Raw genomic sequence first — 60,948 nt, 5'->3', positions numbered from 1 at the left:
GCTATTCACCACATACTACTGCCCAAGCTCTTTCCCATAATACCTTGCAGGGCCTAAGGCCTTGGAGAGGGGACTGGCACCTGTGGTTTGGGGTCTTTCCCTGGCATCCTTATGCCCTCACTCTGCCCTCCTCTCACCTTAGGAACAGTGGCAGGTGTAAAGAGACTGACCAGAGCCCAGGACTAGAGTCAGGGTTCAGGACTCTGTATATAATCAAGAGCATGGATCAGTCTGAGGTCAGGGTCAGTGCTCAATCTGTGACTAATTTTAGGGCTTACTAACTGGGGCCAACGCTCAACTTGTGACTAGAATCCAGGTTCATTCGAGGTACGTGATTAAGGTATGGAATTTAGAGTATGACCAGGATTATGGCTCAGCTTGGGACTAGGGTCAAGGCTCAGTCTAAGACCAAGATCAGCAAGATCAGGACTCAGTCTTCTTCAAGAGAAATAAGGGAACCCAATCCTTGCTTTGGCTTTACCATTGTCCCCTAAGGAGGAACCTCATCCTCCCTTAGCATGGGCCACCAAGCCTGACTCCTCACCAGTTGGGGCATTACAGCAGTCCTCCTCATCTGCCCTCTTCAGGCAAGGACTGGCACTTCGGATCCCGGCTCACTATTATCTGGAGGAACAAAATCAATTGGAAGCCTCATTCTCCACCAAATAGAAAACAGACCCCAAAGGCTTCCACTCTTCAGTGGATCAGCCTGACAGTGATGGGACCTCAAGCATATCACTCCACCTCTCTGAGCCTCAGTCTGTTCATCTGTAAAATGGGTACAATGATGGTACCACTCCCACAGGGCTGTTGTGAGGATCCAATGAGATGGTGCATGCAGAGGGATTGCCCAAAGAACTGGACCTGTAGCTATTTCGTGGAAGGGCCACCTCCAGAACCCTGACACATTCACTTGATCCATTTCTACTGCTTCAGTATCCCCAGCAACCCCAGACATGCCTGGAGATCCAAAAGCTAAAGAAAGCCCGCAGTGGTTAGAGAAGAAACCCCAGCTCCTCATAAGAAGGGAAAGAGAAGGGAAGGTGTTGATTAGCAGTGTCTGCTGAACGTTAGGCTCTTTGTGCTTTTTCTTTTAATCCACTCACCAACCCCATAATATTTACAATAGTGTTTTCCCAGGATAAATGGGGGCTGAGAGAGGCAGAGCCGCTTGACCAAGGCCCCACAGTTGCTAAGTAGCAGAGCCAGGATTTGAACTCAGATCTGGCCCATGCTCTTCCTCCCATCATTCTGCCAGGCACCATCTGTGGGTATTCCAAGGGATGATAGTAGAGAGATCTCAGAGGCCCACAGAACTCCTTCCATTCTGCAAGGACCCCTCCAGCCACACTCTCCCAACTTACTTAGGAGTGGGTCCTTCTGCTTCTCCAGGCTCCCCTGACCAGACCTGCCTGTGGGGCGGGCTCAGAGCTGTATGCTTTCCCTGGGAAGGCTGCACAGAAAACGCCTCTGCTTCCCCAGGGTGTGACTTACTGATGATATCCTGAATAACCTTCACATCCAGGGTGGAGACGAAAACTCGTATCATTGGGCATATCTGCGGAAGAAAGAGGGAGGAAGAAGAGGTGGGGAAGGAGATAAAAGGACAGATTCTTTATCAACTGGGGACAAAGTGCTGGCCACTCACGGAGAGGCTATTCCAATGGATTCTTAGAACCCCTAGGATTCTAGGACACTAGAAAGTGAGAAGTCAGAAATCAGAGCACCATAGGATGCTAGGATCCTACCACCTACCACCTTCAATCCCAGAGCATTGAGAATATAGAATGTTCACATCCCAGACACCTATAATCTTAGAAACCTTGAACTTTGGAACCCTGGAATTTTAGGGTCAAATGGGGCCCTGTGAACCCTACAGCAGCATTTCTCATGATTTTGTGTGCAGTTCCCTGAGGATCTGGTTAAAATGAAAATTCCAATTCTGCAGGCCTGGGGTGGGACCTGACGGTCTGCACTTCTAGCGAGGCCTGTGCTGCAGCTGGAGGGCCGCACAGTGAGTGGCGTGGCTCCAGCCCCGGTATTGCCTTTCGTGGACCAAGCTTCCTAGGCCCTTTCTAGAATAACGATTTCAGAGTCTCTGGAACTTTGGCACATGCTACATACAGTTTCATATGAGGCACAGGAATCCTGCACATGGTACATATGGCTTTCAATGATGTGCAAATAAAATACTTATTTTATTATAGGTCTGTGTTTATTTTTTAAATTAATTATAGTATAAGTGATATTAATTTCTATGAATGGCAGGGATATGAACTTTTCTTTTAAAAATAAGTGTATTTAAATAAATTTAATTAATGGAGTTGTGTCAGTTAAAGGAACGCATTCGCTAAACACACATTATTAGTACATGGATATGACAAATAGCTCAAGTTTGGGACCCAGTAATTGCAGCTGATGTTAGGCCTCTGCTCCCCCTTCCGCACCCCCCAGGCTGAGTAAAGAGGGGCAGGGTCCAGCTGACAGCCCAATGAAGCCTGCGCCTCAGAAGGAAGGGGGCCCAGGGAACGCAGAGAGGCCCGTAAATGTGCCCTGCCCCCCACCAGGCCTGGCTCTGGGCCCCCAGGAGTGGGGACTCACCTGGTTCTGCATCACAAAGGTCACAGTTTTGCTCAGGAAGCTGCTTAAATTGTCTGTGAGCTTGTTGACCAATGCGCTGTGTCTGGAAAAGAGAAAGAACTAATAAAACATGCTCGAGTGAGCAGAGCCGCCAAGCAGCGAGAAGTGGGGAGAGGGTAGGAGATGGCAGAGCACCTTGAAGGCAGGGAAACAAACCCCATGGACACTAAGGTGCATTTCTAAGCACAGAGACAGCCTCCCTCTATCCAGGGGAATCCTCACTTATGATCCCACTAGCGGCCCGGTGCATGAATTTGTGCACAGGTGGGGTTCCTCTGGGTGGCTTGCAGGGATTGGGCTGAAACCAACAGTCCAACACTACCTGCAGCTCCCACCTGCCACACCCGCTCATCCTTGCCCCACTGTGCCTGTTGCAGGCTCGCAGCCAATCAGTCCCTATCTGGATAGGCTCGTGCTGCCACAGCAGCGCTTGCCAACCATGAGCCCTATGTCTGGCACCTTCCCAAGGGGAGTGGCCTGCAAGATCTGGCTTAAACCGGCTCTCCAACATCCCCTGATAGGTACCGGATTGTAAGAGGGCAAAAGCCTGGCCGAGGGGCCCCACGGATGCACAATTGGGGCCGTGTAGGGACACGGGAGGTTGGCCAGCTGGGGAGGGACCACGGGAGGGCTCCAGAGCACGTCCGACCTGTGTCACTCAATCCTGATTGGCCAGTTCCCAGCAGCAAGCTAACCTACCGGTCAAAGCATCTATGCCCTGGTGGTCAGTGCAAATCATAGCGAGCCTTGAGCAGCCTTAGCATATCATTAGCATATTATGCTTTGATTGGTTGTTCTGCCATTCAGTTTATTTGCATATTACCCTTTTTTTTTATATATAGGATGTCTGACCAGAGACTCATCCCAATGCCTCATGAGAATCTCATCACAATCCCCTTCATTCAATGAATGTTATAGCGCAGCAACGATGTCCAAGGACCAAGCAAGGCTGGGACATAGGATGAGTGAAGCACAAACACCTCTTAACCTGGTACCCAAACATTAAGCAAGTCTTGCTAAGGCTGGCTCCTTTCCACCTTCAACTCTCAGAGTAACTGTCCCCTCCTCAGGGCAGCCCCCTCTGACTACTCCCCTAAGGGAGCGCTTTGTATTGTGGTTCCCTGATAAGTATGCTGCTCTGCCCAGGGCTTATGCCATCTGACATCTTCCTTGAGAGCACTTAGTTAAGGGGCTGAGTGCTCGCCTATCTGCCTTTCCCTCAGGACAGAAAGCACCACAAGAGCAGGGTCCTGATCTGTTCTTATCAGTAAATTCTCCAGAGCTCAGAACACTGCCTGTCTGGCACATAGTAGGTGCTCAATACATCTGTAGCTGAAAGAATGAATGAAGTAAACACACAAGTAGATGTATGAGGACAACTTGTAATAAGTACTCTGAAGGGTGGGAGTGGGCACTTTGGAGAGGAGGAAACCTGTTTTCGACTCTGAAGAATGAGAGTCTGTTGAGGTGGGGTGAGGGGAGGGGAAGGTAGGGAGGACAGCCCTGCACAGGTCTGGAGGTGGGAAAGAGGCACAGAGCAAAGTCCAGTGTGTTTGCCAGGGGAGAACAAGGAGACAGTGAAGTGAGATGAGGATGGGGCAGGTCAGGCAGAGCCTTGATGGCCACGGGGAGGGTTTGAGATTCCATCCAACGCAGAAATGAAAAGCCCTGAGAGGATTTGGAGCAGTAGAGTGGAAAGCCATTCTATAGATTTGAACACTGAGACCCAGTGGGCAGGAGGAATTCCCTGGGGCGACCGGCAAAGCAGTGTCCAGCAGGGCTCAGAGCTCTGAGTTTGCATGCCAGCTTTTCCAACTGACATAGGACCTTGGAGCCTTTGTTTGGTTTCAGGGGGTCTTTAGGCAGCCTGTGCTCAGGTCCCCTGGTGGAGGTAGGGTGGATTGGCCCTTATTCCCTGCCAAAGCCAACCTGCTCCAGTCCTCAATTTCCAGAGCATTTATCAGGCCCCTGCCATGGCCACAGTCACCCATTCTCCCTCAACCCTCTTCCAGAGACAAAACCTGCTCTTTCAATCACACAGTTTAAGATGTAGATTTTTGTGGATTTACAGTGATTTAAATAGATAGAATTAAGTTCTCAAGATTAAGTTCTCATTTTAGGCATTTTCCAGTGGGTGGAGAACAATTTGGAGACAATCTGAAATCAGAGCCCATGATGGACATTTACTCCTCTTCCTCCTCCCAATCAGAGACAAGAAGGTACATACAATTGATGATGGTGATGATGATTGAGATAACAATGAAGGGGTAATTCTTCAAGAAGATATCTCAATCCAAAATAAGCATGCCCCTAACAACAGAGCTTCAAAAAGCAAGAAGCAAAACTGTGCTGGAGCTGAAAGGTAAAGTGAGCAAATTTATGATTCTAGTTGGAGAGGTCAACACTCCTGCCTGAGTCATCATGGGGAGAACAAGGAGACACAAAATCAGCATGGATGCTGTTATTACTGAGAGCTTAGTATGTGCCAGGCTCTATTCTAAACACTTGTATTTTATCATTTGGTCAGCTCAGCAGCCTATAAGTAGGTATTATTGTCATCTTCAGTTTACATACATATATGAAAACCGAGGCTCAGAGGAGTTAAGTTGCTGGCAAAGTTACAAGTTAGTGACAGAGCTGGTATGTGAACCAAGGCCTGGCTGACTGCAGAGCCTGAACCCTTTTCACCACATTGTGCCATCTCCCAGGGATAGGAAGAGGGCTGAAATTAGGGTCCTTCGCTCCTCTGAGAGCACAGCTCTCAAGATGGATGGGACTTACTTGCCCAGCAAGGTGAATGAGATGCTGTCTGGGTCGTTGGCGCAATCTGTCATGACCACTCTTTGTTCACCACTCTGGGGATCAGTTTCAATGTTGACGGTAGCCAGGATGTCCAAGGAAGCGCTCAGGTGGACTGTCTGCCCAATGAGAGGCCTGCAGACAATAAGATTCACAGTGAGAAGAGGTCTAGAAGACCTTTCACTTCGCCCACTCGGTTCCTCCACCTGTGTGGACGTTATTCAGGATATCTATGGATAATGTCATCATTACCCATATTCTTTATGAGATATAACATATTTGCACTAGGGCTTCTTCTCCTGGTCTCCAAGTTTTGGTTTAAAATTTTATATAGCAGCACACTAATAATTGAAATAATAATATTAATTGGTAACATTTATTGAGCACAGATTATATTAGGCATGGTTAGAAGGTATTTTACCAGGATTAATCCATCTAATTATTATAGCAATACCATAAGGGAAACTACTATTATTGTTGCCATTTCAGAATGAGGAAGAATCGATATAGAAAGGTTAAGTAACTATCCTAAGATCTCATAGCTAATAAATGATGAATTGACAGTGTACTCAATTTATCAAGAATTTCCCACGTCTGTTTCTTTTAAAGTAATTAATTTACTTTAAAATTATATTTTTCTACCATGTGATTTCATGAATTTGTGGACTGTAATAAAAAATAAACAAACAAAATAGAAACAGATTTATAGAACAGACTGGCTGTCAGAGGGAAGGGGCTGGAGGGTTGCATAAAATATGTGAAGGGATTAAGCAAAAAAAAAAAACCCACCCCAAACTCTCATGGACACAGAGAACAGTATGGTGATTACCAGAGAAGGGGGCTGAGGGGAGGCAGAAGAGGGTAAAGAGGAGATAAATGGTGATGAACGGAGACTAGACTTTGGCTGGTGAGCGGACCATGCAAAGTGCAGATGATGTCTTGTAGAATTGTACACTTGAAACCTATATAATTTTATTGACCAATGTAAACCCAATAAGTTCAGTAAAAAATAAATTAAAAAATAAAATCTTGGTACTGTTGCCACAGTGATAGTGACTGTCTGTCTCATTATCTATCCACCAACAGTAAGAGAAGCTTTGCAGAGGAGATATTGTTTAACAGATGGAGTGGTTTCTGTTGGACACTAAGTACTGCTTCAAATGAAAAATAAAATAAAATAAAATAAAATCTTATTTTTCACATATGCCCTTTATTATAAACTATGCACTATTATATGCATTTATCTATAATGGTCACTGCTATTTAAAAAGAATCTTGTGAGACAAAATAATGCTAGAGAAAATTTTGCCAAAGAGTTATTAATGTTTGATCTATTTATTTTTGCAAAATTTACTATTAGAAAAATGTTATGATTCCAGAAACATATTTAATGGAGGATTCTTTTAAAAGGGACTTGGTTATGGCCAAAGTTTATTAGAAGGTTAGGATTTTAGAGCTGGAAAAGCTCCCTTATTTACAGATGGGGAGACTGAGGCCCAAGGCCACTCGGCAGTGTGGAAAAGGGCCTGTTTCTAGTTTGGAGAACCATTGCTATGCTGCACTGCCTGCCCCAAATCCCAGATTCTAATGCATACTCACAGGGTCAAGGCGACATTAGCAGTGGTGGGGATCCTTAGGAGAACGCCTTGGCCATCAGGAGCTGGTTGGGCTTTCATAGCCAAGATGCGGACATTACTGATTTTCAACCTGTGCAACAACCAGAAATCACCCTTGTCACTCCTATGACAGCCATTTGCTGAGCACTTCTCTATGCAGCATCATGCTGAACATTTGGGCCTCATCAACCTTGCCTACTTTGGTCTTTCCCATAGCCCTCCTCAGAGGTTTGATTGTCTCCATTTTATGGCATGGCATACTGAGGACCAGGCAGCTGTGATTCCTCCCAAGATACCAAGGAAGAGTAATCGCTTGAGTCAGAATTTGAACTCACAAGTCTTTGACTCCAAAATTCTATGTGTGGAGCCAGTGGGAGTGGATTTCAGTTTCCTCTCTTCTGAGGGGATTTGAAAGTTTCTTCTCAGCTATATTTGGAGAGGAAAGTCTTATTCCCTGGAAAAGGGAATCCAGGCACCAGCAAACAGGTGGAGGTGAGAGTGAGGAGAACCTTCACCCTGACCCTGACATTACACCATGTGGAAGCTGAAACCCATGTGATGCTCAGACTGGTCATGTGGCCCCGCCTCTAATTTGCTCAAGCTCTGGTGGGCCTGTCCTCAGACCACGTGGGCTCTGTGGGAAGAACAAGTTTTGTTGCCTTTCTGCCTTTAACCTTAAATTTACACCCCTCCCCAAAAGACATATATTTCCACTCCCCCCCCTTTTTTTTCTGAGCAAAGATCTCCACCATGAAACACCAACTCACCCTGCAGCTACGTTCCTATTTGGAAATAGTTTAGAAAGGGCATTATTCAACACATCTTTAGCTTGCTGGAACTTGCCGGTGACAGTTTGCCAAGCATTGGTATCCTGAAGCGAGCTGAAGTCGTCCCTCAGGTTATGAAGAATAGCTAACAAAAATAATTGCTATTTAGTGTTATGTACCACTTATGAAGCCATTACTATGTACCAGCTACTAGATAAGACTGCCTGTGTTATTTCCTTTAATCTTCATGACAACCCAATGAGGTAGATATTGACATTATCTGCATTTTACAGATGAGGAAATAAGAATGAAAAGTTTAAGAAATATGCCTGAAGACATAGAGCTACAGAGCCCCTCTTCCTTTCATGCTGCTTTCATACTAATATACTCATTTTTTTAATCAACAAGCCAACCAATCAATTGACCAGGCAATTGATAATGATTATACACCTGCTTCTAATAGTGAGTAAGGGGGTGGGGTCTATTGCTCTAAATGAGATGTCTACATAAGTTTGAAAAAGTAGGTCAAAGAAAATGAGAGGATAAACTAAGATATGGAAAACCTAGAATTAAGGAAAAAATATGACTCCAACCCATAAAAGTGACAAATTTAAGTCCCAGGATGATAGCGTTGCAGCAGCCCCAGAGAACAATCATTCACACAGGAGCAGGAAGACAAAGTGCCTTAATAGGAGGTCTCTAGTGAAAAGCGGCATTAATAGAATACATGACATGGCAGAGGTAGAAGGCAGCATATGAAAAGAGTTAAGGATATGTGTGCAAAATATTTCAAGTGAAAAACAGCAAGGCAATTACTAACTCAAGGAAAAACAAAAGACTGTACTGGAGAAGGTATGTAATCATAATACTTCAACTTGGCTCTGCAATGGACATTATCTACCTAGTTATAATGATGCAAACAAAGAATGCCAATTAAAATAAAACTATGGAGCTAAGGAGACTTAAGTTGGGGTGGTGAACACACAATACAATGTACAGATGATGTGTTGTGGAACTGTGCACCTGAAACCTGTATAACCCCAATAAATAAATAAATTAAATAAATAAATAAAACTATGTCTGGCCTTATAATGCACTAGGGGACCTTAACTCAGACACTTCTGTTTCTGAGCTTAGTTTCCTCAGCAGTGAAATTAAAGATGGGGTCCCTTCTATATCTTTGAAAATTGCCTTACAATTTTTTTGAAAGGCAGCCATGTATAGAAGTGACTTACTCCTATAAAAATGTTTGTCAATGTGCTGTTAATTTTTCCAGAAAATGAAAAGAAAGCCAAGTTCTTTTAAGAAATCAGAATTAAAAGGAGATTCAGTTAACTATAAAAATAGGCATATAGCTACCTATGCTGGTTAGAGTTAATACAAATCAATACGAAGAGTAAACAACCCACCAGAGTAATAAGCTAAGGTTATGAACAAAATACTTAAGTTAAAATATATAAAAAGATTAAAATATGAAAAAATGAGTGGATTCTTTCATAATTAGAGACTGTAAAGTGAAATGAGTTACAGACTTTCATCTTATGAGACTGGCAAAACATTTAAGTTGTCCATACCAGTGCCATCAAGGGAATAGATTGAAATATCCTTTGAACTATTGAAATCTCAATTTTAGGAGCTTATCCTATGTATATACATGATACAATATGTAAAAGGATATTCATTTAAGCATTGCTTGTTTATAGAAAAGTAATAAATGGCTTGGCCAGAGCCAGTGAACCACCAGGTTCAGTGGTTGAGTATCGACCTATGAACCATGAGGTCAAGGTTCCATTCCAGGTTGGGACACATGTCTGGGTTGTGGGCTTGATTCCCCAGTGGGATGCATGCAGGAAGCAGCCAATCAATAATTCTTTCTCATCATTGATGTTTGTATCTCTCTCTCCCTCTTGCTTCGTCTCTGAAATCAACAAAAATTTAAATAAATAAATCCTATCTAATAAAAGGGTAATATGCAAATTAACCATCAGTCCATCACAAAGATGGTGGCGCCCAAAGCCACAAGATGGTGGTGCCCAGTCCTCTCAGCCCTGCAGGAGTCCTGCAGTCCCCGGGGATAGGGGGGAGGCCGCTGAGAGCAGGCCGCTGAGAGCAGGCAGAAATGCTTGCTTTGTTGCCACGGCTTTCTGCGCCTGGCCGTGGATGGGCCTCTGGGCCACAGAGAGCTTCTTGGCCACAGAGCAGCCAGGCCCCGCAGAGAGCTACTGGCGCAAGATTTCGTGTGCAGGGCTACTAGCAAACAAATGAACAAACAAACAAATAAGTGAATGAGCCAGAAAGTGACTAACCACCTTTCCTAGTAAACCACCCATAAAGTGCAGCCCCTGGTGGCAGTCCCTGGAAATGCAGCATAATGTTTAGGAAAGAGGCTCTGGGTGCCACCTATCACCCTTATTGACTCACATTCAACATTCTCAAGTCCTTTATCAACAATAGGTTTCAGGCTCTCTACAATATTACTCAGGCTACTGCCAAGTCCCTCAAGAAGATTCGCTGAGGTCCCAGTGAGCAGGCCACACAAGAGAACAAACTTCCAAAGCTGAAACATCTTCTGCTGACACCTGGACAGTCATAGGAGAAACAGGAGTGAGAATTACCCAGAGCGAAAAGGAGTTTTCAGTGAGCACCTCCCCCTCTTTCACTTAACATTCCTTTCAGACAGAGGTGGCTATCTCCTGTTTTACAGATGGGCAGCCCAGCTCAGAAAGCTAGAGCACCTTGCCCAGAAACACACAGCCCGTGAGTGGATAAGCTGCAATTTGAAAAGTCACACTTGACTACAAATTCATGATCTTTACAAAAAGGTTTTTGCCATATGCTGGCTCCTTTGCCTGGAACATCTGTCCTCTTCTTTGCATTTTTAACCTATTGACTCTCTGGCTTCAGTAAGACATCGTGTCCTCTATGGAGCCTACTGTAGGCCCCTCTCGAGGGTGTATGTTAGAGAGCTTCACCCCACCATTTCTTCTGCATTCGTTCTCTGCTCAGAGTCCTGGGTGCCAATTACCTGATGACCTGTCTGCCTGTATCACCAGGCTGTGAACTCTTTAGAGGAGGAACGGTGACATTTCACTGTCTAATCCTCAGCCCCCAGTAAAATCCCTGTAGTCAGGAGAGTTCAACGAATAACTCTTTGCTGAATAAAAGTACGAACAAATAAATGGGGACTATGTCATGACTCTGCATTGACCATCACTTTAACACTTCTCTGAATATAAATATCTATCTATCTATCTATCTATCTATCTATCTATCTATCTATCTACCTATCATCTATCTCTTAATTTGCTATATTCAACATATTAGCTAATCCAAGCTGCCCTAGTCCTCTGTCTCTAGCCCCAAAGCCTTCTGAAGACCACCCTGTGGGGTGTGGTCAGAGGGAAGCCCACCACTCACAGGTTTGGAGGAGGAGGATCACGAATCCTTGTTCTCCTGCACGGTCTCCGGGGATTCTTCTGGGTGGTGGTGGCCCTTATATTGGTAGCTACAGAAGGGGAGGCTGTGCATGGACGCAAGTTCTGTTTCCGGGGCCATCTGAGGAGACTCCAAAGAAAATAACCCCTGTCCAGGATGAGCAGAGAGCCTTCCGACCCAAAGGTCACCCAGGATGCTGGAATTGAAATGGGTGGATATGGGAGGACTTTCTGCCAAGACTAAAACCAGGCCCTCATGGTGTCTCCAGCTGCCAAGACGATGGCCTTTGTGAGTGGGGGTGAAGGTGAAGACTGAGAATGTGTCCTTGCAGTCTTGTTTTTGAAGGGCCGCCTGAGGAGGAGAGAGCGGAGGAAGAGGGCAAATGGCAGGAGACAGAGAAAAGGCAGGAGGTGGACGCAGCCAACACGAAGAGTGGCTCTCCGTGTGGATGGCACTGTCGACACTCCGAGTCCTTTTCTTTTCTTCTTTTTAAAAATTATATTCAATTTCTCTTGAACCCTAAGTGTTCTTTTTTTTCCAAATATATTTTATTAATTTTTTTACAGAGAGAAAGGGAGAGGGATAGAGAGTTAGAAATATCCATGAGAGAGAAATATCAAGCAGTTGCCTCCTGCACACACCCTACTGGGGATGTGCCCGCAACCAAGGTACATGCCCTTGACCGGAATCGAACCTGGGACCCTTGAATCCGCAGGCCAGCGCTCTATTCACTGAGCCAAACCGGTTAGGGCCTTAGTCCCTTTCAACATACCAGCACAGTGGGGCTCCATGTAGCCAGCATGTTAAATCCTGTACTCAGTGATTAAGCAGGACACTGCTATTAGCCAGAGTGGCTTCTGAAAATCCTCTTAATAGAGCAGATTAGGGGCCTTGGAAATTCAAAGGTTGAGAGTTTATCTTAATTTTTATATTTTTACTGTTGAGCTGTGGCCTCCCTTTCCTTGAGGCAGTAGATGTTAAAGGATAGTTGGAACAGGAGAAGAGAAAGATGATGAGATACAGTGCTGCTCTTTTTTAAGTCAGTAGTGAACTCACAGAGATTTAAATGAGCAAATGATCTGCCTCCACCGACCAGTGATTGCCATCCACATTGCAGCTGAAGGAACCAAGGCTCAGAGATGTGAAGTGACTTGCTTAAGGTCACACCGTGAGTGAATTTGGAAAGCAAGATTTGAAACCAGGTTGGGGCCAGAATTATCTGGGTTTCACAGGTTACCAAATTTCCTCCCCCTCCCCTGTCCCCACTCCTCTCCCGCCCCCAGCTCCCAGGTTCCCGGTGAGGAGAAAGAGCACCTCTTACACCTGCTTCTGTATGACTTACACTCTCAAGTCAATGTCAAATTCAAGGGAGATGTTTGCTGAGAACCATTCCTTAGGGACAGACATCTGGATCCTGCCATAGTCCAGCTGAATGTTGGTGATGTCTGCCCTACACGAGGAAAGAACGGAGATCCCGTGAGGGTGAGGGACTTCAGACATTAAGGCCCCGGGCTACCAAACAAGGCTGATTGTCTATAAAAAGGGCCTGGCAGTGCATTTGGAGTCAGAGCCTTTTACAGATGCTCCGAGGGCAAGAGCCACCTCCAGGAGCCCTAGGCTGCAAGCTGTCCCAGAGTGCCCTCGCAGTTCCACGCTGTCATACTGGTTTGTGGAGCCCATAGTCAACTGCAGGCCCAGGCCTGTTCTCACATCAAGCCTCCTGCTCAGTAGATGGCCCCTCAACTTACCCAGGTTGCCCAGGCCCAAACCCCAGGAACTGTCTTTGATTCTCTCTATCCCTCATTTGCACATTCACACTTTCAGTAAATCATGTTGTTGTCTCTGCTTGCAAAATACATCCTGAGTTTGGCCACTTCCCACCACCTCTGTCGATTTTACTGGCAGAGGCCACCATCTCTTCCTGTCTGGAGATACTCTAGTTTTCTGGGCTCCTCGTCATGATCTAGGCCTCTCTATGACGGTTCTCCATGTGGCAGCCAAAGGGGCCTAACTCCCCTCTCACTCTACATTCTCCACTGGTTTCTCGCTGCTCTTGGGATAAAATCCCAACTCCACACCATAGCCCCTTAGACCTTCAGTGCCTGGCCTCACCTGCCATCTTGCTCACCTAACCACAAGGGACTTTTTCTTTTTTTTGAACATCAATTTCTTTTCTACCTCAGAGTCTTTCCACTTCCTGCTACCCATGTCTCTCATGTCACTTGCTTCTTCATTCAGGTTTCTACCGAAGGGTTATCTCTTTTTTTCTTTTTAAATTGATTTCAGAGAGAGGAAAGGAGGGAGAGAGGGAGAGAAAGAGAGAGAGAGAGAGAGAGAGAGAGAGAGAGAGAGAGAGAGAGAGAGAAACATCAATGATGAGAGAGATGGAATCATTGATCACCTGCCTCCTGCATGCCCCATATTGGAGATGGAGCCAACAACCTCGACATGAGCCCTGACTGGGAATCAAACTATGACCTCCTGGTTCATAGATCGATGCTCAACCTCTGAGCCACACCAGCTGGTCAGGGTAACCTCTATAGACAGGTCCTCCTGATCAGCTCCCTCACTCTCACCCTTCACCTGGATAAATTTGTCTTCTCGACATCTTCTTTCACCTTAAATTAGTTATTTGCTTTTGTGGCTATATCTCTAACTAGGATTTGGATCCCAAAAGGCAATGACAATATGCCTGGTTTATATGTGCATTGTCAGTACCAGCCTAGGTCCTGGTACATAGGTGGTGCTCAATGAATATTTGTAACAATTGTTTAAGGAATGGATGAAGAGAGGTGATCATGGCTGTGCCCATCAAGAAAACCCTGCTGGGAAGTATTGGTGTTCATTAAAATGGAGAGAATGAGGGATTCGAGGCAGAGAGAAGGGAGCTCCAGGCACAGCAGGTGTATTTGAGTATCATTGAGACTGAGAAGCTGGGGAGGCCTGCATCCATCAAGAGCAAGGCATGAAAATGGAGGTGAGCAGGACAGGCCCAGTTTGTGAGTTTAACTGTAGCTACTGATGGCTAGGCATCCACCATAAGCAGAGAAAACTCCCCAAAACTCCCAACAGCAGGGACAATTATTCTTACATCTCCTCCTCTTCCCCCTTCCCAGTCCTTGCACTTCCATTCTCTAGCCCTGCCTTCTGACCCATAGCTCTATAAAGAGTCCCAGGGCCAGGGATGGGGTTCAGGGTCTCACCTGCCTTCTTGCTGCTGATGGAGCTCATGCTACCGATTAGCCAGGCAACCATCCCTGCAGCCACATGCTTTGAGTTATTCAGACTGTCCAGAAGGCAGATGTTCTGAATTCGGCCCTCTGCATTGTGCTTCATGAGGCCCTGGGTAATAACTGGAAATGGATAAGGGATCGGTGACATTGCATCGTGTCAGGGAAAAGGCGGGGATTTGGAGTCAGGAGGCCTGAGTTGCATCTCATGCACCCACTTGCTGAGTGCTTGGTGCCTGTCATCCTCCTGCCCCCAACACTGAGATCCACATTCTTCATCTGTGAAATTATGCTCTGCAGGTGTGATCTGAGGTTCCTGCAGAGGTTCTGGTGGGTAACAGTGGCTCAAAGGAGATCTTTTAGCTGAAGGTTCACTCAGAGCTGTATCTCTGAGTCTGGAGCACAGAGTCTAACATAGATGTAGGCCACAATCACAATAAATGTTGGCTGAAGATGAAAATAAGTGGGCAAATCAGTAGATGAGTGGATAAAAGAAGCTATGGGAGAGAGAAACCAAGATGGCAGCCCATAGGTAAACACCTGAACTGCTGCCTTGCAAACAACTTCAAAACTACAAGTAAAACACAAAACGGACATCATCCAGAACCACAGGAAGGCTGGATGAGTGGAAATTCTACAATTAGAAGGAAAGAGACAAGCACACTGAGACTCAGAGGAGCTGAGGAAGGAAAGGTAGACATATGGAGGTGTGCACTCGCGGACAGGGCTGGCAACTGAGAATGCGGCTGGCTTTTTCAAACCACAGGGAGACACAAGCTCCCAACTGATCTTAACTTCATTTCAGGGAGAGACTCTGGGGACCCAGACTCATACAGGGAGAAACTGGACTGTCTGTCAGCAGGAGGAACTCGAGGGCAGCTTTCTCTCAGAGGTGCTTGCAGCGATTACTACAGGACACTGAGACCTGGACGGGTCACTTAGGGAAGCCATTGCTGTTTGCTCTGCCCTGAGACTCCACCCCACCCCAACTGTGTGCAGAGGCTTTTGCATATGAATGTCCTGGTCCTTTGAAAACTAAACTAACCTAACAAATTTCAGGTGGGTCAGAGAGACCCAGAACATCCAAAAGAAGGTCCAAGGCCCCACAGCAGCTTGCATTGCTTCACAGCTGGGCCTCATCTGGGCACCTCCAAACCCCAAACAAAGAAGAAGAATCTGCAGATCTCTCTGTAGCTCCTGCTGGGTGGCCTCAGGCAGAGGCTAAAGTAGCACCTCCTTGGGGATCCAAGAGCCAGTGTACCCAGGGGTCAGATTAGGACCATCCAGATTACAACTCCTGAGATCCATAAGGAACACACTCAGGGGGCAGACTCAGTGAGCACCAAAGCCCCACTGAAGGAAGTCTTGCCTCATAAGGCTGTCTCCAGCACAGAGGTTCTCCCAGCATAGACACAGCTGATTCTCATAGCCAATTGGCCTGGTGGTCAGTTCCTCCCAGTGATACCAATAACAATCAAGACTTAACTACAAGACTGTGCACATAGTCCACAAAGGGGTGCACCAAGAGTGTCCACCTCAGGTAACTGGGGAGGCTGAGCCACTGGGCCCTATAGGATACCTAGCACACAAAGCCACTCTATCAACACAGGTAAACAGCCAAAATGCGGAGACCAAAAAACAGGTCACAAATGAAAGAAATGGAGGAAAGCAACTACTGGATATAGAGTTCAAAATCACGGTTATAAGGTTTTTCAAGAATTTTCTAGAAACCGCCGATAAATTTAGTGATATCCTTGAGGATAGGAAAAAGGACCAACTAGAAATTAAGCATACACTGACTGAAATAAAAAATAATATACAGCGATCCAACAGCAGACTAGTAGATCAGAAGAATAAAGTCAAAGATTTGAAATACAAAGAAGCAAAAAATGCCTAACCATGGAGTATGGGACAACTTCAAGCGTTCCAACATCCGAATTATGGGGGTGCCATAAGAAGAGAGAGAGCAAGATACTGAAAATCTATTTGAAGAAATAATGACTGAAAACTTTTCCAACCTGGTGAAAGAAATAGACTTACAAGTCCAGGAAGCACAGAGAACCCCAAAAAAAAGGAATTCAAAGAGGACCATATCAAGACACTTCATAATTAAAATGCCAAGAGCAAAAGACAAAGAGAGAATATTAAAAGCAGCAAGAGAAAAACAGTTAGTTACCTACAAGGGAGCACCCATACAATTGTCAGCTGATTTCCCAACAGAAACTATGCAGGCCAGACAGGAGTGGCAAGAAATATTCAAAGTGATGAATAGCAAGAACCTACAACTGAGATTACTCTACCCAGCAAAGCTATCATTCAGTATTGAAAGTCAGATAAAGAGCTTCACAGATAAGAAAAAGCTAAAGGAGTTCATCACCACCAAACCAGTATTATATGAAATGATGATAGGTATTCTTTAAGAAGAGGAAGAAGAAAAAAAAGGGAAAGATAAAAATTATGAGCAACAAATACATATCTATCAACAGGTGAATCTCAAATTAAGTGAATAAAAAATCTGATGAACAGAATAAACTGGTGAATATAATAGAATCAGGGGCATAGAAAGGGAGTGGACTGACAATTCTCAGGGGGAAAGAGGTGTGGGGGTTGCGGGAAGAGACTGGACAAAAATCATACGCCTATGGATGAAGACAGTGTTGGGGGATAAGGGCAGAGGGTGGGGGGGGGGGAACCCAGTGGAGGAAAGCTATGGGGGGAAAAAAGAGGAACAATTGTAATAATCTGAACAATAAAGATTTATTGAAGTGGGGGGGAAAAGCTATTTTACATTTATACCATGGAATACTATGCAGCTGTAAAAAAAACAAAGGAGCCAGCATGGAGGGACCTGTAGAGTAATATACTAAAAAAAATAGGACAATCCTCTAGTCAGCTGCTGGAGTAATATGCTAAGAGAAATAGGCCAATCAGAGAAAGATACGTATCACATGATCTCACTCATATGTGGAATCTAATGAACAAAATAAACTGATGACCAAAAAAATCCAGAGACATAGAAGCATGATACAGACTGCTGAATTTCAGAGGGAAGGAGGGGGTGGATGGAAAGAGGTTAACTGAGGAACTTATATGCATATATGCATAGCCCATGGACATAGACAATACTAGTAGTGTGGTTGAAGGCCTGGGAGGGGTGGGTGTGAGGTAGAGGGAGTCAATGGGAGAAAGGGGAACATTGGTAATACTTCCAACAATAAAGATAAATTTAAAAATTAAATAAAAATTAAAGTAAATATTCCCACAAGCAGCATATATCTTTGTGCACATGCTTTATAGAACAGATATCTAGAAGTAAAAGCAGTGGGCCAAGGGATCTTTTAAATTATGATTAAACTAGAGGCCCAGTGCATGATTGAATCATGCACGTGTAGGGTCCCCTTCATGCTTTCGCTTTTCGCGGTAGAGCTGGGTGCCTCTCTGCTGGTGCACCAGGCACCCAGCTCCCCAACTTTTGATGGTCCGTGGCCACTGAGGGGGGCTACCCTGCTGTTGAGAGGCACAGCGGGTGGGACTCCCGCCCCCTGCGCCTCTCAATGGCCGCTGAGGAGGGCTGCCGCGGACACCTGGCTACCCTGCAGTTGAGAGGCGCAGCTGGGTGTCCGAGGCAGGCCCCCTCAGCAGCCGCGAATCTGGCCATTTGAGGTGGCCTCTCAACAGCAGGGTAGCCCCCCTCAGTGGCAGCGGATCCGTGCCTCTCAATGGCCCGATAGGCCACCCCGAGTCCTGTCCCCCAGCCTCCCGCCGCCCAATCGTGGGCTTAGCGAAGTAATGGTAATTTACATGTTACTCTATTATTAGATAGGATACTGACACATTACCTTTCAAAGCTAACATTTTAAAAAATATTATGTTAACTTAAAATTGTGTATTCTGCCTTTTCATAGTTTAACATTGGGCACATAGATAAAGAATACTTTACTTCTTTGACCATTTCTCTGTTATTAAATTTTAAGTGGCTTCTAGTTTTCCACCAATAAGGAAAAATGCTGTGTTTAAATTATCTGGGAATATGGGTTTTCGATGTTTTAAATGATGATTTCTTAGCATGGTTTTTCATTTGTGCATACTTCTGAATTCTTTTCCAATTTTATTGTAGTATTAACAATTACATTTTAATTTGTCCTATTCATTAAACTTAATAGGTAGACCTAGGGAGGTTGAATTATTTTTCCATATGTGTTTTCTAGACTATATTCTTTTGTATATGATGCCAATGGAGCTTTTTACCCATTTATTAATGATATGAAATCTTTAATAAAACTACACACACACACACACACACACACACACACACACACACACACACATTGATTTCAGAGGAAAGGCAAGGGAGAGAGAGATAGAAACATCAATGATAAGAGAGAATCATCAATTGGTTGCCTCTTGCACACTCCACACTGGGGATGGAGCCCACAACCTGGGCATGTGCCCTGATCAGAATCGAAGCATGTCCTCCTGGTTCATAGGCCGACACTCAACCACTTAGCCACGCTGGTCAGGCTTTAATAAAACTAACTTAAATATATATAGGCAAATAAAGAGAGAATAAATGTAAATCTTCTCACACCATGCCCAGAATAAAATGAGTGGAGCTCTGAGCAGGAAAGAATGAATTGCAAAAGGGAAGGGGATTTTGAAAGCTATGGACATGTTTAAGTTCTTCCTCTCTTGGCTCTAGACTCTTCTGCCCAGGATAGGGTCCACCTCTGACAAACCCCAGAGCTCACCATAGGACACATTTATTTCACTGACTTGACCCTTCTTATGATCAGCACCCGTACTACGGGTTACTGAAGAGCTGCAGAAACCATTGTTATACCTCACCCTCCTTCCTCCAGGGCCAGCTCCCAAAACCCTTTTCAGCTCCACATGGTTCTGCTGCCTATAGACAAAAGTTGTGTCTGGAGTCACAGATCTGGGTTCAAATGTTAGCTCTGATAGCTCCTTGATTCTGGATTTCCTCATCTGTATAATAGGAGCAGTAATAATACTCATTTCATGGAATTCTTTTAAGAAATATTTTTATTGATTTCAGTGAGGGATGGAGAGAAAGAGAGAGAGGAAGAGGGAGAGAGGGAGAGAGAGAGAGGGGGAGGGAGAGAGAGAGAGAGAGCGAGACATCAATAATGAGAAAGAATTCTTGATTGGCTGCCTCCTGCACCTGGCCTACTGGGGATTAAGCCCTCAACCTGGTCATGTGCCCTGACTGGAAAATCAAACTGTGAGATCCTGGTTCACTTATTAAAGCTCAGACACTGAGCAACACCAGCTGGGCTCACAGAATTCTTATGAAGAATACTAGCATTCCTGTTGCAGGAAGTTTCCTGCAATAGGGCTTCCTGCTGCACTCTACCCCGCCCTGCCCACTCTCCTTCCTTCTCCCCTGGCCCCGCCTCTGCTCCTCCCTTCTCCGCCAGTCCACCTGCTCTCCTTCCTTCTCCCCCGCCCTGCCCCCACTCCTCCCTTCTCCTCTGTTCTGCTTGCTTGCTTCTCCGCAGCTTTGCTCCCTTCTGCAGCTCTTGGCTTCTTTCTACACTGCCTTGATATGCAAATTAACCTCCATCTTGGTTGGGGTAATTTGCATACTCGCCCTGATTGGCTGGTGAGCGTGGCTTGGGTGTAGCAAAGGTGTGGTCAATTTGCATATTTGTCTATTATTAGGTAGGATGAGAATATCCATCCAAAGAATATTTGTTGAGCATATACTGGGTGTCAGGCCCTGTGCTGGGCATTAAAGACACAAACCAATTTTCTGCCCAGTAGGAGAGACATACATTAACCAAATAGTTTCAAAGATAGAGTTAAACCTAAGTATGCCTAAAACTCTTAGTAATTCTTGGTTAATGATGATAGTAACTTTTGATAATTTGTGAGCAGCAGACTCTAGTAGTCAACAGTCCAGTATCCATCCATCCATCCATCCATCCATCCATCCATCCATCCTTCAACTATCTGTCTATCCATACTCCATCCATTCATCTCTCCATCCACCCACCCTCCCATTCACTCATCCTCTCATACTTTCTTCCATTCAACCATCATATCATTTCCATCCAAACTCTGTTTTGATTGAGGTACAATCTTCAATTCCTGGTCCAGATGAGGCTGTTGATAATCTGAGCCATCGTTGCATGGTGATTCTCTCAGGTTCAAAGTTGGCGCATGATCCAAGTTGGTCCTACAAGCCTAAACAGAAGATCTATGTTTCATGTTTGAGGGGAAGGTTTCTTTCCTTTTCTTCTAGTGGAAAATAGCAAGACAGCCTGTAACTCTAAAGGCCACCAGACACCATTTCCTACCATAGTGGAAACCATGATGATGGCAGAGCTAAAATAAATGGACAAAATCCAGTTCTGAATGGCAGCTCTGAGAAGCTGATTGAAACAAACCTGGAGCTTGCCCTACCTATGACTTTCATTTATGTGAAATAACTTTTTTTATTGTTTAAATCAGGTTGAGTTAGGTTTTCTGTCATGTGTAGCTAAGCACTGATACATGAGAGGTGTAAACACAATCACAGTTAGAAAAGCACTTTGCATATATTTTCCTTCATTTAAGTCTCAAAAGCAGCTTCATGTAATAGCATTCTATCTGCTATCTACATCCACTGTACAGATTATACCTGGGCCATAACTACACATACATATATTTGATAAACTAAAAGAAATGGATATATTTGGAGCAAACCATAAAATGCCAAGTTGTGATGAAGGAAAACAGGAAACACCAATAATCTAAAACTATTAAGTAAGTATTATGTTAAGCAAAATAAGACGGTCAGAGAATGATGAGTATCACATGATATCACTTATATGTGGAATCTAATGAATAAAATAAACTGATGAACAAAAATGATCCAGATACATTTAAGCATGCAACAGACTGACGTATTTTGGGGGAGAGCGAGGAGGCGCTGGAAGAAATTACCCAAATGAACTTATATGCATATATACATAGCACATGGACAGACAATAGTGTGGGGAAGGCCTGGGGAGGGGTTGGGATCAGCGTGGAGGGCATAATGGGGGAAGGCGGACATCTTTCCACAATAAAGATAGCCCTAGCTGGTTTGGATCAGTGGATATCCACTGTGGATTTAAGGCTCCCAGGTTCAATTCTGGTCAAGGGCACATGCCAAGGTTTCGGGCTCCATCCCCAGTAGGGGGAGTGCAGGAGGCAGCCAATCTATGATTCTCTCTCATTTTTGATGTTTCTATCTCTCTCTTCCTCTTTTTTCCTATCAAAAATAAATAAAAATGTATTAAAGAGAAAGATAAATTTTAAAAACCTCAATAATAAGAGGACAAACAACCTATTTTTAAAAATGTGAAAAGATTTAGACAGATGTTTCAATAAAGATGGTAGATGAAAGTCAAATAAGCATGTTAAAAGATATTAAATATAATTAGTCATTAGAGTGATGCAAATTAAGATACTACTTACTACACACTCACCAGAAAAAAAAGAAAAGTAATAGAAATAGTAATTGACGATCTCATTTCCCAAACAACTATTTTTTAAATGAACAATTTATTTTATTTACTTTATTTTATTATTGCTCATTCTCACTGAGGATCGAACCTGCAACCTGGGTGTGTTCCCTGACTGGGAATTGAACCGGGAACCTTTCATTGCACCAGACGTTGTTCAACCAATTGAGCCACACTGACCCAGCATCACAAAGCAGAGTACAGAAAGATGTATTTGGAACCAAGAGACAAAAGTTTAATGGTGAACACATTTTATTTAAAAGAGTAAGTTACATAAACCATGTAAAATACACAGAAGATGCAATACAAGAATCAAGGTAGTGATGAGGAAGAAAAAGAGGAGGATAAGCAGATGGAGTGTAGGTTGGAGTAGTCAGGCAGTGTTAATTGCTAATGCCTTGAGGAACATGAACACCGATAATGGTTCACTTGTGTTGACCATGAAGGAGGTCATAGTTGTTTTGAGGAGTTGGGGGATGGAGCCAGATGATCTAAAACTGAGCAGTAGATGAAAGTAAAGAAGTAGAGACAGTGAATAACAATATCTTTTGAGACGTTTGGTGGTAAAAGGAAGAAAAATGGGGTTACTGGGGTCAAGATAAGTTTTCTCCCATAAACCATAATTTTGTAGACTGTTCTTGTCTGAAAGTGCTTAGATGAGGAGACCAACATTCTCACTTCACAGCTGAGCTAACTCAGGTCACAGACACACTTCAGAAAACATCTTATACAAGACAGGAAGCCTTGTTCTTTAGCTGTTGGACAACTCTAGACCAGTGTTCAGGTATCTTTGAGATAAAGGCTAAATTAACCCAGTCACCTTCGCCCACTGTTCTGGGCTACAAACATTGCACAGCTCCTCCGGTGCCTGGAGGCAGGATGCCTTAGGACAGAGGGAGGTAGAGTAGGTCACCGAACAATGGGTCAGTTAGAGTTTGGAGGAAGGCACTCCGGCCAAGCGTGCCCAGGCGTTACATGTGTGCCCTGAGTTCCTTGGAAAGGCTGAAATTGCTTTTGTAACCTTTGGGTTGTCATTGTAACTGTCCTAACTCCCTTTTGTGGTTTCTGAGTATACATTTGCTATAACACCTGTGGTCTGCACTGCAGTTCGGCCTTTACCGCGGTAGAGTGCTGCAACTGCAGGCACTGGCCAGTTTGTTAAAGGCTCATACATTTTGATTTCTGTCTCTGGTGGTCGTGTCTTAGGGGTCGCTCCATAACATTTGGAGGCTTTCCCAGCGAGATACACTTTGGCCACGTTGCCGACGGAAGCCCCAGGTGAGGACACACCAGTCTCCCTCCCGGGTTTCAGGGAGGCGGAGTGTCTCCTCCTAAATTCACGATCCAAAAGTAAGAGCCACCTGGACCTCCAGTGGGGAGGTAAGCACCTGGTTTCTGTGTGTGGAACGTTCCCCTGGTGGACTACAGGAGGGCTGGACGCAGCGGAGCCTCCAAGTCTGGACACCCAGGCATGACGGCGCCTGGGGTCCCTGTTACGTGTGACCTTAGGGTGCACGTGTCTGGTTTGTCTTGTCTTTGTTGTCCTTGTCTTTGTTAAAATGGGTCAGGGCCAGTCGTCTACGTCTACGTCTACCCCCTTACAAGGTTTTCTTAAGAATTTTCAGGACTTCAAACGGCGCAGAGGAGACTATGGGACATCAGTTAATAGTCTTGATTTGCAGAGATTGTGTGAATTAGAATGGCCCACATTTGGGTTTGGGTGGCCTTCCACCAGGACCTATGACTTAGGAATGGCTTATAAGGTTCATCATATTGTTTATGGCTGTCCAGGTCAGCCTGACAAAATCCCTTAAAATTTGGATTGACATTCTCACTGAAAAACCCCAGTGGTTGAAAAATTGCCAGGGCCAAGAAAGGAAATTGGGACAGAGACAGACGGTTTTATTGGCTCATCCCACAAGAGGAGACAAGAAGGTAGACTATAAGGTCTTACTAAATGATCCAGAGGACAAGGTCCCTGACCGCCTGCCTCCCTTTTATGTTCCCCCTCTGGAGCTCCGATCAGAGGTGGGCCCCTCAGCCTCGCAGGAGGCCCCAGTACCCTCACAAATGCCTCCTAGTTTTGTTGCCACGCTGCCTTTTGAACCAACATTATCTATGGGACAGACGGGAGGCGCCCCTAGGAACCCAACCTCGGCAACACCCCTCTACCCTGCGCTCCCGCAGGTGCCTCCACCTGTAGTGAGAGAAAATCTGGACCCAAGTTCATGGCCCCTGGGGGGTCCAGACAATTGGCCTCCCACTCAGACTCTGTCCACAAACAACCCTTTCAGTCCGCCCCACACCTGGACCAGGACCCCTTATGGCCCACCAGACCAGCAGCCTTTTATGGTCTCCTATACAACTGGAAGAACCAAAACCCATCGTTCTCCCAGAATCCCCAAGGTCTGATTTCGCTCCTGGAGTCGGTCTTTTTCACCCACCAGCCAACCTGGGACGACTGCCAGCAGCTACTTCAGACCCTTTCACCTCAGATGAGAGAGAGTCAGAGGGGAAGGGAGGAAGTTAGTCCTTGGGCCAGATGGCCAACCCACCACAGACCCAGGAAGGATCGAGGCTATTTTTTCATCCGGAAGGCCGCAATGGGATCACAACACTGACAGGGGCAGGGAGGCTCTCGACAGGTATCGCCAGACTCTCCTGAGGGGCATCTGAGCGACAGCTAGGAAGCCCACCAACCTTTCCAAGGTAACAGAAACAGTCCAGGGACCAAACGAGAGCCCCACCGCCTTCCTCGAGAGGCTCTGTGAGGCATATCGGGTATACACCCCAATAGACCCTGATGACCCAGAGAATCGGCGGGCTATCAATGTAGCGTTTGTGTCCCAGTCGGCCCCAGATATTAGAAAAAAAATTACAGAAGTTAGAAGGCTTTGAGGGGAAGTCACTTTCAGAACTGGTCGAGGTCGCCCAGAAGGTCTTTAACAACCGAGATCAGACTGCTAACCTAAACACCAGAATGGTTCTGTTCTCTCTTCTAGCCATAAATGAAGTAAAGGGACAGCAACGAGGGTTTGGAAGAAAAGAATAGGCGAAGAGAGGACAGAACCAAAAGACCCAGCTGGGGAAAAACCAGTGTGCCTACTGTAAGAAAGAAGGACACTAGAAATAGGAGTGTCCTGAGCGGCCAGGGAATAAGGCAGTCCCCGTGTTAGTAAAAGAAGTGGACTAAAGGCATCAGAGCTCTGTGGGCCCCCAGGAGCCCTGGGTAATGCTAAATGTGGGGGACAAGCCAGTAGATTTTCTAATAGACACCGGAGCCACCTTCTCTGTACTGCAACACCTGGACGGGCCAGTTTCTAAGGACAGAACTCCCATCCAGGGGGCCACAGGACGAGTAAAGTCTTACCCCGGGACACAAGCCCAGATTGCTAACCTTGGGGAAAAGACTGTTACCCATTCCTTCCTCGTAATGCTCTAGCACTGCCTGACCTCACCAAGCCCTTCCAGCTTTATGTGGCAGAATCTCAGGGGGTTGCCAAAGGGGTACTAACACAAACTCTGGGGCCCTGGAAGAGGCCAGTTGCCTACTTGTCTAAGAGGTTGGACCCAGTGACTACAAGATGGCCTAGCTGTCTGAAGGCTATAGCAGCCATGGCCATACTGGTTAAGGAAGCCTCTAAACTGACTTTTGGCCAAGACTTACAAGTGGTTGCACCCCACGCAGTAGAAACCCTACTGCACAGCCCACCTGAACGCTGGTTGTCAAATGCTCGTATTACCCAGTACCAGGTGCTCCTGCTAGACCCCCCGAGCGTAAGCTTCTTGAAGACCACAGCCCTAAACACAGCAACTCTCTTCCCTGATGAGGGAGCTGGAACTCCCCTCCATGACTGTGAAGAGACCCTAACCTCCTTGAGGGCCGACCTAACAGACCAGCCCATCTCCAACCCTGAGGAGACCCTGTTCACTGACGGGAGCAGCTTTGTGGAGGACGGAATCAGGTATGCTGGGGCAGCTGTAGTTACACAAGAAAGAGTCATATGGGCACAATCCCTAGGACATGGGACTTCAGCACAGAAGGCAGAACTCATAGCCCTCACCCAGGCCTTGCAGTGGGGAAGGACAAGAGAATCAATATCTATTCAGACAGTAGATATGCTTTTGCCACAGTGCATATACATGGAGCCTTATATCAGGAGTGGGACCTCCTAACCTCAGGGGGGAAGGATATTAAAAATGCTCCAGAGATACTAAACCTTCTTTCAGCCATTTGGGGCCCTGAAGAAGTTGCAGTCATACAATTCCCCTGTGATGAAGGGGAACCAATTTGCCGACAAATGGCTAAAGAGGACTGCAAAAAGACCAGTAGGGCCCCTAGAGGTGCTGGCAGCCATACCCACTCAGAATCTGGAGCCCAACCCCAGGTACACCCCCGAGGAAGAGGATACAGCCAGGAGATGCCAGATCTGCGCACAAGTGAACCCAGGACCTCCGATAACTGCCCCGCCAGGAACACGGTTTAGAGGTTCAAGCCCTGGTGAACACTGGGAAGTCGACTTTACTGAATTGCCCAGTGGACTTGGAGGATCCCGATATCTCCTATATTTGTGGACACTTTCTGCAGTTGGCCAGAGGCATACCCGACCAGGGCTGAAACAGCACAGGTACTAGTTAAGAAACTCCTCTCTGAAATTCTCCCCCGGTTTGGCCTACCTTTATTCATGGGGTCCGACAATGGCCCAGCGTTCATCGCTAAGGTAACCTAATCTTTAGTTAAGGCCCTTAAGGTCACATGGAAACTACATTGTGTTTATAGACCTCTGAATTCTGGACAGGTAGAGAGAATGAATCAGATACTTAAGGATACCCTAACTAAACTAAAATTAGAGATTGGCGAGAACTGGGTAAGTCTCCTCCCCCTTGCACTACTCAGGGCTCGATGCACCCCATATGTAAAAGGACTGACTCCTTTTGAAATCATGTTTGGCCGTCCACCACCTCTTCTCCCGCGGCTAAGGGAGGAAGGGCTAGCTGTGTTAGCTAATAGAAATCTCCTCAAGTCCTTGCAGGCGCTCCAGAGCAGTACAGCAGCTGAAAGGCGAATCATCAGGGCAGCACACCAGGAAGCCCACGCACCAGACCTGGACAGCCCACCTGTGTGTGCTCCTGGCGACCTAGTCTGGGTGAAGAGGCATGAGGAATGCAGGCTGTGGATCTTGTGGTCCTCCACACCCATTGCCGGCGGGTCCCCAGAGAAGGAGGGGAAGAATCTGAATCAACTATTTGATTCACCATAAAGACCAGTAGGGAATGTTCTGGGCTGCAAACATTGCACAGCTCCTCCGGTGCCTGGAGGCAGGATGCCTTAGGACAGAGGGAGGTAGAATAGGTCACCGAACAATGGGTCAGTTAGAGTTTGGAGGGAGGTAGTGGGTCACGCTCCGGCCAAGCGTGCCCAGGCGTTACACCTGTGCCCTGAGTTCCTTGGAAACGGCTGAAATAGCTTTTGTAACCTTTGGGTTGTCATTGTACCTGTCTTAACTCCCTTTTGTGGTTTCTGAGTATACATTTGCTATAACACCTGTGGTCTGCACTGCAGTTCGGCCTTTACCGCGGTAGAGTGCTGCAACTGCAGGCACTGGCCAGTTTGTTAAAGGCTCATACATTTTGATTTCTGTCTCTGGTGGTCGTATCTTAGGGGTCGCTCCATAACATTTGGGGCTTTCCCAGCGAGATACACTCAGGCCACGTTGCCGACAGAAGCCCCAGGTGAGGACACACCACTCTCCGTCCCGGGTTTCAGGGAGGTGGAGTGTCTCCTCCTAAATTCACGATCCAAAAGTAAGAGCCACCTGGACCTCCAGTGGGGAGGTAAGCACCTGGTTTCTGTGTGTGGAACGTTCCCCTGGTGGACTACAGGAGGGCTGGACGCAGCGGAGCCTCCAAATCCGGACACCCAGGCACGACGGCGCCTGGGGTCCTTGTTATGTGTGACCTTAGGGTGCACGTGTCTGGTTTGTCTTGTCTTTGTTGTCCTTGTCTTTGTTAAAATGGGTCAAGGCCATTGGTCTACGTCTACGTCTACCCCCTTACAAGGTTTTCTTAAGAATTTTCAGGACTTCAAACGGCGCAGAGGAGACTATGGGACATCAGTTAATAGTCTTGATTTGCAGAGATTGTGAATTAGAATGGCCCACATTTGGGTTTGGGTGGCCTTCCACCAGGACCTATGACTTAGGAATGGCTTATAAGGTTCATCATATTGTTTATGGCTGTCCAGGTCAGCCTGACAAAATCCCTTCAAATTTGGATTGACATTCTCACTGAAAAACCCCAGTGGTTGAAAAATTGCCAGGGCCAAGAAAGGAAATTGGGACAGAGACAGACGGTTTTATTGGCTCATCCCACAAGAGGAGACAAGAAGGTAGACTATAAGGTCTTACTAAATGATCCAGAGGACAAGGTCCCTGACCGCCTGCCTCCCTTTTATGTTCCCCCTCTGGAGCTCCGATCAGAGGTGGGCCCCTCAGCCTCGCAGGAGGCCCCAGTACCCTCACAAATGCCTCCTAGTTTTGTTGCCACACCGCCTTTGGAACCAATGTTATCAATGGGACAGATGAGAGGAGCCCCTAGGAACCCAACCTCGGCAACACACCTCTACCCTGCGCTCCCGCAGGCGCCTCCACCTGTAGTGAGAGAAAATCCGGACCCAAGTTCATGGGCCCTGGGGGGTCCAGACTATTGGCCTCCCACTCAGACTCTGTCCACAAACAACCCTTTCAGGCCGCTCCACACACTTACCAGGACCCCTTACGGCCCACCAGACCAGCTGCCTTTTATGGTCTCCTATACAACTGGAAGAACCAAAACCCATCATTCTCCCAGAATCCCCAAAGTCTGATTTCGCTCCTAGAGTCGGTCTTTTTCACCCACCAGCCAACCTGGGATGACTGCCAGCAGCTACTTCAGACCCTTTCACCTCAGATGAGAGAGAGTCAGAGGGGAAGGGAGGAAGTTAGTCCTTGGGCCACATGGCCAACCCACCACAGACCCAGGAAGGTCCGCAATGGGATCACAACACTGACAGGGGAAGGGAGGCTCTCGACAGGTATCGCCAGACTCTCCTGAGGGGCATCTGAGCGGCAGCTGGGAAGCCCACCAACCTTTCCAAGGTAACAGAAACAGTCCAGGCACCAAACGAGAGCCCCACAGCCTTCCTCGAGAGGCTCTGTGAGGCATATCGGGTATACACCCCAATAGACCCTGATGACCCAGAGAATCAGCAGGCTATCAATGTAGCATTTGTGTCCCAGTCGGCCCCAGATATTAGAAAAAAAATTACAGAAGTTAGAAGGCTTTGAGGGGAAGTCACTTTCAGAACTGGTCGAGGTCGCCCAGAAGGTCTTTAACAACTGAGAAGATCAGACTGCTAACCTAAACACCAGAATGGTTCTGTCCTCTCTTCTAGCCATAAATGAAGTAAAGGGACAGCAACGAGGGATTGGAAGAAAAGAATAGGTGAAGAGAGGACAGAACCAAAAGACCCAGCTGGGGAAAAACCAGTGTGCCTACTGTAAGAAAGAAGGACACTGGAAATTGGAGTGTCCTGAGCGGCCAGGGAATAAGGCAGTCCCCGTGTTAGTAAAAGAAGTGGACTAAAGGCATCAGAGCTCTGTGGGCCCCCAGGATCCATGGGTAACACTAAATGTGGGGGGAAAGCCAGTATATTTTCTAATTGACACCGGAGCCACATTCTCTGTACTGCAACACCCGGCCGGGCCAGTTTCTAAAGACAGAACTCCCATCGAGGGGGCCACAGGACTGGTAACGTCTTACCCCGGGACACAAGCCCAGATTGCTAACCTTGGGGAAAAGACTGTTACCCATTCCTTCCTCGTTATGCTCTAGCACTGCCTGACCTCACCAAGCCCTTCCAGCTTTATGTGGCAGAATCTCAGGGGGTTGCCAAAGGGGTACTAACACAAACTCTGGGGCCCTGGAAGAGGCCAGTTGCCTACTTGTCTAAGAGGTTGGACCCAGTGACTGCAGGATGGCCGAGCTGTCTGAAGGCTATAGCAGCCATGGCCATACTGGTTAAGGAAGCCTCTAAACTGACTTTTGGCCAAGACTTACAAGTGGTTGCACCCCACACAGTAGAAACCCTACTGCACAGCCCACCTGAACGCTGGTTGTCAAATGCTCGTATTACCCAGTACCAGGTGCTCCTGCTAGACCCCCCGAGCGTAAGCTTCTTGAAGACCACAGCCCTAAACACAGCAACTCTCTTCCCTGATGAGGGAGCTGGAACTCCCCTCCATGACTGTGAAGAGACCCTAACCTCCTTGAGGGCCGACCTAACAGACCAGCCCATCTCCAACCCTGAGGAGACCCTGTTCACTGACAGGAGCAGCTTTGTGGAGGACGGAATCAGGTATGCTGGGGCAGCTGTAGTTACACAAGAAAGAGTCATATGGGCACAATCCCTAGGACATGGGACTTCAGCACAGAAGGCAGAACTCATAGCCCTCACCCAGGCCTTACGGTGGGGAAGGACAAGAGAATCAATATCTATTCGGACAGTAGATATGCTTTTGCCACAGTGCATATACATGGAGCCTTATATCAGGAGAGGGGCCTCCTAACCTCAGGGGGGAAGGATATTAAAAATGCTCCAGAGATACTAAACCTTCTTTCAGCCATTTGGGGCCCTGAAGAAGTTGCAGTCATACAATTCCCCTGTGACGAAGGGGAACCAATTTGCCGACAAACGGCTAAAGAAGACTGCAAAAAGACCAGTAGGGCCCCTAGAGGTGCTGGCAGCCATACCTACTCAGAATCTGGAGCCCAACCCCAGGTACACCCCCGAGGAAGAGGATACAGCCAGGAGATGCCAGATCTGTGCACAGGTGAACCCAGGACCTCTGATAACTGCCCCGCCAGGAACCCGGTTTCGAGGTTCAAGCCCTGGTGATCACTGGGAAGTCGACTTTACTGAATTGCCCAGTGGACTTGGAGGATCCCGATATCTCCTAGTATTTGTGGACACTTTTTGCGGTTGGCCAGAGGCATACCCAACCAGGGCTGAAACAGCACAGGTAGTAGTTAAGAAACTCCTCTCTGAAATTCTCCCCCGGTTTGGCCTACCTTTATTCATGGGGTCCGACAATGGCCCAGCGTTCATCGCTAAGGTAACCTAATCTTTAGTTAAGGCCCTTCAGGTCACATGGAAACTACATTGTGTTTATAGACCTCTGAGCTCTGGACAGGTAGAGAGAATGAATCAGATACTTAAGGACACCCTAACTAAACTAAAATTAGAGCCTGGTGAGAACTGGGTAAGTCTCCTCCCCCTTGTGCTACTCAGGGCTCGATGCACCCCATATGTAAAAGGGCTGACTCCTTTTGAAATCATGTTTGCCCGTCCACCACCTCTTCTCCCGTGGCTAAGGGAGGAAGGGCTAGCTGTGTTATCTAATAGAAATCTCCTCAAGTCCTTGCAGGCGCTCCAGAGCAGTACAGCAGCTGCAAGGCGAATCGTCAGGGCAGCACACCAGGAAGCCCACCCACCAGACCTGGACAGCCCACCTGTGTGTGCTCCTGGCGACCTAGTCTGGGTGAAGAGGCATGAGGAATGCAGGCTGTGGATCTCGTGGTCCTCCACACCCATTGCCGGCGGGTCCCCAGAGAAGGAGGGGAAGAATCTGAATCAACTATTTGATTCACCATAAAGACCAGTAGGGAATGTTCTGGGCTGCAAACGTTGCACAGCTCCTCTGGTGCCTGGAGGCAGGATGCCTTAGGACAGAGGGAAGTAGAGTAGGTCACCAAACAATGGGTCGGTTAGAGTTTGGAGGGAGGTAGTGGGTCACGCTCCGGCCAAGCGTGCCCAGGCGTTACACCTGTGCCCTGAGTCCTTGGAAACGGCTGAAAGCTTTTGTAACCTTTGGGTTGTCATTGTAACTGTCCTAACTCCCTTTTGTGGTTTCTGAGTATACATTTGCTATAACACCTGTCGTCTGCACTGCAGTTCGGCCTTTACTGCGGTAGAGTGCTGCAACTGCAGTCACTGGCCAGGTTGTTAAAGGCTCATAAATTTTTATCTCTGTCTCTGGGGGTCATCTCTTGAGGGTCACTCCATAACACCACCTTTCAAATTTTGTCATTCCTACCATACTCACCATTGGGTATAGCTATTGTCGCCTCTGTCCACAGGGCTGTATGGAAGCTGGACAGCCCACAGTTAAGAGATTCAAAAATTTTATTGTGGGAAGATTATGTGGAATTATCACGTGGATTCTGGTAATTTACAGGAAAACAGCCTCCATACTCAGAGAAGTAGGGGATCTTTTGGACCAAGGTGGGTAATGAAATTCCAGGCAACAGCAGTTAATATGAACATCCACATAGGTGGTGGCTTGGAGTGTGGAGGACATTCCAAAGAGGAGACCAGCAAGCAGAACCTGATTCTTTGTAAAATAAGCAAGATATTAATCAACATTATATCCCTTCTAAGGAGGCTGTAAGCCAGAGCACAGAGCCTTTCTTTGGCCCCTTCTGCATCACATTGGTATTGCTGTCCACTATCCATGGTGCTGAACCGTAATCCACCCTGGACACCCCTCCACCCACATCCCTGGGTAAAATTTCTTGCTGTTCCCTGGTCTCCCTCTTATCAACTAAGATGGATCTTCGATCTCACCTTAGCCTACTTCATGGCACCAGTAGACAAAATATTTCTAGATGCCTTGGTTGATCAAAACACATTTTTCTTACTTTTAATATTAGCAACTCATTCACATTCCACTTTCAGTGGAACCAAATAGGTCTGTAGAACTTCTGTAATAAATGGCAGCCTAGATGTAAAGGTGGGGATAAAATAAGATGCCCTGGTTTTTTCAAGGTTTTACACAAGTAGTAGTCAATTAGCTTTGTTAGAGGTGCACTACCCAATATGGCAGCCACTAGCCACATGTGAATATTGAGCACTTGAAATGCAGCTCGTCCAAATAGAACCATGCTATACGTATAAAATACACACCAGACATCAAATACTTAGGACAAAAATAGGATGTAAAATATTTAATTGATAATTTTATATTGATTACATGTTGACATGATAACACTTTCAATATATTTGGTAAATAGAATACTAGTGTATTACTAAAATTAATATAATATGCCTTTTCCCTTTTAAAGTGTCATTACTAAGATCTCAAAATTACACGTGTTTCATGTTATATTTTTGTTGTATAGCATTAATTTAGAGTATTCCATAACTAAACTAATCAACCCAAGGATATAGATTCTATTATTGTGTCAGCCACTTAATGTTTTATGTTCCCTGATATGAACTGTACCTTCCTGATGGCTCAATCCATCACATGCACTCTTGTCCTCAGAAAGCATGTGTATAGTTCACTGCAAAGTTATCCTTACCCCTTGGAGGAGGATGCCTCCATCCCCCATGATGTCTATGACCAATCACAGGGAGCTTCTCCCCATCGCCTAGAGCCAAGGTCGGCAAACTGCGGCTTGCGAGCCACATGAGGCTGTTTGGCCCCTTGAGTGTGGCTCTTCCACAAAATACCACGGCCTGGGCGAGTCTATTTTGAAGAAGTGGCGTCAGGAGAAGTTTAAGTTTAAAAAATTTGGCTCTCAAAAGAAATTTCAATGGTTGTACTGTTGATATTTGGCTCTGTTGACTAATGTGTTTGTCAACCACTGGCCTAGAGCACCAGGTCCCTTCCTACTTCTGTTTATTTGCACATGCTGTATCCTCTCCTTTTAATGCCTTTTCTCACAAAGAAACTCTTAATGACCCTTCAACATCCCATTTAAATCCCGCCTTCTCTTGAAAGCCCTCCTGGAAGTCTCTTGGCAGGGCTGCTGAGTCTTGCCTCTCTACACTCACAGAACCTCAACCAGCACATCTTGCTACACATAAAATTGCTCATTAATTTGCCTTATCCCTTACTAGGCTGGGGGCTCTTGAGGTCAGGGGCCAGGTGTGATTCATCTTTGTAATCCTGGCACCTGGAATAAAACAGGGAATAAGTAAAGTCCTTGCCTTACGAAGTCTCCATTCTAGTAGGAGAGACAGAGAAGAACAAGTAATAGTACAGTAGGAAGTCGAATAGTAGTAGCCATTAGGACGAAAAATGATGCAGGGCAGAGGGTGTCAGATGTGCTTTTTTCAGAGAGACGTGAGTTGGTGACACTTGAGCAGAGTGTATGTATTCAGCACAGAATAGTTGCAACTAAATACATGATAAATGAATAATTGCATCTCACTTCATGGCAATACCCTTCCCTTAAAAAAAATTTCAAATATCATCCTTGTAAAGATGCCTCTTGTAATTGAGCCCCTTCCATATCCAGCAACATTGCTCCTTTTCTTTGCTTCAAAAGGAAAGCTCATTTCTGCCTCAGGGCTTTTGCACATGTTCATCATCCTGCCTGTGATATTCTATTCTCAGGTCTTTGCATAACTTCTGCCTTACATTCAGAACTCAGCTGAAATGCCTCCCCCTCAAAGAGCCTCTGCTACCTCTTAATTTGATGCCTCTCTCTCTGTTCTACCACAGTCACTCTCTCTCTCACATCCTCTTACTTTGTTATTTTCATAGTACTCACCACCCTATGGAATTTAGTTGACTATATGTTTAATTCTTTGTTCATGTTAGTATACCCACTAGATTATGAGCTCCTAGAGAGCAGGGTCTTTGTATTACTTATGGTTGTATCCCTAGAATCTAGCACATTGTAGATGCTTCACTGAAATTTTACAAATGAACGAATGAAACATTTATAATCACTCTAAAGCCCAAGATCATTAAGGAATAAAAATATGTGTTGGCGTCTCACCGGATTGCTACAAGTGTGGTTCCATTACTTGGAGGATATTTAGTTTGTAAGTTCATTCGTGTCTGGCTGCAGTATCAGATCTAGAATGCAAAACAGATACCTTAGATGGTAGGAGTGAAGGAGGATCAGAGAAGAGTTCCCCCCTGCTCCATCTGGGGCCTGAACAGGGTCAGAGAATGAACCAAAGGCTTGGAGACAGAAGGCTGGGCTGAAGGCTCTGCTTTGTCACTCACTGGTTGTCTCTGATCATTTCACTGACAATTCTGCACCCCCGTTTTCTCACTCATAACTTGGGAACAATTACTCCCTCCCAAGCTAATCACTTAAGAGCTGTATGCTGAAATGAGACTGTAGAGGAAGTTGTTATATTTTTGTTGGATAACATTAATTTAGAGTATTACATAACTAAACTAATCAACCCAAGGACATAGATTCAATTATGGTGCCAGATACTCCGTGTTTTCTATTTGCCAGACCATCTCCCCAATAACAGCAGAGCAAGGGTGTTGGTCACATCTACTTGGAGTGAGGCTTGGAACTGAGCTTTGGGAGCTTCAAGACTTGCCCAGATGAACTGCCTCACGCCTCCCACCTCATAAATAATGAACTCCCTGTCAATGGAGGTTTGTGAGCAGAGGCCAGAAAACTGCTTGCTGTGAGAGTCATTTAAAGAAACTTTAGAAACTCCAGCATCTAGCACTTCATAGTAAAAATTCAGTGAATGAAGGAAGAGTCATTTCAGCCTAGCAATCCTATTGGTTTTCAGATTCCTGTTGGCGGCCTGAGCTGTGAAGATTCAATCTTGCATTCCTTGCTTTGGGTTCTGGCAGATGTGGAAACTTTGGGTGGTTGGTGGTAGACTACTGACAGAGATAGTTTTGTCGAAGCTGAAACCAGGCCAATTTTCTCCTCCTAATGCTACATTGTACATTTTAGGAGGAGAACAAATGGCAAATTGGGCAGCTTTTCTCCCTGAAAGAAGCCTCCACTTATATCTCAGCTTCTGAGGCTTTGAGGACCAGAATGGAATGGAAACCAGCATGCACTCAGCTAGTGGTAGAGCCCCAGCTTGTTTACTAGTAACCCTGGGCTTTGGTTTTACAGGACCCCCTCAGGAAATGGGCGCTGAACTCCTTAGGATTGTTATTGTTAGGGACCATTCTTCCTCTGCGGGCAAGAAGGGATTTTGGGTGTGGGAGAAGTGTCAAGGTGGGATAAGGGATGATGCAATAAAAGGGTAAAGGGGAGGAGTTGGAACTCTCTCCTGGAGTTCCTGTCCCTTCCCTCTGCCAGCACTTACTAATCAGTTCAGTAGTCAGCTGTGAGTTCAGATGAGAGAGCCATAAATTACTGAAGAAACACACCTGCAAGACAAAGAAATAGGCAAGAGTTGGGAGGAGCTTGCCTGGAGTAATCAAGGCAAGTTCTTCTAAGTCCGCCCATCCTACGGAACAACCAGATAGAGGGTTTTTGGGGACAGCTCTGGGGTCACATGTCAGCTGAGACATTTGGCAGTTATGTGACTTGGGTAAGGGACCCAAAATCCCTTCTTGCCCGCAGAGGAAGAATGGTCCCTAACAATAACAATACTAAGGAGTTCAGCACCCATTTACTGAGGGGGTCCTGTGCGCCAAGCCCAGGGTAAACAAGCTGTGGCTCTACCACTAGCTGAGTGCATGCTGGAAATTTTTCTTAAATTTCTTAAATTCCTCCCTGCAACTTTTTCTTAAATTTGAAAAATAAAACTGGCAGATGGAGATACTGTTGTTACCTAGAGTATAAGATTATTTAGAGAATTAGATAAGAAAACTCATCAATACTTAGCACATTGCCTGTATGCTTAATGAATATTAGCTGTTCATTTTAGGATTACTTAAACTTATTTTACTGATAAGGAAACTGAGTCTGGGAGAAGCTTATTAACTCGCCTCCAGTCTCACAGATGCTGATTTTGACTTGAACTAAACAGTGTCTAGGAAGCAGTTCATGAGTGCCTGATTGAAGAATGGGAGCTTAATAAATGCCACTTCCTCACTCTGTAACTCTTCTTGTTGGAGATTTTTTTCTAGTTTAATTAAGAAGATCCAACCCCCCAAGCTCTGACTCACAACTCAAAAACTGAAATTATCTGGGTTTGTATACTCACATTTTCTCCCAATTCTTGATTATCAGGACTTTCAGGTTTTTCTGTATGTTTTCCACAATAAATGTTGTCATTGGGTTGAATCTAAACAAAGAATGAGAGAATTTTGTAGAACAGATTAATTTCACTCAAACTCTTCTCTCTTCACATCACTTCTTTACTCAATTGACCCCAAAGTGCTTAGAGTTTACCCCTTGTGTGCACAGTGCTATATGACCCAGCCTTTTCTTTTTGATCCAGCCTACCCTGTAGAGCTCCTTAAAATTGATCTTTCCATTTAAATCACCTTGCCCTCGCTGTTCTCCTTCACTCCCCTCTTTGTTCCTATTTTGTTTCTTTCTCCTGGAATGACTTCTTCAGCTTCTATCACCCTTGTAGGTCCAGCTCACTGGCTCTGTCTGGAGAGCCTGTCTGACTACTCTGATTCTTTCTTTCCTGCACACTTTCCCTTTTCTCTGATTATCTAATGCTCCAATAGAACTTATCTTCTCAGCCAGATGGTCATTCCTTTATGGAAAGGAATGGTATCATGTCACTCTTCACTTGGAGGAGATAAGTTGTCTTTGTGGTTCTGACTCAGACCCTACTCCAGTGATGGGCAACCTTTTGAGCTTGGTGTGTCAAACTTCGCCAAAAAACAGAGCATAACTCGGGTAGTGTGTCACTTTGAGGAAAAAACATTATTTCGCAAATGTTTCATCCTCGGCATGCGGCCGCCTCAGCGGCCGCGTGTCATCAGAAATGGCTACGCGTGTCAGTGCTGACACGCGTGTCATAGGTTCGCAATCACTGCCCTAGTCCTTGCGGATGAGGGTATATCTAATTTCCAGGCAAAGGGTTTGTGTCTTTCTTCTATAAAAAGCTTGCATAGAAATCAGTTGACCTACCACTTTGAGCCTAAGGTCTCATATTTCCCACAAAGTTAGGACTTCTTTTCTACAACATATCAGAAGACACAGGAGCCATATTCACAGTGTTTTCCTAGGGGAAGATGACAGTGAGTCAAGGATGCCATATCTGACCTGGGTCTCACTTATGTTTGAACATGACAAGAAGACATTACCAGGTCTGCAAGGGCTCAGAAAAGATTTCACACCCCAATCTTCCTTGTGAACAGTGAGCAACTGGGAGATGAATCAAAAGAAAAAAATTGTGAATAAGAAAGACAGGGTATAGAATAGATCGGTGGTGACCATTTGATTCAGTTTATTATAAATGTCAGCCTAAGTTTCAAAAAACATTGTATAAAAGGAGATTGTAAAGAAGGTATTATAGCCCAGCCGGTGAGGCTCAGTGGTTGAGCTTCAACCTATGACCCAGGAGATCATGGTTCGATTCCCAGTCAGGGCATATGCCTGGGTTGTGGGTGTGATGCCCCTTGAGGAGTGTGCAGAAGGCAGCCAATCAATGATTCTCTCTCATCATTGATGTTCCTATCTCTCTATCCCTCTCCCTTCCTCTCTGAAATCAATAAAAATATATTTTTTAAAAAGAAGGTATTATAAATTTATAAGGAAACACTAAAACTCTAGTTAATAGAGGGCAAATTTTAAATTAGCATAAAGTTCTAACATAAAGTACACATCCATGTGTACACAAAAGTGTAGTTTTGAAGACAGTTACTCTGAAGAGAAACTGTCTCAGACTAATAGAGAAATGATGGAAGAAACCAAGATTAAAAAAATAAAAGAAATGTTGAGATGACATCCTTGCTCTACTGGTAGCTAAAAAAATAAAAATCATGGCATCTGTGGAATTTTCTACCCTCTGAAGAGAAACATTGTGAAAATGAGAATAATACTGGTTGGGTATGGGATGAAACCGACCAATGCCTGCTAGAATCAATTCAGTTCCATTGGCGAGGTATTTGGTAAGTGATTTGGAATATATTAAGACTATTATGTACCTTAAAAATTTAAATTTCAGCTCAATTGCACCTTCTCCAGGAAGCCTTCCCTGACTGGCCCTTACCTACAGGCTGGGTCAGAGCCTCTCCTCTGACTATGTTTCTCAGCACTTTTTTCGTGTGTGTCTCTTCCTATAGGAAGCTTTGGGCTTCTGTGACAGGTGCAGGTCCTGCTTCCTCTCCCCCAATCCCGTCCATAGGTGTGGCACATCGTAGGAACACAATTCCTGCTGCACTGGGTTGGACTGGTACTGCTTCAGTCACTCCTAAACTGCCCAGGGCAGAGCCTGGCTTAGCTAGATATTTAACCACCTTTCTATTTTTTAAAATGCATTTTTTTCCTTGCTTAAACATTAAAACAGTAATGCGTCACCCCCATGAACAAACTTTTGTCAAATTTCAGTATCAGTTTTCAATGTATTCTCCCAGTTTCAGTTGTTGATATTATTGTGATTCACCCAGCTATAAAACACAGTATTTTCAAATTTTTAAAAAAGTGTTCAGAAATCGACTGTTGAGCCCTAGCCAGTTTGGCTCAGTGGATAGAGTATTGGCCAGTGGCCAGGTCAATTCCGATCAAGGGCACATACCTTTGTTGCAAGCTTGATCCCAGCCCTGGTTGGGGACCATTCTTGGGGCCCATTCGGGAGGCAACCAATCGATATGTCTCTCTCACATAGATGTTTCTCTCTGTCTCTCCCCCTCCCTTCCACTTGCTCTAAAAAATCAATGGAAAAATATCGTCAGGTGAGGATTAACAAACAAACAAACAAAAAATAGACTATTGAGTTGATGTAACCACTGACTTCCCTAACATGGGCCTGTGGAGTTTCTAGTGTGATGACGTTTATTCTATCCTCATTCAAGAAGCAAATATTTAAAATAAATGTCAATTTTGTTGCAAATATTTGGTGAAATGTATACACACTCTCATCGTGTATATAGAAAGAAATAGTTTGGTAAATAATTTTGTGATGTGTTTCTGAGGTCATAAAATGTTCCAAGGCATAGAGTTCATGAATCTGATCCTGAGTTTGTCCCGAAGGATTATGCAAACATTGGAAAGATCCAGCCTTTCTATAACCGCATGAAGCATTCAAAAGAGCCTGCATGAGAGTTTGGTGCTCTGGTTCCTAGATGACTTGGGGTCCACTCATGTTTTGCCTTCTTTCTTCCCATATATTGCCTATGGCAGATGTCCCCTCAACCCCTCAGGGTCCTCCTCTTCCCTGAAGCCTCCTTCATGGGGTGCCACCACCTCCAAGAAGCCCTCAACCCTCGTTGAGGTTGGGTTGAGTGGGTGAGGAGCAGTCTGGGAAGTGCCAGGCTCACAATGGGGGAATGCCTCCTCGCTTCTTCACCTTGCCCCCTTCCCCTTCATTGGCCCCATCAGTCCCTGGTGGGGCTGAGTGGCCTTGGCCGCACCTACTCTATGTCCTGGCTTGACTAATCTAGGAGCCTTGCATTTGGCCCATCTGTCTGTCTCAAATGTCAAGTATCTGGCCCTAGTTAATAGAAAATAATGACTAGTCTTCTATACACCCTCAATCCTGGGGTGCTATAATTTTCCTGTTCACCCACCCACTCAGCTGTTCTGAAAATGGTATTACCATCAAGAAAAGCTTCACCCATCCATTTACTCCACATGGGTAGTGCCTTTACTGTATCTGGTTTCTCCCTCGGCTCTGGGCTGCTGAGCAGAGGAAGATACCTGCCCTCAAGGATCTCACAGGTTCATGGGGCAGACAGATGAATTGAATAAGAAGGTGAGAACGCCCTAACGGCTTTGGCTCAGTGGATAGAGCGTTGGCCTACGGACTGAAGGATCCCAGGTTTGATTCCGGTCAAGGGCATGTACCGTGGTTATGGGCACATCCCCAGTGGGGAGTGTTCAGGAGGCAGCTGATTGATGTTTCTAACTCTCTATCACTCTCATTTCCTCTCTGTAAAAAATTCAATAATATATATATATATATATATATATATATATATATATATATATATATATTTTTTTTTTTTTTTTAAAGGTGAGAACCATGGTAATGAGAACTAATGTGTCCTGAAAACCCTCTCTGAATTGGACGGTAACGACCAAGGAACTTGGTGAGACCTGTAAGTTGGGAAGCACAGTGTCTTTTTTTAGGGAGCATTAAGGAGAGGCCCCCATTTACCTGGGTAAAGTCTTGCAGCTGAGGAGAATATAGCCAGCTGGATCTGGAGAAGGAAAGGTGCCCAGGTAGATGACTCAAACTGGTTACTGCCCACACAAATGGGGACAAGAATGGTGTTTCGGTATAAGGGTGTGGTGAGCAATTAATGAGGTCCCCTGTGCCAGCAAAGGCAACCCTCCATGATGGTTGTGGTCTTAGCATACGCAGTGACACTGTCTCGACCACGGCCAGGCGCAGCCTGGGGACCACTGAGTTCTGGGGCATGAATGGAGGGGCCCTGGGTGGAGAGAGGAGCTGGTCTCCATGGGACAATGGAACACCACTGGGGCCCTGGCCTCACCAGGCAGGCATGGCTTTTGTGCAGCTTGCCAGGTGGGCGCACAGGCTCTCAGGGGTGGCGACAAGAGAGATGGGTGAGCTCTGGGGGCTGGAGGCCTTGGGCGCTCTCAGGCACTGCTTGAAGAGATCTCAGCTCCAGTGGAGGCCTCGCCCTTCCAAAGACATAGATGGGCAGGCTGGCACGTGGCTCAGGCCTCTGAGCTCCTGAGTGCAGTCAGACCAGGTATTCCCTGATGCTCCACAAGTCCTCTCAGAGGCCCTGACCAGGAATGAAGAAAAGCACCAGGTGGGTTTTTCCCGGGAATGTGACTGTCCTATTTCCACTGCTACCTAGTCTAGAGTAAGTGCTCACTATGTACCCGCTGATTGTGAGTAGATGATGCAAGGGTTCCACCACTGCCACAGGCTGGCTATGTGATTTTAGGTCAGTTTCTTGCCCTCTGTGCCTCAGTATCCCTATTTGTAAAACAAGAAGTTGGGCTGGATAGTCACAGATGCCCCTTCTAGTTCTTCTTCTTCTTCTTATTTATTTTATTGATTTCAGAAAAGAAGGGGGTGATTGTGAGAGAGAGAGACAGACGGAAACATCAATGATGACAGAGAATCACTGAGTGGCTGCCTCCTGCATGCCCCCCACCAGAATTGAGTCCACCACCCGGGCAAGTTCCCTTGACCAGAATCAAACCTGGGACCCTTTAGTCCCCAAGTCGACACTCTATCCACTGAGCCAAACCATCTAGGGCCCTTCCAGTTCTTGATCCAGGTCTCTGCTGCCCTAGTTGCACCTCCTTCCCCAAATCCCAAATGGAAGGAATGCAACATGTCACACAAGATGATGCAGAAGGGGCCTTTATTGCTGGGGGAGCAGGTGATGAACATAGACTGCTGTTTCAACTGTGAAGGTAAGGAGTAGCTGAGAGGGTTCCTTCTGGTCTCAGGCTTTCAGTCCAGTTGGATGGTGGCAGCATTTTCCCAGGGGGAGATACTGCAAGGAAACACGGTCAAACAACTGTGGAATGAGACCACGAGCAGTTAGGCCATTGACAGCATAAGGACCCTAACTGGCACCTGCTATTCACCACATACTACTGCCCAAGCTCTTTCCCATAATACCTTGCAGGGCCTAAGGCCTTGGAGAGGGGACTGGCACCTGTGGTTTGGGGTCTTTCCCTGGCATCCTTATGCCCTCACTCTGCCCTCCTCTCACCTTAGGAACAGTGGCAGGTGTAAAGAGACTGACCAGAGCCCAGGACTAGAGTCAGGGTTCAGGGTTTTGTATATAATCAAGAGCATGGATCAGTCTGAGGTCAGGGTCAGTGCTCAATCTGTGACTAATTTTAGGGCTTAATAACTTGGGCCAATGCTCAGCATGTGACTAGAATCCAGGCTCAGTCGAGGAATGTGATTAAGACTTGGGATTTAGAGTATAACGAGGATCATGGCTCAGCTTGGGACTAGGGTCAAGGCTCAGTCTAAGACCAAGATCAGCAAGATCAGGACTCAGTCTTCTGCAAGAGAAATAAGGGAACCCAATCCTTGCTTTGGCTTTACCATTGTCCCCTAAGGAGGAGCCTCATCCTCCCTTAGCATGGGCCACCAAGCCTGACTCCTCACCGGTTGGGGCATCACAGCAGTCCTCCTCATCTGCCCTCTTCAGGCAAGGACTGGCACTTCGGCTCCCGACTCACTATTATCTGGAGGAACAAAATCAATAGGAAGCCTCATTCTCCACCAAATAGAAAACAGACCCCAAAGGCTTCCACTCTTCAGTGGATCAGCCTGACAGTGATGGGACCTCAAGCATGTCACTCCACCTCTCTGAGCCTCAGTCTGTTCATCTGTAAAATGGGGACAATGACGGTACCACTCCCACAGGGCTGTTGTGAGGATCCAATGAGATGGTGCATGCAGAGGGATTGCCCAAAGAACTGGACCTGTAGCTATTTCATGGAACGGCCACCTCCAGAACCCTGACACATTCACTTGATCCATTTCTACTGCTCCAGTATCCCCAGCAACCCCAGACATGCCTGGAGATCCAAAAGCTAAAGAAAGCCCGCAGTGGTTAGAGAAGAAACCCCAGCTCCTCATAAGAAGGGAAAGAGAAGGGAAGGTGTTGATTAGCAGTGTCTGCTGAACGTTAGGCTCTTTGTGCTTTTTCTTTTAATCCACTCACCAACCCCATAATATTTACAATAGTGTTTTCCCAGGATAAATGGGGCTGAGAGAGGCAGAGCCGCTTGACCAAGGCCCCACAGTTGCTAAGTAGCAGAGCCAGGATTTGAACTCAGATCTGGCCCATGCTCTTCCTCCCATCATTCTGCCAGGCACCATCTGTGGGTTTTCGAAGGGATGATAGTAGAGAGATCTCAGAGGCCCACAGAACTCCTTCCATTCTGCAAGGACCCCTCCAGCCACACTCTCCCCACTTACTTAGGAGTGGGTCCTTCTGCTTCTCCAGGCTCCCCTGACCAGACCTGCCTGTGGGGCGGGCTCAGAGCTGTATGCCTGCCCTAGGAAGGCTGCACAGGGACCTCCTCTGCTTCCCCAGGTGTGACTTACTGATGATATCCTGAATAACCTTCACATCCAGGGTGGAGACGAAGACACGTATCATTGGGCATATCTGAGGGAGAGAAAGGGAGGAAAAAGAGGGGGGGAAGGAGATAAAAGGACAGATTCATTATCAACTGGGGACAAACTGCTGGCCACTCACGGAGAGACTCTTTTGATGGAATCTTAGAAACCCTAGGATTCCAGGACACTGGAAGGCGAGAAGTCAAAAATCAGAGCACCATAGGATGCTAGGATCCTACCACCTGCCACCTTCAGTCCCAGGGCCTTAAGAATATAGAGTGTTCACATCCCAGACGCCTATAATCTTAGAAACCTTGAACTTTGGAACCCTGGAACTTTAGAGTCAAATGGGGCCCTGTGAACCCTACAGCAGCGTTTCTCATAATTTTGTGTGCAGTTCCCTGGGGATCTGGTTAAAATGAAAATTCCAATTCTGCAGGCCTGGGGTGGGACCTGACGGTCTGCACTTCTAGCGAGGCCTGTGCTGCAGCTGGAGGGCCGCACAGTGAGTGGTGTGGCTCCAGCCCCGGGATTTGCCTTTCATGGACCAAGCTTCCTAGGCCCTTTCTATAATAATGAATTCAGAGTCTCTGGAACTTTGGCACATGCTACAAACAGTTTCGTATGAGGCACAGGAATCCTGCACATGGTACATATGGTTTTGAATGATGTGCAAATAAAATATATATCCTACCTAATAAAATGGTAATATGCAAATTACCATCACTCTGCTACACCTACGATTGGGCCAGCGGGAGGTGCAGGGGGCGGGACTCGGGGTGGTCGGGGTAGCCGATTGGGCCAGCGGGATGCTGAGCTCACGTTGCCAGCGGCGGCACAAGCTTAGCGTCTGCGCCATGGCTGTGCTGCGGAACAGAAGGGGCCTCTGGGGCAGCGAGCTCACGTCCTGCCGTGGACCATCAAAAGCAGGGGAGCTGGGTGGCTGTCTGCTCCGGCACCAGGCCTTTCGGAAGCCTCCGGCTCAGCGGAGGCTTCAGAAAGGCATGGTGCACCAGCAGACAGGCACCCAGCTCCCCTGCGATCAAAAGCGAAAGCTTATAGGGGACCTTACATGTGCATAATTCAATCATGCACTGGGCCTCTAGTGTTACTATAAATCTGTGTTCATTATTTAAATTAATTATAGTATAAGGGATATTAATTTCTATGAATGACAGGGATATGACGTTTTCCGTTAAAAATAAGTGTATTTAAATAAATTTAAGTAAGTGGAGTTGTGTCGGTTAAAGGAACACATTCGCTAAACACACATTATTAGTACATGGATATGACAAATAGCTCAAGTTTGGGACCCAGTAATTGCAGCTGATGTTAGGCCTCTGCTCCCCCTTCCGCACCCCCCAGGCTGAGTAAAGAGGGGCAGGGTCCAGCTGACAGCCCAATGAAGCCTGCGCCTCAGAAGGAAGGGGGTCCAGAGAGCACAGAGAGGCCTGTAAATTTGCCCTGCCCCACACCAGGCCTGGCTCTGCGCCCCCAGGAGTGGGGACTCACCTGGTTCTGCATCACGAAGCTCACGGTTTTGCTCAGGAAGCTGCTTAAATTGTCTGTGAGCTTGTTGACCAGTGCGCTGTGTCTGGAAAAGAGAGAGAACTAAGAAAACATGCTCGAGTGAGCAGAGCCGCCAAGCAGCGAGCAGTGGGGAGAGGGTGGGAGATGGCAGAGCACCTTGAAGGCAGGGAAACAAACCCCACGGACACTAAGGTGCATTTCTAAGCACAGAGACAGCCTCCCTCTATCCAGGGGAATCCTCACTTATGGTTCCACTAGCAGCCCGGTGCATGAATTTGTGCACAGGTGGGGTTCCTCTGGGTGGCCTGCAGGGATTGGGCTGAAACCAACAGTCCAACACTGCCTGCAGCTCCCACCTGCCACACCCACTCATCCTTGCCCCACTGTGCCTGTTGCAGGCTTGCACCCAATCAATCCCTATCTGGAGAGGCTCGTGCTGCCACAGCAGCGCTTGCCAACCATGAGCCCTATTTCTGGCACCTTCCCAAGGGGAGTGGCCTGCAGGATTTGGCTCAAACCGGCTCTCTACTATCCGCCGATGGGTCCAGGATTGAAAAAGGGCAAAAGCCAGGCCGAGGGACCCCACGGATGCACAATTGGGGCTAGGTAGGGACACAGGAGGTTGGCCACCTGGGGAGGGACCACGGGAGGGCTCCAGAGCATGTCTGACCTGTCTCACTCAATCCTGATTGGCCAGTCCCCAGCAGCAAGCTAACCTACCGGTCAGAGCATCTGCGCCCTGGTGGTCAGTGCAAATCATAGTGAGCCTTGAGCAGCCTCAGCATATCATTAGCATATTATGCTTTGATTTGTTGTTTTGCCATTCAGTTTATTTGCATATTACCCTTTTTTTATATAGGATATCTGACCAGCGACTCATCCCAATGCCTCATGAGAATCTCATCACAATCCCCTTCATTCAATGAATATTATAGCGCAGCAAAGATGTACAAGGACCAAGTGAGGCTGGGACATAAGATGAGTGAAGCACAAACACCTCTTAACCTGGTACCCAAACATTAAGCAAGTCTTGTTAAGGCTGGCTCCTTCCCCCTTTAAATCTCAGAGTAACTGTCCCCTCCTCAGGGCAGCCCCCTCTGACTACTCCCCTAAGGGAGCGCTTTGTATTGTGGTTCCCTGATAAGTATGCTGCTCTGCCCAGGGCTTATGCCATCTGACATCTTCCTTGAGAGCACTTCGTTAAGGGGCTGAGTGCTCGCCTATCTGCCTTTCCCTCAGGACAGAAAGCACCACAAGAGCAGGTCCTGGCCTGTTCTCATCAGTAAGTTCTCCAGAGCTCAGAACACTGCCTGTCTGGCACATAGTAGGTGCTCAATACATCTGTAGCTGAAAGAATGAATGAAGTAAACACACAATTAAATGTATGAGGACAACTTGTAATAAGTACTCTGAAGGGTGGGAGTGGGCACTTTGGAGAGGAGGAAACCTGTTTTAGACTCTGAAGAATGAGAGTCTGTTGAGGTGGGGTAGGGGGAGGGGAAGGTAGTGAGGACAGCCCTGCACAGGTCTGGAGGTGGGAAAGAGGCACAGAGCAAAGTCCAGTGTGTTTGCCAGGGGAGAACAAGGAGACAGTGAAGTGAGATGAGGATGGGGCAGGTCAGGCAGAGCCTTGATGGCCACGGGGAGGGTTTGAGATTCAATCCAATGCAGAAATGAAAAGCCCTGAGAGGATTTGGAGCAGTAGAGTGGAAAGCCATTCTATAGATTTGGACACTGAGACCCAGTGGGCAGGAGGAATTCCCTGGGGCGACCGGCAAAGCAGTGTCCAGCAGGGCTCAGAGCTCTGAGTTTGCATGCCAGCTTTTCCAACTGACATAGGACCTTGGAGCCTTTGTTTGGTTTCAGGGGGTCTTTAGGCAGCCTGTGCTCAGGTCCCCTGGTGGAGGTAGGGTGGATTGGCCCTTATTCCCTGCCAAAGCCAACCTGCTCCGGTCCTCAATTTCCAGAGCATTTATCAGACCCCTGCCACGGCCAGGGTTACCCATTCTCCCTCAACCCTCTTCCAGGGACAAAACCTGCTCTTTCAATCACACAGTTTAAGATGTAGATTTTTGTGGATTAACAGTGATTTAAATGGATAGAATTAAGTTCTCAAGATTAAGTTCTCATTTCAGGCATTTTCCAGTGGGTGGAGAACAATTTGGAGACAATCTGAAATCAGAGCCTATGATGGACATTTACTCCTCTTCCTCCTCCCAATCAGAGACAAGAAGGTACATACAATTGATGATGATGATGATGATTGAGATAACAACGAAGGGGTAATTCTTCAAGAAGATATAGCAATCCTAAATATGCATGCCCCTAACAACAGAGCTTCAAAAAGCAAGAAGCAAAACTGTGCTGGAGCTGAAAGGTAAAGTGAGCAAATTTATGATTCTAGTTGGAGAGGTCAACACTCCTGCCTGAGTCATCATGGGGAGAACAAGGAGACACAAAATCAGCATGGATGCTGTTATTACCGAAAGCTTAGTATGTGCCAGGCTCTATGCTAAACACTTATATTTTATCATTTGTTCAGCTCAGCAGCCTATAAGTAGTTATTATTTTCATCTTCAGTTTACATACATATATGAAAACCGAGGCTCAGAGGAGTTAAGTTGCTGGCAAAGTTACAAGTTAGTGACAGAGCTGGTATGTGAACCAAGGCCTGTCAGGCTGCAGAGCCTAAACCTTTTTCACCACATTGTGCCATCTCCCAGGGATAGGAAGAGGGCTGAAATTAGGGTCCTTCGCTCCTCTGAGAGCACAGCTCTCAAGATGGATGGGACTTACTTGCCCAGCAAGGTGAATGAGATGCTGTCTGGGTCGTTGGCGCAATCTGTCATGACCACGCTTTGTTCACCACTCTGGGGATCAGTTTCAATGTTGACGGTAGCCAGGATGTCCAAGGAAGCGTTCAGGTTGACTGTCTGCCCAATGAGAGGCCTGCAGACAATAAGATTCACAGTGAGAAGAGGTCTAGAAGACTTTTCACATCACCCACTCGGTTCCTCCACCTGTGTGGATGTTATTCAGGATATCTATGGATAATGTCATCATTGCCCACATTCTTTATGAGATATAACATATTTGCACTAGGGCTTCTTCTCCTGGTCTCCAAGGTTTGGTTATGAAAATTTTATATAGCAGCACACTAATAATTGAAATAATAATATTAATTGGTAACATTTATTGAGCACAGATTATATTAGGCATGTTTAGAAGGTATTTTACCAGGATTAATCCATCTAATTATTATAGCAATACCATAAGGGAAAATACTATTATTATTGCCATTTCAGAATGAGGAAGAATCGATATAGAAAGGTTAAGTAACTATCCTAAGATCTCATAGCTAATGAATGATGAATTGACAGTGTACTCAATTTATCAAGAATTACCCAAATCTATTTCTTTTAAAGTAATTAATGTACTTTAAAATTATATTTTTCTACCATGTGATTTCATGTATTTGTGGACTGTAATAAAAAATAAAAAAAAAACAAAATAGAAACAGATTCATAGAACAGACTGGCTATCAGAGGGAAGGGGCTGGAGGGCTCGATAAAATAGGTGAGGGGATTAAGCAAAAAAAAAACCCAACACACACCCAAAACTCATGGACACAGAGAACAGTATGGTGATTACCAGGGAAGAGGACTTGGGGGAGGCAGAAGAGGGTAAAGAGGAGATAAATGGTGATGAACGGAGACTAGACTTTGGCTGGTGAGCGGACCATGCAAAGTGCAGATGATGTATTGTAGAATTGTACACTTGAAACCTATATAATTTTATTGACCAATGTAACCCCAATAAGTTCAGTAAAAAATAAATTAAAAAATAAAATCTTGGTACTGTTGCCACAGTGATAGTGACTGTCTGTCTCATTATCTATCCACCAACAGTAAGAGAAGCTTTGCAGAGGAGATATTGTTTAACAGATGGAGTGGTTTCTGTTGGACACTAAGTACTGCTTCAAATGAAAAATAAAATAAAATAAAATAAAAAATAAAATAAAATGTTATTTTTCACATATGCCCTTTATTATAAACTATGCACTATTATATGCATTTATCTATAATGGTCACTGCTATTTAAAAAGAATCTTGTGAGACAAAATAATGCTAGAGAAAATTTTGCCAAAGAGTTATTAATAAACAAATAAATCTATTTATTTTCGCAAAATTTTCTATTAGAAAAATGTTATGATTCCAGAAACATATTTAATGGAGGATTCTTTTAAAAGGGACTTGGTTATGGCCAAAGTTTATTAGAAGGTTAGGATTGTAGAGCTGGAAAAGCTCCCTTATTTACAGATGGGGAGACTGAGGCCCTAGGCCACTCGGCAGTGTGGAAAAGGGCCTGTTTCTAGTTTGGAGAACCATTGCTATGCTGCACTGCCTGCCCCAAATCCCAGATTCTAATGCATACTCACAGGGTCAAGGCGACATTAGCAGTGGTGGGGATCCTTAGGCGAACGCCTTGGCCATCAGAAGTTGGTTGGGCTTTGATAGCCAAGATGCGGACGTTACTGATTTTCAACCTGTGCAACAACCAGAAATCACCCTTGTCACTCCTATGACAGCCATTTGCTGAGCACTTCTCTATGCAGCATCATGCTGAGCATTTGGGCCTCATCAACCTTGCCTACTTTGGTCTTTCCCATAGTCCTCCTCAGAGGTTTGATTGTCTCCACATTATGGCATGGCATACTGAGGACCAGGCAGCTGTGATTCCTCCCAGATACGAAGGAAGAGTAATTGCCCGAGTCAGAATTTGAACTCACAAGTCTTTTGACTCCAAAATTCTATGTGTGGAGCCAGTGGGAGTGGATTTCAGTTTCCTCTCTCCTGAGGGGATTTGAAAGTTTCTTCTCAGCTATATTTGGAAAGGAAAGTCTTATTCCCTGGAAAAGGGAATCCAGGCACCAGCAAACAGGTGGAGGTGAGAGTGAGGAGAACCTTCACCCTGACCCTGACATTACACAATGTGGAAGCTGAAACCCATGTGATGCTCAGACTGGTCATGTGGCCCCGCCTCTAATTTGCTCAAGCTCTGGTGGGCCTGTCCTCAGACCACGTGGGCTCTGTGGGAAGAACAAGTTTTGTTGCCTTTCTGCCTTTAACCTTAAATTTACACACCTCCCCAAAAGATATGTATTTCCACTCCCCCCCCCTTTTTTTTTTTGAGCAAAGTTCTCCACCATGAAACACCAACTCACCCTGCAGCTACGTTCCTATTTGGAAATAGTTTAGAAAGGGCATTATTCAACACATCTTTAGCTTGCTGGAACTTGCCGGTGACGGTTTGCCAAGCATTGGTATTCTGAAGCGAGCTGAAGTCATCCCTCAGGTTCTGAAGAATAGCTAACAAAAACAATTGCTATTTAGTGTTATGTACCACTTATGAAGCCGCTACTATGTACCAGCTACTAGATAAGACTGCCTGTGTTATTTCCTTTAATCTTCATGACAACCCAATGAGGTAGATATTGACATTATCTGCATTTTACAGATGAGGAAATAAGAATGAAAAGTTTAAGAAATATGCCTGAAGACATAGAGCTACAGAGCCCCTCTTCCTTCCATGCTGCTTTCATACTAATATATACTCATTTTTTTAAATCAACAAGCCAACCAATCAATTGACCAGGCAATTGATAATGATTATACACCTGCTTCTAATAGTGATTGGGGGGTGGGGTTGTCTATTGCTCTAACAGAGATGTGTACATAAGTTTGAAAAAGTAGGTCTGAGAAAATGAGAGGATAAACTAAGATATGGAAAACCTAGAATTAAGGAAAAAATATGACTCCAACCCATAAAAGTGACAAATTTAAGTCCCAGGATGAGAGCGTTGCAGCAGCCCCAGAGAACAATCATTCACACAGGAGCAGGAAGACAAAGTGCCTTAATAGGAGGTCTCTAGTGAAAAGCGGCATTAATAGAATACATGACATGGCAGATGTAGAAGGCAGCATATGAAAAGAGTTAAGGATATGTGTGCAAAATATTTCAAGTGAAAAACAGCAAGGCAATTACTAACTCAAGGAAAAACAAAAGACTGTACTGGAGAAGGTATGTAATCATAATACTTCAACTTGGCTCTGCAATGGACATTATCTACCTAGTTATAATGATGCAAACAAAGAATGCCAATTAAAATAAAACTATGGAGCTAAGGAGGTTTAAGTTGTGGTGGTGAACACACAATACAATGTACAGATGATGTGTTGTGGAACTGTGCACCTGAAACCTATATAACCCCAATAAATAAATAAATTAAATAAATAGATAAAACTATGTCTGGTCTTATAATGCACTAGGGGACCTTAACTTAGACACTTCTGTTTCTGAACTTAGTTTTCTCAGCAGTGAAATTGCCTGACAATATTTGAAAGGCAGCCATGTACAGAAGTGACTAACTCCTATAAAAATGTTTGTCAATGTGCTGTTAAGTTTTCCAGAAAATGAAAAGAAAGCCAAGTTCTTTTAAGAAATCAGAATTAAAAGGAGATTCAGTTAACTATAAAAATAGGCATATAGCCTCCTATGCTGGTTAGAGTTAATACAGATCAATAAGAAGAGTAAACAACCCACCAGAGTAATAAGCTAAGGTTATGAACAAAATACTTAAGTTAAAATATATAAAAAGATTAAAATATGAAAAAATGAGTGGATTCTTTTATAATTAGAGAACTGTAAAGTGAAATGAGTTATAGTCTTTCATCTTATGAGACTGGCAAAACAGTTAAGTTGTCCATACCAGTGCCATTAAGGGAATAGAGTGAAATATCCTTTGAACTTTTGAAATCTCAATTTTAGGAACTTATCCTATGTATATACATGATATAATATGTAAAAGGATATTCATTTAAGCATTGCTTGTTTATAGAAAAGTAATAAATGGCTTGGCCAGAGCCAGTGAACCACCAGGTTCAGTGGTTGAGTATCAACCTATGAACCATGAGGTCAAGGTTCCATTCCAGGTTGGGACACATGTCTGGGTTGTGGGCTTGATTCCCCAGTGGGATGCATGCAGGAGGCAGCCAATCAATGATTCTTTCTCATCATTGATGTTTCTATCTCTCTCTCCCTCTTGCTTCGTCTCTGAAATCAACAAAAATTTAAATAAATAAATCCTATCTAGTAAAAGGATAATATGCAAATTAACCATCAGTCCATCACAAAGATGGTGGCGCCCAAAGCCACAAGATGGTGGTGCCCAGTCCTCTCAGCCCTGCAGGAGTCCTGCAGTCCCCGGGGATAGGGGGGAGGCCGCTAAGAGCAGGCCGCTGAGAGCAGGCAGAAATGCTTGCTTTGTTGCCACGGCTTTCTGCGCCTGGCCGTGGATGGGCCTCTGGGCCACAGAGAGCCTCTCGCCACAGAGCAGCCAGGCCCCGAAGAGAGCTACTGGCACAAGATTTCGTGTGCAGGGCTACTAGCAAACAAACAAACAAACGAACAAACAAACAAATAAGTGAATGAGCCAGAAAGTGACTAACCACCTTTCCTAGTAAACCACCCATAAAGTGCAGCCCCTGGTGGCAGTCCCTGGAAATGCAGCATAATGTTTAGGAAAGAGGCTCTGGGTGCCACCTATCACCCTTATTGACTCACATTCAACATTCTCAAGTCCTTTATCAACAATAGGTTTCAGGCTCTCTACAATATTACTCAGGCTACTGCCAAGTCCCTCAAGAAGATTCGCTGAGGTCCCAGTGAGCAGGCCACACAAGAGAACAAACTTCCAAAGCTGAAACATCTTCTGCTGACACCTGGACAGTCATAGGAGAAACAGGAGTGAGAATTACCCAGAGCGAAAAGGAGTTTTCAGTGAGCACCTCCCCCTCTTTCACTTAACATTCCTTTCAGATAGAGGTGGCTATCTCCTGTTTTACAGATGTGCAGCCCAGCTCAGAAAGCTAGAGCACCTTGCCCAGAAACACACAGCCCGTGAGTGGATAAGCTGCAATTTGAAAAGTCACACTTGACTACAAATTCATGATCTTTACAAAAAGGTTTTTGCCATATGCTGGCTCCTTTGCCTGGAACATCTGTCCTCTTCTTTGCATTTTTAACCTATTGACTCTCTGGCTTCAGTAAGACATCGTGTCCTCTATGGAGCCTACTGTAGGTCCCTGTTGAGAGTCTAGGATAGGGAGCTTCACCCCACCATTTCTTCTGCATTCATTATCTGCTCAGAGTCCTGGGTGCCAATTACCTGATGACCTGTCTGCCTGTATCACCAGGCTGTGAACTCTTTAGAGGAGGAACGGTGACATTTCACTGTCGAATCCTCAGCCCCCAGTAAAATCCCTGTAGTCAGGACAGTTCAACGAATAACTCTTTGCTGAATAAAAGTATGAACAAATAAATGGGCACTATGTCATGACCCTGCATTGCCCATCACTTTGACACTTCTCTGAATATAATTATCTATCTATCTATCTATCTATCTATCTATCTATCTATCTATCTATCTACCTACCTATCATCTATCTCTTAATTTGCTATATTCAACATATTAGCTAATCCAAGCTGCCCTAGTCCTCTGTCTCTAGCCCCAAAGCCTTCTGAAGACCACCCTGTGGGGTGTGGTCAGAGGGAAGCCCACCACTCACAGGTTTGGAGGAGGAGGATCACGAATCCTTGTTCTCCTGCACGGTCTCCTGGGGTTCTTCTGGGTGGTGGTGGCCCTTATATTGGTAGCTACAGAAAGGGAGGCTGTGCATGGACGCAAGTCCTGTTTCCGGGGCCATCTGAGGAGACTCCAAGAAAAATAACCCCTGTCCGGGATGAGCAGAGGGCCTTCCGACCCAAAGGTCACCCAGGATGCTGGAATTGAAATGGGTGGATATGGGAGGACTTTCTGCCAAGACTAAAACCAGGCCCTCATGGTGTCTCCAGCTGCCAAGACGATGGCCTTTGTGAGTGGGGGTGAAGGTGAAGACTGAGAATGTGTCCTTGCAGTCTTGTTTTTGAAGGGCCGCCTGAGGAGGAGAGAGCGGAGGAAGAGGGCAAATGGCAGGAGACAGAGAAAAGGCAGGAGGTGGAAGCAGCCAACACGAAGAGTGGCTCTCCGTGTGGATGGCACTGTCTACACTCCGAGTCCTTTTCTGTTCTTCTTTTTAAAAATTATATTCAATTTCTCTTGAACCCTAAGTGTTCTTTTTTCCCCCAAATATATTTTATTGATTTTTTTACAGAGAGAAAGGGAGAGGGATAGAGAGTTAGAAATATCCATGAGAGAGAAATATCAATCAGCTGCCTCCTGCACACACCCTACTGGGGATGTGCCCGCAACCAAGGTACATGCCCTTGACTGGAATCGAACCTGGGACCCTTGAATCCGCAGGCCAGCGCTCTATTCACTGAGCCAAACCAGTTAGGGTCCTAGTCCCTTTCAACATATCAGCACAGTGGGGCTCCATGTAGCCAGCATGTTAAATCCTGTACTCAGTGATTAAGCAGGACACTGCTATTAGCCAGAGTGGCTTCTGAAAATCCTCTTAATAGAGCAGATTAGGGGCCTTTGGAAATTCAAAGGTTGAGAGTTTATCTTAATTTTTATATTTTTATTGTTGAGCTGTGGTGGGAAGTGGCCAAACTCAGGATGTATTTTGAGGCAGTAGAAGTTAAAGGATAGTTGGAAAAGGAGAAGAGAAAGGTGATGAGATGCAGTGCTTCTCTTTTTTAAGTCAGTAGTGAACTCACAGAGATTTAAATGAGCAAATGATCTGCCTCCACCGACCAGTGATTGCCATCCACATTTCAGCTGAAGGAACCAACTAAGGTCACACGGTGAGTGAATTTGGAAAGGAAGATTTGAAACCAGGTTGGGGCCAGAATGATCTGGGTTCCACAGGTTACCGAATTCCCCCCCCCTCCCCTGTCCCCACCCCTCTCCTGCCCCCAGCTCCCAGGTTCCTGGTGAGGAGGAGGAGCTCCTCCTACACCTCCCTCTGTGCGACTTACACTCTCAAGTCAATGTCAAATTCAAGGGAGATGTTTGCTGAGAACCATTCCTTAGGGACAGACATCTGGATCCTGCCATAGTCCAGCTGAATGTTGGTGATGTTGGCGCTACACGAGGAAAGAACGGAGATCCCGTGAGGGTGAGGGACCTCAGACATCAAGACCCCGGGCTGCCAAACAAGGCTGATTGTCTGTAAAAAGGGCCTGGCAGTGCATTTGGAGTCACAGCCTTCTACAGATGCTCCAAGGGCAAGAGCCACCACCAGGAGCCCTAGGCTGCCAGCTGTCCCAGAGTGCCCTCGCAGTTCCATGCTGTCATATTGATATGTGTAGCCCATAGCCAACAGCAGACCCAGACCCGAGGCCTGTTCTTACACCAAGCCTCCCTGCTCAGTAGATGGCCGCACGACCTACCCAGGTTGCCCAGGCCCAAACCCCAGGAACTGTCCTTGATTCTCTCCATCCCTCATTTGCACGTTCACACTTTCAGTAAATCATGTTGTTGTCTCTGCTTGCAAAATACATCCTGAGTTTGGCCACTTCCCACCACCTCTGTCGATTTTACTGGCCCAGGCCACCATCTCTTCCTGTCTGGAGATACTCTAGTTTCTCTGGGCTCCTCGTCATGATCTAGGCCTCTCTATGACGGTTCTCCATGTGGCAGCCAAAGGGGCCTAACTCCCCTCTCACTCTACATTCTCCACTGGTTTCTCGCTGCTCTTGGGATAAAATCCCAACTCCACACCATAGCCCCTTAGACCTTCAGTGCCTGGCCTCACCTGCCATCTTGCTCACCCAGCCACATGGGACATTTTCTTTTTTTTTCAAAGATCAATTTTTTTCCTACCTCAGAGTCTTTCTACTTCCTGTTACCCATGTCTTTCATGTCACTTGCTTCTTCATTCAGGTTTCTACCGAAGGGTTATCTCCTTTTTTCTTTTTAAATTGATTTCAGAGAGGAAGGAAGGGGGAGGGAGAGAGAGGAGAAAAAAAGAGAGAGAGACAGAGAGAGAGAGAGAGAGAGAGAGAGAGAGAGAGAGAGAGAATCATCAATGATGAGATGGAATCATTGATCAACTGCTTCCTGCATGCCCCATATTGGAGATGGAGCCAACAACCTCGACATGAGCCCTGACTGGGAATCGAACTATGACCTCTTGGTTCATAGATCGATGCTCAACCTCTGAGCCAAACCAGCTGGGCAGGGTTACCTCTATAGACAGGTCCTCCTGATCAGCTCCCTCACTCTCACCCTTCACCTGGATAAATTTGTCTTCTCAACATCTTCTTTCACCTGAAATTAGTTATTTACTTTTGTGGCCTATCTCACTAACTGGGATTTAGATCCCAAAAGGCAGTCACAATATGTCTGGTTTATATGTGTATTTTCAGTACCAGCCTATGTCCTGGTACATAGTAGGTGCTCAATGAATATTTGTAACAATTGTTTAAGGAATGGATGAAGGGAGGTGATTATGGCTGTGCCCATCAAGAAAAACCCTGCTGGGGAGTATTGGTGTTCATTAAAATGGAGAGAATGAGGGATTCAAGTCAGAGAGAAGGGAGCTCCAGGCACAGCAGGTGTATTTGAGCATCGTTGAGACTGGGAAGCTGGGGAGACCTGCATCCATCAAGAGCAAGGCATGAAAATGGAGGTGAGCAGGACAGGCCCAGTTGTGTGAGTTTAACTGTAGCTACTGATGGCTAGGCATCCTCCATAAGCAGAGAAAACTTCCCAAAACTCCCAGCGCCAGGGACAATTATTCTGCCCATTTCATTGATGAGGACTCAAGGCTGAAGCTTAGAGACCTCAAGTGTCTTGACCAGAGTGACACAGCTATCAAGCAATATAGTGGGATTCAAATGTCTGACTCTATTCCTCAGTTCCTTTGGCACCTTAGATGTTTATCCAGGCTGTGCTCTGGGTACCCGGGTTATAGATGAGGCCAGAGTGGTCCAGTAATTTTCCGAAGGTTGGTGGCAGAGCCAGGGTTTAAATGAGAAAACGTTTACTCCCAAGCCTTCTCTTTTTATTACCCTGCTATGCTGCCTTCCCAAATACCCCCACTCCACCCTGCTCATCCTTCTCCTCGGCCTTACATCTCCTCCTCTTCCCTCTTCCCAGTCCTTGCCCTTCCATTCTCTAGCCCTGCCTTCTGACCATAGCTCTGTAAAGACTCCCAGGGCCAAGGATGAGGTTCAGGGTCTCACCTGCTTCTTGCTGCTGATGGAGGCTCATGGTACCACCGATTAGCCAGGCCACTATCCCTGCAACCACCTGCTTTGAGTTATTCAGACTGTCCAGGAGGCAGATGTTCTGAATTCGGCCCTCTGCATTGTGCTTCATGAGGCCCTGGGTAATCACTGGAAATGGATAAGGGATTGGTGACATTGCACGATGTCAGGGAAAAGGCGGGGGATTTGGAGTCAGGAGGCCTGAGTTGCATTTCATGCACCCACTTGCTGAGTGCTTGGTGCCTGTCATCCTCCTGCCCCCAACACTGAGACCAACATTCTTCATCTGTGAAATTATGCTCTGCAGGTGTGATCTGAGATTCCTGCAGAGGTTCTGGTGGGTTACAGTGGCTCAAAGGAGATCTTTTAGCTGAAGGTTCACTCAGAGCTGTATCTCTGAGTCTGGAGCACAGAGTCTAACATAGATGTAGGCCACAATCACAATAAATATTGGTTGAAGATGAAAATAAGAGGGAAAATCAGTAGATGAGTGGATAAAAGAAGCTATGAGAGAGAGAAACCAAGATGGCAGCCCATAGGTAAACACCTGAACTGCTGCCTTGCAAACAACTTCAAAACTACAAGTAAAACACAAAACGGACATCATCCAGAACCACAGGAAGGCTGGATGAGTGGAAATTCTACAATTAGAAGGAAAGAGACAAGCACACTGAGACTCAGAGGAGCTGAGGAAGGAAAGGTAGACATACGGAGGTGTGCACTCACGGACAGGGCTGGCAACTGAGTATGCGGCTGGCTTTTTCAAACCACAGGGAGACACAAGCTCCCGACTGATCTGAACTCCATTTCAGGGAGAGACTCTGGGGACTCAGACTCATACAGGGAGAAACTGGACTACCTGTCAGCAGGAGGAACTCGAGGGCGGCTTTCTCTCATAGGTGCTTACAGCAATTACTACAGGACACTGAGACCTGGGGGAGCCTATTAGGAAAGCCATTGCTGTTTGCTCTGCCCTGAGACTCCACCACACCCCAACTGTGTGCAGAGGCTTTTGCATATGAATGTCCTTTGAAAACTAAACTAACCTAACAAACTTCAGGTGGGCCAGAGAGACCCGGAACAACCAAAAGAAGGTCGAAGGCCCCACAGCAGCTTGCATTGCTTCACATCTGGGACTCATCTGGCCACTTCCAAAACCCAATCAAAGATGAGGAATCTTCAGATCTCTCCGTAGCTCCTCCTGGGTTGCCTCAGACAGAGGCTAAATTAGCACCTCCTTAGAGATCTAAGAGCCAGTGTACCCAGGGGTCAGATTAGGACCATCCAGATTACAACTCCTCAGATCCATAAGGGACACACTCAGGGGGCAGACTCAGTGAGAATCAAAACCCCAACGAAGGAAGTCTTACCTCATAAGGCTGTCTCCGGCACAGAAGTTCTCCCAGCATAGACACAGCTGATTCTCACAGCCAATTGGCCTGGAGGTCAATTCCTCCCAGTGATACCAACAACAATCAAGACTTAACTACAACAAGACTGTCCACACAGTCCACAAAGGGGTGCACCAAGAGTGTCCACCTCAGGTAACTTGGGAGGCTGAGCCACTGGGCCCCATAGGACACCTAGCACACAAAGCCACTCTATCAACACAGGGAAGCAGCCAAAATGCAGAGACAAAGAAACAGGTCACAAATGAAAGAAATGGAGGAAATCAACTACTGGATATAGAGTTCAAAACCACAGTTATATGGTTTTTCAAGAATTTTTTAGAAACCGCCGATAAATTTAGTGATACCCTCAAGGATATGAAAAAGGACCAACTAGAAATTAAGCATACACAGACTGAAATAAAAAATAATATACAGCGATCCAACAGCAGACTAGTCGATCAGAAGAATCAAGTCAAAGATTTGAAATATAAAGAAGCAAAAAATGCCTAACCAGAAAAGATTAAAGAAAAAAGAATCCAAAAATATGAAGATAGTGTATGGAGCCTCTGGGACAACTTCAAGTGTACCAACATCCGAATTATGGGGGTGCCAGAAGTAGAGAGAGAGCAAGATACTGAAAACCTATTTGAAGAAATAATGACTGAAAACTTCTCCAACCTGGTGAAAGAAATAGACTTACAAGTCCAGGAAGCACAGAGAAGAGGACCACATCAAGACACTTCATAATTAAAATACCAAGAGCAAAAGACAAAGAGAGAATATTAAAAGCAGCAAGAGAAAAATAGTTAGTTACCTACAAGGGAGCACCCATAGGATTGTCAGCTGATTTCTCAACAGAAACTATGCAGGCCAGACAGGAGTGGGAAAAAATATTCAAAGTGATGAATAGCAAGAACCTACAACTGAGATTAGTATACCCAGCAAAGCTATCATTCAGAATTGAAGGTCAGCTAAAGAGCTTCACAGGGCGGATGCGGAGACCACGCCCTCTTGAGAAACAGAGTTGCCTGAGACTCGGATCCTGGCTTCTGACACAAACCAGGACACTGCAGCCACTAGGGACAGAGAACTGCTATAACAGCTTCAGACCAACAAACAACAAGAATCCAGACTTCCCGGCAGATTTCCGTGAGTCAAAGAGCCTATCCCCCTCCCCACAGGCGCGCGGATAGCGCCATAGTAACTGATAGACCCGCCCCTCGCCCAAGCTTCAGAGCACCCTCAGGCTTGTGGATAGCGCCAAAGTAACTGATAGACCCGCCCCTCGCCCAAGCTGCAGAGCTTTGCGCAGGGACGCGCTCCTCCTTAGGGAATTTGGCGCGTGGGACAGAAGCAGCTCCCCTTCGGGGAAATCTGTCAGTGCGCACAGAGGGCTCCCCTTCGGGGAATTTGGGGGAATTTGGCTTGCGGGTCACAGCTCCCCTTCAGGGAATCTTAGAGCGTGCACAGAGGGACTTCCCTTTGGGAAATTTGGCGTGCAGGATGGACTCCGCCCCACTTCGGGGAATCTGGGAGAGTGCACAGAGGCAGCTCACCTTCAGGAATTTGAGAGTGTGCGCCCTAGCCGGTTTGGCTTAGTAGAGAGAGCACACACAGGACGCAGCTCCACTTCAGGGAATTTGGCACACCGGATACAGCTGCCTGGGATCCCTGACTCACAGCACATTCACACTAAGAGCCAGCGACCCCAACTGTTGGTGCATGCACACACAGGGACCCTGATTCTCAACGAGAAACTGCACAAGGCAACAGAGACTCTGACACTCGATTCTTGGTGCAGACACAGGGAAACTCTGACTCCTGGCACATGCTAAGGATCTCATTTTCG

At 46.0% G+C, this 60,948-nt stretch overlaps 2 protein-coding genes and 2 non-coding genes across 4 annotated transcripts; 2 read left to right on the top strand and 2 right to left on the bottom strand.

Moving 5' to 3' along the window:
• Positions 1 to 547: 547 nt before the first annotated feature.
• On the bottom strand, positions 548 to 10,388 carry LOC129150966 (BPI fold-containing family A member 2-like). Its single transcript, XM_054724340.1, has 7 exons — positions 10,244 to 10,388; positions 7,823 to 7,967; positions 7,039 to 7,146; positions 5,422 to 5,574; positions 2,602 to 2,683; positions 1,495 to 1,558; positions 548 to 624 (listed from the first exon to the last, which is right to left on the bottom strand). Exons 1-7 carry the CDS (start codon positions 10,386 to 10,388, stop codon positions 584 to 586), a joined length of 738 nt encoding a protein of 245 aa, XP_054580315.1. The 3' UTR covers positions 548 to 583.
• Positions 6,409 to 6,601, top strand: LOC129151035 (small Cajal body-specific RNA 13). The gene has a single exon (XR_008557844.1). It is a non-coding gene; the product is annotated as a small Cajal body-specific RNA 13 (non-coding RNA).
• Positions 10,389 to 11,257: 869 nt separating the features above from the next.
• On the bottom strand, positions 11,258 to 53,260 carry LOC103285792 (BPI fold-containing family A member 2). The gene is made up of 9 exons (XM_054724274.1): positions 53,116 to 53,260; positions 50,717 to 50,861; positions 49,931 to 50,038; positions 48,289 to 48,441; positions 45,475 to 45,556; positions 43,948 to 44,011; positions 14,461 to 14,610; positions 12,600 to 12,702; positions 11,258 to 11,327 (listed from the first exon to the last, which is right to left on the bottom strand). The coding sequence occupies exons 1-9, from the start codon at positions 53,258 to 53,260 to the stop codon at positions 11,258 to 11,260; spliced, it is 1,020 nt and encodes a 339-aa protein (XP_054580249.1).
• Positions 49,284 to 49,476, top strand: LOC129151034 (small Cajal body-specific RNA 13). Its single transcript, XR_008557843.1, has one exon. It is a non-coding gene; the product is annotated as a small Cajal body-specific RNA 13 (non-coding RNA).
• Positions 53,261 to 60,948: the final 7,688 nt, after the last annotated feature.

This window comes from Eptesicus fuscus, chromosome 12 (assembly GCF_027574615.1).
Source record: "Eptesicus fuscus isolate TK198812 chromosome 12, DD_ASM_mEF_20220401, whole genome shotgun sequence".
NCBI lineage: Eukaryota > Metazoa > Chordata > Mammalia > Chiroptera > Vespertilionidae > Eptesicus > Eptesicus fuscus.
Note: the sequence above shows the minus strand (reverse complement) of the source record. Positions and strands in the feature narration are given on the sequence as shown.

Bases quoted from the DNA above. Each gene is read 5' to 3' on its own strand.
- LOC103285792 (XM_054724274.1), bottom strand. From the start codon at position 53,260: ATGTTTCAGCTTTGGAAGTTTGTTCTCTTGTGTGGCCTGCTCACTGGG. The intron at 44,012-45,474 runs GTGAGTCCCCAC...TCTCTCCCTCAG, and splicing joins GCTTCGTGATGCAGAACCAG to ATATGCCCAATGATACGTGT. The intron at 11,328-12,599 runs GTAAGTCATACA...CCCCTTCTGTAG, and splicing joins TTTGACATTGACTTGAGAGT to CTACCAATATAAGGGCCACC.
- LOC129150966 (XM_054724340.1), bottom strand. From the start codon at position 10,388: ATGTTTCAGCTTTGGAAGTTTGTTCTCTTGTGTGGCCTGCTCACTGGG. The intron at 5,575-7,038 runs GTGAGTATGCAT...TATTGTCTGCAG, and splicing joins GCTAATGTCGCCTTGACCCT to GCCTCTCATTGGGCAGACAG. The intron at 1,559-2,601 runs GTGAGTCCCCAC...TTTCTTCCGCAG, and splicing joins CCTTTGTGATGCAGAACCAG to ATATGCCCAATGATACGAGT.